This window comes from Trichomycterus rosablanca, chromosome 1, assembly GCF_030014385.1.
Source record: "Trichomycterus rosablanca isolate fTriRos1 chromosome 1, fTriRos1.hap1, whole genome shotgun sequence".
Classification (NCBI taxonomy): Eukaryota; Metazoa; Chordata; class Actinopteri; order Siluriformes; family Trichomycteridae; genus Trichomycterus; species Trichomycterus rosablanca.
In genome coordinates, this window is record NC_085988.1 from 53,571,919 (window position 1) to 53,644,007 (window position 72,089).

At 37.0% G+C, this 72,089-nt stretch overlaps 3 protein-coding genes across 4 annotated transcripts; 2 read left to right on the top strand and 1 right to left on the bottom strand.

Moving 5' to 3' along the window:
• The first annotated feature begins 3,020 nt into the window (after positions 1-3,020).
• On the top strand, positions 3,021-11,208 carry pus7l (pseudouridine synthase 7 like). The gene is made up of 8 exons (XM_062994619.1): positions 3,021-3,926; positions 6,376-6,535; positions 8,114-8,309; positions 8,434-8,532; positions 8,991-9,072; positions 9,613-9,896; positions 10,412-10,465; positions 10,623-11,208. The coding sequence occupies exons 1-8, from the start codon at positions 3,092-3,094 to the stop codon at positions 10,938-10,940; spliced, it is 2,028 nt and encodes a 675-aa protein (XP_062850689.1). The 5' UTR covers positions 3,021-3,091; the 3' UTR covers positions 10,941-11,208.
• Positions 11,209-15,517: 4,309 nt separating this feature from the next.
• Positions 15,518-48,849, top strand: ints13 (integrator complex subunit 13). The gene is made up of 17 exons (XM_063004100.1): positions 15,518-15,644; positions 21,056-21,299; positions 21,381-21,455; positions 23,470-23,672; positions 24,380-24,460; positions 25,054-25,144; positions 29,874-30,002; positions 33,451-33,532; positions 35,878-35,970; positions 37,964-38,053; positions 38,233-38,411; positions 38,709-38,873; positions 39,533-39,687; positions 46,496-46,726; positions 46,883-47,022; positions 47,905-48,040; positions 48,125-48,849. The coding sequence occupies exons 2-17, from the start codon at positions 21,078-21,080 to the stop codon at positions 48,159-48,161; spliced, it is 2,109 nt and encodes a 702-aa protein (XP_062860170.1). The 5' UTR covers positions 15,518-15,644; positions 21,056-21,077; the 3' UTR covers positions 48,162-48,849.
• Positions 48,850-60,123: 11,274 nt separating this feature from the next.
• On the bottom strand, positions 60,124-71,654 carry rassf8b (Ras association domain family member 8b). 2 transcript variants are annotated; one of them, XM_063004122.1, is made up of 4 exons: positions 71,487-71,654; positions 63,800-64,680; positions 60,709-60,838; positions 60,124-60,442 (listed from the first exon to the last, which is right to left on the bottom strand). In XM_063004122.1, the coding sequence occupies exons 1-4, from the start codon at positions 71,596-71,598 to the stop codon at positions 60,330-60,332; spliced, it is 1,236 nt and encodes a 411-aa protein (XP_062860192.1). In that variant the 5' UTR covers positions 71,599-71,654; the 3' UTR covers positions 60,124-60,329. The 2 variants fall into 2 exon arrangements, with proteins under 2 accessions (XP_062860192.1, XP_062860184.1); XM_063004114.1 differs by having other exon boundaries at positions 60,124-60,448.
• Positions 71,655-72,089: the final 435 nt, after the last annotated feature.

The following is a 72,089-nucleotide window of genomic DNA, read 5'->3' on the forward strand; positions in this document are numbered from 1 at the left end:
TCAGAAAAGTTGTGAAATTATATAAAATGGAAATACAAAAACCACAATGTCCCTTACATTTACTTTGATTTTTAGTTCACTGCAAACAGTATGAACACAATATATTTCATGTTCTGTCAGGTCAACTGATTGTAAAGTAGTATCCATGAAGTGTTTGAGGCACAAAAATGGCCAAAGATTTCCAGTTTGTCAACTTCATGAGAAAATGATTGAAATGTTTAAAAAGAATGATTCTTAAAGAAAGATTAGAAGGTATTTGCATATTCATCCCTCTATATTGCATATCATCATTAAATGATTCAAAAAATGTGGAGGAATTTCGGTGCATAAAGGGTAAGGGTGCCTAAGACCTTTGATCTCTGATCCCTCAAACAGCATCATGAACATGTGCTGCCCTCGAGACGACATCTTTTCCAGAGACGTCCATGCATTTTTCATGTATCAAGGTGGTAAGGAGGCACAACCTTTAAATAAAAAAAAGTCATATCTGTTTTATATTGCGAGTCAGTGAGACAAAGGAATCACAATGCTTTTATTTAAGCGACCAGCCTTTTTATTTAGGAAAAAATAACTCGTGTGAATTACAAGGTGCCAGAAAAGGGGCCAGATCTGATACATGGCAGATCCCTTCCACTTAATGAACAACTGAAAATGAACAGATAGGTCACTACAGTGGGGCCAAAAAGTATTTAGTCAGCCACTGATTGTGCAAGTTCTCCTACTTAGAAAGATGAGAGAGGTCTGTCATTTTCATCATAGGTACACTTCAACTATGAGAGACAAAATGAGAAAAAAAATCCAGGAAATCACATTGTAGGATTTTTAAAGAATTTATTTGTAAATTATGGTGGAAAATAAGTATTTGGTCAATAACAAAAGTTCAACTCAATACTTTGTAACATAACCTTTGTTGGCAATGACAGAGGTCAAACGTTTCCTGTAAGTCTTCACCAAATTTGCACACACTGTAGCTGGTATTTTGGCCCATTCCTCCATGCAGATCTCCTCTAGAGCAGTGATGTTTTGGGGCTGTCGCTGGGCAACCCCGACTCCACAAATTTTCTATGGGGTTGAGGTCTGGAGACTGGCTAGGCCACTCCAGGACCTTGAAATGCTTTTTACGGAGCCACTCCTTCGTTGCCCGAGTGGTGTGTTTGGGATTATTGTCATGCTGGAAGACCCAGCCACGTTCCATCTTCAATGCTCTCACTGATGGAAGGAGGTTTTGGCTTAAAATCTCACGATACATGGCCCCGTTCATTCTTCCCTTAACACGGATCAGTCGTCCTGTCCCCTTTGCAGAAAAACAGCCCCAAAGCATGATGTTTCCACCCCCATGCTTCACAGTAGGTATGGTGTTCTTGGGTTCTTCTTCCTCCAAACACAAAGAGTTCAGTTTTTACCAAAAAGTTCCATTTTGGTTTCATCTGACCACATGATATTCTCCCAATCCTCTTCTGGATCATCCATATGCTCTCTGGCAAACTTCAGACGGGCCTGGACATGTACTGGCTTAAGCAGGGGGACACGCCTGGCACTGCAGGATTTGAGTCCCTCTCGGCGTAGTGTGTTACTGATGGTAGCCTTTGTTACTTTGGTCCCAGCTCTCTGCAGGTCATTCATCAGGTCCCTCCATGTAGTTCTGGGATTTTTGCTCACCGTTCTCATGATCATTTTGACCCCACGGGATGAGATCTTGACCCTCAATGGTCTTGTATGTCTTCCAATTTCTTACAATTGCTCCCACAGTTGATTTATTCACACCAACCTGCTTGCCTATTGTAGATTCACTCTTCCCAGCCTAGTGCAGGTCTACAATTTTCTTTCTGGTGTCCTTCGATAGCTCTTTGGTCTTGTCCATGGTTGAGTTTGGAGTCTGACTGTTTGAGGCTGTGGACAGGTGTCTTTTATACAGATAACGAGGTCAAACAGTTGCCATTAATACAGGTAACGAGTGGAGGACAGAAGAGCTTCTTAAAGAAGAAGTTACAGGTCTGTGAGAGCCAGAAATCTTGCTTGTTTGTTATTGACCAAATACTTATTTTCTACCATAATTTACAAATAAATTCTTTTAAAAATCCTACAATGTGATTTCCTAGATTTTTTTCTCTCATTTTGTCTCTCATAGTTGAAGTGTACCTATGATGAAAATTACAGACCTCTCATCTTTCTAAGTAGGAGAACCTGCACAATCAGTGGCTGACTAAATACTTTTTGACCCCACTGTATATGTACAACACATTTAACGGAAATGGTAACTTTACAAACTGATTACGACTCAAACAAAAAATTTGCTATGCACTACATCGCTTTGGATACATCTAACTTTACACAAACGCTCCTAAAACAGTTCAACCATTAATCTTAACCAGCTTTGAAAAGTGGTGCTTTACTGTCCCACCTGCTTTTGGAATGTGTTGCAGGCCATAAATGCAGGAATGAATGTATATTTACAAATAAAGCAAAGCTGACCAGACAAAACATGAAATGTCTTGTGTTTGTACTGTTTGCAATAAAATAAAAGTCAAAGAAACACTTTGTCAAACACACAGTCAAAAAAAACAATTTTTTTATTTGCATTTATCATGTTGTTCCATTTTTCTTCTCCCCGCGTCTGCGTGGGTTTCCTCCGGGAGCTCGGGTTTCCTCCCACAGTCCAAAAACATGCAAGTGAGGTGAATGGGAGATAAAAAAAAATTGTCCATGACTGTGTGTGACATTAAACTTGTGAACTTATGAACCTTGTGTAACGAATAACTACCGTTTCTGTCATCAATGTAACCAAAGTGTGTATAAAAAATGACGTTAAAATCCTAATAAATAAATAAATACATTTTCTGATTTGGGGTTGTAGCCTATATGCGAAAGTTTGACACAGCGACAATGAGTTTACCCTCCAACTCTGGTAGGAACTATTTTAAAGGAACCAAAAACGGAGTACACAGTTTCACAGTGGTGTAGATCCTGCGCGTACTTGTAATCTGCGGGTTTCTTTGCTCCTACTTTGCGTAAAGCTAAACATTGTTTACATTTTTCGTGTCGCCAGGTTCGCGCTGTTTCATGTCGCCGGTAATCTCTAGCTTTTATTTAAATGAATGACAGCCGGAATGACAGGGTCAGAATGGACCCCCCAAAGACTGCATCATTGCCCTGCATGATCACTGAACATGAAGGGTTTTATGGCACCATCAAGAACTTCACCCAAGATTTTGTGGTCATTGAAATAGACATGAAGGGGCAGCGTGTGAATAAAGAATGTACTGTAGTTGCACCTACGAAGTTGGATACCTCTGAAAATGTAAAGGGTTCGCACAAAGACAGTGTGATAGGAGAACTCCCAAGTGATAAAACATGCTCAAATGAAACAGCAGGTGGTACGAGCAGTGCCAAAAATAATGAAGCAGACAATGAGTACTTTGACCTCAATGTGATACTGGGCAGTTCGGTAAACAAGGCTTTAGAACACTTTATCCTTAAAATTCCGGAATGTAGTAAAGAGCAACCGAAAATGGAAATGTCAATTGGAAGCTTCCCGGACAAAATTCAGCGTGCCAGCGTACACAGGTCAGTGAGGTACAACTACCCTTTTCTTATGACCATCACCAACCAGACAGAGATCCTAGTGAAAGAGGACAAAGACTTTAAAGATTTTTTGAATCTGGTGTCTGAGGAGGAAGCGGAGGATTTCTTCAGGTTTAAAGATGCAAAAGTTCTTGGCTCTACCTTTACCTTCTTACCTGATGCCAACAAGGAGCACCGGACTTCTGTTCACCATTTTATTAGCAGCAGATTTGGGAAGCTGGTGGAGACCAAAAGCTTTACAGCCCAGGGTGGGACCTGCATTACTGTAAGACTGAGGGAGAGAGGAAGACCAGCCAAGAAGAGGCCTCTAGAAGATTGTGAGGATCAGGTGAATTCCTACACAGGTAAGAACAAAAAGACCAGGACTGGCAGTCCAGTGACAGCCTTGCTGCTCCTACCAAGGTTGGGCAGTAATCAAACAGAAGCAAAACAATAATAAAATTATAAAGTGTATTTATTCAACCAAATATAGATTTTAAAAGGGTGTTATTTACACTGTTATTTTATGTAATTAATAATCTTTAGATCTAGGTCATGGTGGAGCTGGACATAGGTTGATAATACACCATGTACAGAGTCAATCCCAGGATATTACACAGTTGCCCTTTTTTTCCACAAACACAGAGCATTTTAGATATGTAGAAGAATCAATTAACCGGCTTGCATATTTTTAAGGGAAAAACTAACCCTAGAAGTACCCCTAGAAACCCACATGGACATGACTTCATATAGTAACTCGATGTAGAAATCCAGGCTCTCTGGACCTTTTAGGACATGTTTCTGTTATAGTTGCAGGACAATACATTTAAAATACCCTACTGCTAAAGTACATACGCACAAACAATGATTTACATCCACCTAATGCGCTGCTTATTTTACAACAGTAAAATAAACACTGTGACTGTTAAGCATTTAGAAGTGTCCTAGGAACGAGGCACAAAGAATAAAACATATATCAACATTGTACCGTGTATCCTTATCTGACAAGCCCACCTTTCAAACAGTTCTTGGAAATAAAAGACGTGATATTCTCTTGGCCAAAAGAGAAAAAGGATGCTACCAACACAAAATTCAAAGTCTGTCATGGTATGAGGATGTTTTGGTGCCAGATTTTGTCATTAAACAACAGTTAATGGTAAGCCTGTAAAAGCCATCAAAATATAATATACGTGATTGTTACATAAGAACAAGGGTATATGCTTTATTTAATAAAACAACATCTGAACATAAGATAATAAACACAACTGTCAGCTGTTGTAAATGAATTAAAATCTTTTAACTAAGAGCAAAAATCAAAGACTTCTTTATTAATTATCATATAATCAGTAACATCCCTTGTGTGGAGTACTATAAACACAGTATACGACAATGTAAGATTCTGAAATGTTGAGCAGCATGTTATAAAATAGGTAAACATTCCACTTGCACTATTACAGCATTTGCTGCCCTGAGATCACAGTTAAAGGTAAAGGTGATTTAACAAAGTAGTAAACATTTTTGAAGTGTGTTGCAGTCATTAAATTCAGAAAGAACATATGTATACATAAAACAAAACTTATGAGCTAAAACATTCAATATCTTGGCTTTGTACTGTTTTTAATTTAATTTAGGGTAAAAGTTTTCAGATTTTTTATTGCATTTCCATTTTTTCAACCATCCCAACTTAAAAATGCCAAAATGTTGCCCTTCGAAAATTGCATAATGTCTATTATTTATTACTGTATTTATTGTGTTGTAAGAAGAGAATGTCATGTAAAAGTGGTAAACATGTTTCTGTCCAAACTTTTTAAGAATTTGTTTCAAAATATGAATTAAAAACAGCAATACGCTTATTTTTTATTATTACTATTAACTATATTAAACACTTAAAACCTAGTTATTGTTTTTTTAGTATTTCACATACTGTCTAAGCGTTAGGGTTAGCTAGATAGATAGATAGATAGATAGATAGAGAGAGAGAGAGAGAGAGAGAGACTTGATCCTTTGCAGGAAATTTCTTTGTTACAGCACATCAGACAACAACTTCTTGCATACATACAACATACAACATTCACTAACTATAAAAACAAGCAATAAAAATCAAAATTTACAGTATGATTCTATATACATGTAAACACTTATGCATATGCATAGCATACAAAATGTAGGTATTATGTATGTAAACATTGGTCTTATGGTGCATGCATAGCATACAAAAAGTAGATATTTATTATAAATGATTATTAATTATTTTAAATTATTTTTGAACAGTTGTTGAACAGTCTGATTCCAGATGTAAGGAAATATTTCCTGTAGCGTTCAGTCCTGCATTTGGGAGGTTTAGGGTTTGTATGATGTAAATACATAAATCGTAATGTATTTGTATTTTGTAAAAACTTTTTTGTACAGTTACTGTGGCTAAAAATGTTAATATCAGTATTATATTGGAAATTAAAGAGATCAGAACATTGCTAAACAATGTTCTGCGTGCTTGAGCTTATTTTTGACACAATCAAACTGAAAAAGCTGTCTCTGCCGTAACAACTGTGAACGAGTTGAACCCATGTGTTTCTTAGGTGCCTTTTTTAAGAATGTATTTCATTAAATATATTTAGTAAAGAGTTCTACCCAATCTGGAAAATAGGAGGACTTTAATGGATTCTGTTGTATATTGTCATATTTTTCTTTCTTATAAAATATAATCCTAAAAAGTCATGATTAAAATGTAAACTATTTTTTCTATAAATAATTTCTATTCCAATATTTAATGTATTTCTACATTGTGTAGCATTAACTGTCTTTCTCTTGAATAAGCTTTTACACTTAGGAAAGAAAACCTTGAGACACTTGAAGCCATAAGCTACATTGCAGCAGTTCTTGGAGTTCTTCCATCTGATTTTTCTTATGCTGGCATCAAAGACAAACGTGCCATCACCTACCAGTCTATGGCTATGAAAAAGATTTCCCCGGACCGGTAATAGACAGAAACTACTAGCTAATACTAAACCACTGTTATGGGTGTATTATTATTGTATGTTATGTTATTGTATGCTTTTTTGCATGTACACTATGGCCAAAAGTATGTGAAGAAATTACAATGAGTTTATTGGGCATCATATTCTAAAACCATGAACAATGACATGTGGGTGCCCCATGTTGCTGTTATAACAGCCATGACTTTTCAAGAAAGCCTTTCTACAAGATTTTGGACTGTGTCTGTGGGAATTTGGTCAGGCACTGATGTTGAATGAGAAGGCCTGCCTCACAATCCAATTCATCCCTACAGAGTTCAACCACACCAAACAGATGTGTCTTCTTGAACCTTAGTCATAAGGGCACACTCATGCTAAAACAGAAGTACATACATACATGTCAGCAATGAGTGTCTCTAAAACACCTGAACTCATTAATTACAAGGGTTGTCCACATATACTATATGACCAACGGTATGTAGACACCTGTCCATGAGCTTGTTGAGTTAAAACACCAAAACTCAATAACAACTCAATGTCCACATACTTTTTGCCATGTGGTGTACTTTGTATGCATGTATGTATGTATGTTGAAGTGGCAGAAAAACTTTAGGGACTGTAGCAGGTGGTGGTGGCTTCATAATGGTATGAAGTTTGTTTAGCTGGTATTCTATGGGACCTCAGGTACACAATGGTATAAATTACAGATGGACACTATGTGTGCCCCCTTTCTGATGATTTACATCCTTTTATGTCCTGCATTAAGTTTGGGGTTTTGTCATTTCCACCTAAGTCACCAGATCTCACAGAAATCCTGGAATCCTATATACAGTGGGGCCAAAAAGTATTTAGTCAGCCACTGATTGTGCAGGTTCTCCTACTTAGAAAGATGAGAGAGGTCTGTAATTTTCATCATAGGTACACTTCAACTATGAGAGACAAAATGAGAAAAAAAATCCAGGAAATCACATTGTAGGATTTTTAAAGAATTTATTTGTAAATTATGGTGGAAAATAAGTATTTGGTCAATAACAAAAGTTCAACTCAATACTTTGTAACATAACCTTTGTTGGCAATGACAGAGGTCAAACGTTTCCTGTAAGTCTTCACCAGGTTTGCACACACTGTAGCTGGTATTTTGGCACATAACCGGTCTGTGGGGGTCAGAATTCTTGCTGGTTGGTAGGGGATCAAATACTTATTTCCCTTAATTAAATACAAATTAATTTATAACCTTTATTTAATGGGTTTTTTTCTGGATTTCTTGTTGATATTCTGTCTCTCTCTGTTAAAATAAACCTTCCATAAAAATTATAGACTGTTCAAGTCTTTGTAAGGGGATCAAATACTTATTTTCCTTACTGTATACATACACATACATGCGTACATCCATACATAAATACATACATGTATAGTGTGTGTATGTACAGTGTATATACACACTATAGATAGATAGATAGATAGATAGATAGATAGATAGATAGATAGATAGATAGATAGATAGATAGATAGATAGATACTGTATGTGTGTGTGTGTTTACAGTGCTTGCATTTTTCTCTGGCTATATTTTTGCTTATAGTTTGTTGGAGAAGGTCTTCAAGTTTGAAAAGAGGGGAATTCAACTGTCTAATATCCATCCAGTGTCTGAACCCCTTCGACTTGGAGGGCTGAAGGGAAACCACTTTGACCTTGTTATTCGGAACCTTAAGCCCCATAACAAGAGTAACACAACAGACCTAAAAATGCTGGTAAAAGATGCTGTGGATAATGTAAAGGTGAACTAAATTCACTGTGTATTATACTATAATTGTAATTAGAGTTGCATCACATAATTGCATATATGAAATCTCAGATATACAATCACCATTGTCTATTTGAATAAACTCTATTACTCTGCAGGCTCTGGGCTTTGTAAATTATTATGGACCTCAGAGGTTTGGAAATAGCAAAAGCATTCAAGCTGACCAAGTTGGACTTGCACTACTAAAGGAAGATATGGTAAAGACATGATTCAGTTTGAAAAGCAATGTGTTATTTTTAATCATGTAAATAAGCACCCTAAAAATAACTGCATAATTTGTTGCCCGAGGGACCAAGAATACACCTGGCCACACCACTGGAGTGACACAATACAAGTGCTATGTTATTTAAAAATATTGGCAAAAGATTTTATTAAAGCAGTGCCATAAAGGAAACTTAAATGGCTACAAAAATTAAACACCACAACAACTGCAGCAAGGCAAAGGAAATGTGTATTATATTGTCTTGTATGGTACCATGCAATGGGAAATGAATTAATGGTGTAACAGAGGAGAGGCCTGTTAAAAAAAGCATCAGGAAAGGATGAACAAAACTGCGTGTTATTATTTAAAGTAAATTCTTATTAATTGTAATGTTTAATTTTACATATTTCTTTATATTTTTACTTACTGTATTTCACATTGTATGCTCTTCAGGGTACCGCTCTTAAGTTGTTTTTAAACCCAGAGACTGGTGATGACCTCCAAAATAAAGCCAAGCAACATTTCCGTCAAACAGGTAAATACAATTTTGCATTCCAAATATATTTACAGATAAGAAAGTGTTATAGAAATGTTATAGAATGATTAAAAACCTCTGGTCAAATGTAATGTTTTTCTACCTGAAAATACTCTACAAATATATATTTATAACAAATAAATAACAAATTGGAAAATGTAAACATAAATTGTGGCAAGTCCAAATTTTTAGGTACATTTGTGATTTAGTTTTTTAGTTTTACATTCAGCAACAATCAGTAATTAAACGTAAAAGGTGCGTAAAAAGTCAAACATTGAAAGTGACCAGAAAAGTTCGCAAATATCATACTGTGGGCATATTGGCAACATAGAGTAAAAACTTAAGCAAAATATATTTTGAGTCTGAAAAAAAGAATAATTAACACATGTGCTTATTGATATAGGCTTTTGGAGAAATGTCTAAATTAATGCCCATACCCACTTTTTAGGCAGTAGATCTCTTAAGACGGATATTATTAAAATTATTATACTTCCTTTAGCTTCCTTTAGATATTTCATTAGACATGGTTTTTCTCTTCAGGAAATGCAAAAGAAAGCCTTGCCCTTATGCCTCCATATAAAGCCAGAGAGAGGCTAATGCTGCGAGCTTTGCACCGCTACGGTAGTGGCCCAGAAGGCTGCAGTTGTGCTTGGCTAAGCCTGCCCCACAGCATGCGGGTCTTCTATGTCCATGCCTACTGCAGCCGTGTGTGGAACGAGGCAGCCAGCTTTAGATTGGAGACACTGGGACTGAAGCCTGCACAGGGAGACCTGGTCTGGACTAGGGGAGCTAGTCAAAAACAAGAAGAATGTCATGGATTAGTGGTTAGTATTGTATTAAGGTTAAAAACATTTTTTAAGTGTTATAAGAAGGTTGGCTATTTTTGGTTCACAAGGATCTTTACCTCCTAAAACATTTGAGCCTGTAGTCTGGATCTCAAATAGCAAAGGACTCACTGCTTTTGAAATGCTGATAAAACTATTTGACAAAGGGGAGAATCCCACTCTAAAGCAAAAGCAATCTATTGAACAAGACTTGAAACTTGTAACTTTTAACTGTAAAAATGGTCTGATCTGAAATTGTATCCAAATTTAGTGCATAGACAGAAAAAAATATACAGCACCATTTGCATAATTATTTTCAATATTATTAAGTGTGCAGTACATGTGTGTACAACATAACATCCGCCCACGAGTACACCAGCAGTGCACACTAATTGGCATGATGAGTTATTATGCTGCAGCAGTTATTCACACCTTAAACAAATTACAAACAGAAAACATCTATGACACACAAAACGTTGTGATCATGAATGTAAGTTTATCTTGCTGTCCTTCAGGTCCATGTTGTAACCTCTGCAGAGGAGTGTGAGGGTGTGTTTTCACTAGATCAGGTACAGTCGATTCTCATGTAATACCACTTTTATTTTAGATTAACTTCTTTCTATGATGCCATGTAAGATGTGAGTTATTACACCTTGTTGTTATGTGTGTCATATACGAACGAGTAAGAAAACGTTTAAGTTTTATGCATTATTTTTTCATCTTTAGGTAGTGCTGCCATCACCAGGCAACAGTGTGAAGTACCCAGAAAATCTGCTCGGTAAGTGGTATCAAGACCGATTGGCACAGGATGGCCTGGACTCATGCAGATTCAGAATTGGCTCACTTAAACTCAACATCCCTGGGTGTTATCGTCCTTTATTGTCATTTCCCCATAATGTATCCTTTAACCTGCACCCTCAAAAGCCTCCAAGTACTGAGCTGTTAACCCCTGAATCCAATTCTGTGCTGGAACTTTCATTTGACTTGGACTCATCCTGTTATGCAACGGTCTGCCTCAGGGAAATTATGAAGTGTGACATATAGAAACGTATAGTATGATGCATAGAAACATTTTACCCTACTAGATTTGTGTTTTAATTTAAAGTTATTTTAGTAAAGCAAATGACACTGCAATACCTAACAATGAGACTCGCTTTTTTTTTCAATTCGATAAGCTTTGTGATTGTTATTAATAAGAGTTAATAAAGTTAAAGTGATAATGAAATGTGCCTGTAATTTTACAACCCCAAATCAGAAAAAGTTGAGACAGTATGGCAAATGCAAAGAAAATAAAAATGCAGTGTTCCTTACATTTACTTTGACTTTTATTTGATTGCAGACAGTTTGAACCTGAGATATTTCATGTTTTGTCTGTTCAACTTCATTTCATTTATTAATAAACCTCCTTTCCTGCATTTCAGACCTGCAACACATTCCAAAAAAAGTTGGGACGGGGCAGTTTAGAGCTAGTAATGAGGTAAAAAAAAAAAAATGATGTGAATCCAAACAGGTAATGATAACAGGTGATTGTAATCATGGTTTGGTACAAAAGCAGCATCCAGGAAAGGCTGAGCCTTTGATGAGCAAAGATGGCCAGAGGATCTCCAGTTTGTCAACAAATGTGTGAGAAAATGATTGAAATGTTTAAAAACAATGTACCTCAAAGAAAGATTGGAAGGGATTTGCATATTTCTCCCACTACTGTCCATAATATCATTAAACCATTCAAGGAATTTCAGTGTGTAAAGGCCAAGAGCGCAAGCTTAAGCTCAGACGGCACTGCATCAAGAACCACCACTCAACAATAGCTGATATAACCACATGGGTGAGGGATTAAACCTTTGTCAGGCACTACAATACTGAGTAACATGCACAAATGCCACTTAAAACTTTACTGTGCAAAAAAGAAGCCTTATGTTAACCATGACCAGAAGCGCCATCGACCTCTCTGTGCTCAGAGGCATCTAGGATGGACCATCACAAGTGGAAACGTGTATTGTGGTCAGATGAATCAGCCAGACTGTCATCAGCTACAAGTCCAAAAGCCAGGGTCTGTCATGGTATGGGGCTGTGTCAGTGTCCTTGGCAAAGGTCATTCACACTTCTATGATGGCAGCATTAATGCAGAAAAGTACATTGAGACCTTAGAGCAACATATGCTGCCTTCAAGACAACATCTTTTCCAGGGACGTTCATGCATTTTTCAACAAGACAATGCAAAACCACATCCTGCACACATTACAAAGGCATGTCTGCGGAAGAAGAGGGTCTGGGTACTGGACTGGCCTGCCTGCAGTCCTGATCTGTCCCCAATAGAGAATGTGTGGAGAATTTTGAAACGAAAAATAGCCACATTTACAGTCTGAAATCAAATCTCAAAAAGCTTTTCAAGGTTTATTTAAATGCTTTGCATCCACAGATTTAGGTTGGACACATACACACACACACACTCGACTTTAGCTCAACCACTCCAAAATCGCAATTTTGTTTCTTTTAAGATACAAATAAAACAAGTTGTAAACAATGATTTGTCAATGCGTTCTTGGTGAAATTTTGTTATGCCAGCCACTACTATCAAGGTTCATCACTCTATCATGTTTTTATTTTTTGGATAATGCAAAGCCCATGCAAAGCGTTGAGCCTCTGGTTTAGAGTGACTCTGGGTAAAGAGGAAGGACCCACTGTTACTGTTATAAAACAATATTATTAATCACAAATGCTATTAAACTATTTAAAAACCTGTTCTAGCTCCTGATTGCTAGCTCCTTTTCTATCTACTGACTAGATATCTTCTGACTGCCTTGGTACAGTTTCCTGCATGTAACCTGGAACCATGGCTGGATTACTGACCGGGCCAGTGGGGCCAGCGCCCAGGGGCCCTTGAGGTCAGGGGGCCCCGGGGGGGCTCTGGCCCGAAACATTTTGCGATGCCTATCAACATTTATGATACAATATATTTTTATTTCCGAAGGCCCTCCATTTTAAGGATCCTCTGACTATTAGGGACTTTGACCCCAGGGCCTCTTGGGGGCCCTAGCCATGCTTTTGGGCCCTAGCCATGCTTTTGGGCCCCTTTTGAAAATGGATGAGGCATTGTGGCACTGCTCTGACTTCGACTTCTGACTATTAGGGGTCCTAGGAAAGAGGGGGGCATATTTTTAGAGGGCCCTGGTTATGAGAGCCCCTACCAGGGGGCCCTAGAGAAAAGCAGGGCATACAATTAGAGGGCCCTTGATCACGAGGGCCCCTGCTATGGGGCCCTTGACTTCCATAGAAGTCGTTTACCATGGCTCCTTGACTTTCTAGGGACCTACAAATTGCCAGGCAAGCTACCATATTTCATAACAGACGTTTTGTTGCAAATATGCGATTCAGGCCCTTACTTAATGTTTCTGAATTTGTATTGTTTCAAAATTCAAAATTGTTTTAGCAATTAATTAATTTTGCAATTTTGCAATTATTTAAATTTAAGACAAGCAATTTGTCTGATGAATGCTATCTTTGACACCGATTAAATTGAGTGAATTTGGCCAAGGGTGTGATTTCACTTATGTGAAAACAACAAGCCATTTGACTAGTTTCATGTTTCCCCTTTAATAAACAACAGTAAAGAGACCAGTGGTCACTCTAGCTCTAAACTCACTCGCTGCAGCATATCCTTCAGATCTGAACATGAGCCTGGCAGATGAATTGATACAATACAAATCATTCATAACAGAAAAAGAAAAATGTCCTAGTAAAATGCTCAAAACCATGATAAATTTGAATTTACAGTCAACCTTTCCAAATGTCTACATAGCACTTAGACTTTTTTTGACTGTGCCTATCACAAATTGTGAAGGGGAGCGTTCATTCTCCAAACTGGCTCGTATTAAGAATGAACTCAGGATTAGGATGCGCCAAAACCGCCTGAACTCACTGTCACTTCTGGCCATTGAATCAGATTTGGTCAGACAGCTTAATTTTGATGAATTAGTGGATGACTTTGCAAGAAAGAAGAGTAGAAAGAAACTTATATAAAATAGATTCTTGTGTTAGGGTTAGTTATTGACAGGTTGTTTAATGTATTAATTTATTTATGTTTTTTGAGGGGGGGGGGGGGGGGGGGCGCGCTGGGTGGGGGGGCGGGGGGGTTGGGGCCCTGGGCAACTCTTTGCCCAGGGGCCCAGACTATCCTTAATCCGTCCTTGCCTGGAACAGTTTTAAACAGCTTTTGTTTTGACTTGAAGGTGACTAGCTTTTCCTGCTATTAATTAAATACATTTAAGTTCCAATTAAATTTTACAGTAGTTCTGTCTTTCTTTGTCTATAGCTAGTGTTTAAGCATTTTGCTCAGTGAGGCTACTTGAAAACCGAGTTAAAACCACTCTTTAAATTTTGAAGAACATTAAACTCAAATACAGCGTGTAAAACCACTATTTAAATAAACTTAATACGTTTATCATTTGCCTGGGTAGAGTAAGAATGTCCATCATAGGACACAGATAGTAACCTATTATCTAAACTAGCTAACTGGTAGGCCAATTTGGAACAACCTTTAGTCTTACAACTGCTGTGCAAACAATTGATTTGTAACTCAAATAGCTTATTACCAAGGTTATCAAAAAATTTGTAATTACAGTAAATCCATTTAAAATAAATTTACTTTAACGGTAAGTTGGAAGAAAGAAGGTAAGAAAGAAGGTCCTGGGTTCAATTTTCAGGTGGAGTGGTCCAGGCACTTTCTGTGTGGAGTTTGCATGTTCTTCTCGTGTTTGTGTGGGTTTTCAAACAAAAACACAAAACTAATCAAAAGTTTGAATTGGTTCATCTGGACACAAAGTTTGGTGTGGAGATACGTTTGTCACTCTTCCAAGTGACTTGTTCAGTCTGAGCTGGTGGTAACTTCTATTAAAGTAAATTTTATTCCAGATGACCTTTCTGATACAACCCTCAGGGGGGGGCGCTGAGAGTACACCTCTCACCATCTTACAATGCCGTGATTGCAGCTATACCCCAATCATATGTGAAAGACACACATGGACATTGTAATTAATGGTCATTGTGATTTGCATATGGACCTGATCACCTGTTCCACTGTTAATGCAATGGGCCGGTTTCGGTCGTTATGCAGATCGGCAGATCGTGGGAAAGTTGACGTAAATTTAAAAACTCCATTGAAGTACAGATACTCCAAAAATACTTAAGTGCTGTAACGAAGTATTATTACTTTTCCCCTAATTTTCCAGGCTCTTGCCCCTCATTAAGTTAAAGCAGTTACTAAAAATGTTATTATTATTATGCCAACAATTATGTACATGTAATAATAACATGTAATAATTATCCCTCTACAGGTATATCAATATATACAAAGGATGTATTTATCTGTCTTGATATGTTATTTAAATTATCATTTAGTTTAATAATTATTTATTTATTACATTTTATTTCATTTTTCCGGTTTCACATATCGGAACCATTCAAACCATCGGCGTGTTTGCGCGGAGTGGTTTGATGGTATGCACCGTCTGTGTGACATCCCTTAGTGTCTTCCATATTGTTTAAAAAATTCATTTCCTGCATAAACATTTATTTATTTATGAAACGCGTTACTCGTATTTATTATACACCGCTTTATATTAACAACAACAGTGAGTAATTGGGGTAAAATCTTTAAGAGAAGCAGCAGGCAGTTGATGGAGAGAAGGCGAAACTGTTGAATATGCTAAGCTGAAGAGTAGCTGGAACAGCATCAAGCCACCAGACTAGGTATTTTCACCCAGCACCTTCACATTTAACATTAACGTTTATTTATATATATTCCATTATTGTAGCTATTTAACAACTAAATCCTGGTGTTTTCTTGCGGAACGTCTAAACTAACAAACCATTGACCTTAAACAGATTATAATTAACCAGAAATTTGTTTAAAACAGGCAAGACCCGTACAACATGATGTTAAGGTTCAGACTTCATACATTTGCAACTACGAGGCTGAAGTTAGTTACTTATTCGCGGCTTCCAATTCGTTTGGTTACTTATTCGCAGCTTCTTATTTAGCGGCTGAAGTTGGTTCCTTATTCATAAAGGGAGCGTTCGCCATGGATATTTGCTGCACACTTTATATTTTACCGACATAAATCAACTAAATGAAGACGTGAACATAATTTTTTTGGCTGATTCTCATCGTGATATTGTCAATGTAAAAATGTGATTCAAATATAATTAAAATATTTACTTTGTAAAATATTTTTTCAATTCATTCTTTCAGGCTGCATTTCCACTGTAAGGAAAACCTATTTTTATTCAGAAGCATACTGGTGGCATAATTCATGTCGGGCCAGACAAATAACAAATCCATCATACAGAACTGGTCCCTCTTTGTAAGAAAAAGTTGATTTTAGACTGGCCCAAGTTCATTCTATACCTAAAATCTAACTGCCAACATGGCACACTCAGCAATGGTGCACATGAAAATTGATTCAAAGGGGCAATTTCAGAAGCATACTGGTGGCATAATTCAAGTCGGACCAGACAAATAACAAATTCATCATACAGAACTGGTCCCTCTCTGTAAGAAAAAGTTGATTTTAGACTGGCCCAAGTTCATTTTATACCTAAAATCTATAGCCAACATGGCACACTCAGCAATGGTGCACATGAAAATTGATTCAAAGGGGCAATTTCAGAAGCATACTGGTGGCATAAATCATGTCGGGCCAGACAAATAACAAATCCATTATACAGAACTGGTCCCGCTCTGTAAGAAAAAGTTGATTTTAGACTGGCCCAAGTTCATTCTATACCTAAAATCTAACTGCCAACATGGCACACTCAGCAATGGTGCACATAAAAATTGATTCAAAGGGGCAATTTCAGAAGCATACTGGTGGCATAATTCAAGTCAGGCCAGACAAATAACAAATTCATTATACAGAACTGGTCCCTCTTTGTAAGAAAAAGTTGATTTTAGCCTGGCCCAAGTTCATTTTATAACTAAAATCGAACTGGCAACATGGCACACTCAGCAATGGTGCACATGTAAATTTATTCAAAGAGAAAACAAATTAGACAACCAAGTTAACCAAAAATATCTGATTTGGAGGTATGAAATTAGTTGTCCTTCCTGAGAGAAGAGGGCTAGATCTGGCCAGATGCTGAAATAGGCTTTGAAAATACCAATGGAAATTGAGTTTGAGGAATAAATTTTTTGATGAATGGAATCACAATTGGCAGGTCAGTGTAAAACAAGATTTTTGTACAGGGAAAAACCTGATCGTGACGGACTTATTGTTTGTCTGTCTATGCATGAATAAGATACAATCTTAAACTGCACTAGATGTAGCATGTTGCCAGTTAATTTGAATAAATTTTCATGTGCACCATTGCTGAGTGTGCCATGTTGGCAGTTAGATTTTAGGTATAAAATGAACTTGGGCCAGTCTAAAATCAACTTTTTCTTACAGAGAGGGACCAGTTCTGTATAATGAATTTGTTATTTGTCTGGCCCGACTTGAATTATGCCACCAGTATGCTTCTGAAATTGCCCCTTTGAATCAATTTTCACGTGCACCATTGCTGAGTGTGCCATGTTGGCAGTTAGATTTTAGGTATAGAATGAACTTGGGCCAGTCTAAAATCAACTTTTTCTTACAAAGAGGGACCAGTTCTGTATGATGGATTTGTTATTTGTCTGGCCCGACATGAATTATGCCACCAGTTTGCTTCTGAATAAAAATAGGTTTTCCTTACAGTGGAAATGCAGCCTGAAAGAATGAATTGAAAAAATATTTTACAAAGTAAATATTTTAATAATATTTGAATCACATTTTTACATTGACAATATCACGATGAGAATCAGCCAAAAAAATTATGTTCACGTCTTCATTTAGTTGATTTATGTCGGTAAAATATAAAGTGTGCAGCAAATATCCATGGCGAACGCTCCCTTTATGAATAAGGAACCAACTTCAGCCGCTAAATAAGAAGCTGCGAATAAGTAACCAAACGAATTGGAAGCTGCGAATAAGTAACTAACTTCAGCCTCGTCTTGCAACTACACGTCGGTTAGTAACTCTACCGATGGTGTTACTCTAATCGCGCTGGTACGGTGTCTCAGTGGGTAGCACTGTCGCCTCACAGCAAGATGGTCCCGGGTTCGATCCCCTGGTTGGGTCTTTCTGTGTGGGATTCTGGGTCTTTCTGTGTGGAGTTTGCATGTTCTCCCCGTGTCTGCGTGGGTTTTCTGCGGGAGCTCCGGTTTCCTCACACATGCAGTCAGGTTAATTGGAGATACAAAATTGTCCACAACTGTGTTTGACATTAAACTTGTGAACTGATGAATCTTGTGTTACGAGTAACCACTGTTTCTTTCATGAATGTAACCAAAGTGTGTAAAACTTAAATATGATAATAAATAAATAATCGCGGTGCTAATATATTTATACAAATTACACCGATCAGTCACAACCTTAAAAACACTGACAGATGAAGTGAATACTATTGATAACGTTTTTGAAGTTGGTGTGTTAGAAGCAGTAAGAGCTTAATTGTGATGGCTCGAGGACTGGGTCAGAGTATCCCCAAAATGGCAGCAGGTCTTGAGTTAGGTTATCAGCATGCAGTGGTTCGTACCTTCTTTTTACCTCGCTCCAATCTCTTACGCTATTACTATTACTACTATGACTACTACACTAATAAAAAAAACTAATAAAGAAAAACTCCAAAGACAGGTTTCAGTTAAAAGAGAAAAAGGCTTTATACTTTTTTCAGGTTCTGCTCAAAAAGCATCAAACCTGGGCACAGACCCAGATCAAATGCAAATTAAGGGTTTTTAATTTTATGTTTATACAGTCCCTGGGGGGATGAGGTAATCACCCCCAGTTCTTCTTACACAACAATTTTCAGGTTATTAGGCTGATGTTGTATTCATGATTTGTATTGGGGCTGAAATAAAACAAGATTATGATCAGATTTTCACAGCAGGAAAAGGGTAGTGGCACGGTATGCATCCTTACCAAACGTTTAGACCAGCAGTGGCTTTTGTCACCCAAACTGCTGATCGCTTATGGCCTTGTGTTCACATCAGCAGCATCGTCATCGCCTGTGGAGGTGGGTTGTCATGGTTTAACTGACGGAAAGCAAAAAACAGCAAATACCATGGCAGTACAGCATACTTTACTGGCTAGTATCTGCATATAGAAAGAAAAAAACTATTTGATCACAAATCAGATTTCTTCCCACCCAGTTTTTACCACAAATCAGATGTGTTCCTGCTAAAAATAAAACTCGTGGAGGGAAAACGCTCATCCATAAATGTAATCTCTGCGTAGTGCATCACTGCAGTTGCTGCTGTCTTTTTGCTTAAGTTTGACACTGCAACAATGTGTTTCTCTTCTATCTCTAGAACCAAAAGCGGAGCGCACCATCACAGTGACAAGAGATGATGCGCATGTCGCTCTGCTCAGTGCTTAATTCCTATTGGTAAAGCCACATCTCTTTGCTTCCAATTTGTATAAATTTAAACTTTGCTCAACTTCGCAACTCACCAGTGTTTGCGCTGCCTCCTGTCGCCGTAAATCATCAGTTCTTAAATGAAAAAGAATAACGGCCAGTTGCTTTGTCGCGTCACTGTGCTTCCAGTCTGAATGTAGGGTTAACATTTGCATACAGGAGGTCTATTGTCCTCTTTTTCTTGGTGTGGCAATTCACAAACTAATAGAGAGAGTAGAGTCTGATTTGGTGGATGACGTCACATGCCGTCTCTATATGAGCTTGGGGAGGGATTTTTTTAATTATTAGTTAATTATTTTTTTGAATTGTACAAAAAGAAACAGCACTGCAACATAGCCAGGTGAAAGAAAAAAAAAAAAAAAAAAAAAATGAACTAACAGTAATCAAACAGAAAATAAATATATACATACAAATAAATACATACATATAAAATAACAAAAATAAATACATAAAAAAATAAGCAGTTACAGATAAAATTGTATGAATTTAAGGAAACAAACAATATATTACAAAATTATAGGCAAATTATTTACATTAAATGCCAATATCAGAACACAAGTTTTTATTGCTTTCTTATTACAGGAAGAAGTTAAGGTTTTCAGATAGTACTCGGCATCTTTGATAAAGAATCTTTGAAGAATTGTAGCAGCACTAGAGTTGCCCTTTCATTGTCGGCAGTCTATTACTTGCTGCCATGAAATAATACTGACTGAACAGCTAATGCCTGACATTCTGCTTCAAATGCCCACAAAGCTTGATTACATATGTCCTCATCCTTAGTTTCACAAAATTGTTTACTGAATGTTGAAGCTATGCTTGTCATATGTTGTGGCCTTTAAAGTCACCAGATTTATTTATTAAAATGTTTAGACGAAAATTTTAGGTAGCACATTCCACCACCAACATGAAATATGAGGAATCTTCAAAAAGTTTCCACACTTTTGTATTTTCGTTGGAAACAGTGAGGGTGGGAGGAGTAGTAATTAGCTGTGTCTGAGAGAGCTTATAGTCTGGATTTAGTTCCATCTGATTTTCACCTTTTTGAACCGCTCAAAGAAGCTTTAAGGGGAAGAAGATTTTCATGTAATGATGATGTGAAAGCAGCGGTGCTTAGCCAAAAAATTTTTGCTGATGGCATAAAAAAGTTGGTATGATGCTGGGAAAAATGCATGGGAAGGTGACTATGTAGAAAAGTGGTGTAATTTGTTTTTGAAATCCTTATTAAATAGAGTTAAAAACACTTTTTGAAGAACTCTCGTATATTTAATATTGAACATATCTATTTTTGTGTGTGGTCCAAAACTTCTCTACAGTTTCAGACATTTGTAGAAGCTATATGTTTGTTCTTTCATGAGTTTATTCAGAATCTTCAATCACAGACAGAAATAGCTCAATCACTGTATATAACTAATGTAAAATGTTTCACTTTTACTGTTTCATCTGTAAAAGAAATGTAACGTAACTAATGTTAGCAGTTATGGTTATCATAGATCCATTTTTCTTTACAAATTTCTTCAAGTAAGAATATAAACCACTACAATTTATTACTCTGACAAACACAATTTATTTATTTTGTGTTGAAAAACATTTGCTTCAGGTTGACTTAATATGTCACATCATTGACAGAGACCTGACATTAAATCTTGATATGAACTATAACTGTGCAGGTAAACAGCCTTGTGTAGCAGAATGATGTTTTCAGTCTCTCACAAGACGGTGTTTGTGGTCGACCACTGTCCCTACATGGCCGAATCCAGCAGGCAGCAGATTGAATGCGACATGTTGACCAAGAGCCGGGCTCAGGGCATGATTCCACTGGCACCTGTTTCTAAATCTCTCTGGACATGCGCTGTGGAGTGCTCTATGGAGTATTGCCGTATTCTCTATGATATTTACCCTACGAGGAAACTGGTAAAAGATATTTCGATTTTCACAGTAAGAAAAAAATTAAATTGTCTGGTAAAGGTAATTTAGCTTGTATTTTTTGTTTAGATAAACTACATTGTTAGCGACTCAGAATTTCACATCTTAAACACGTGGAGACAGGATGACCAGAGTGTTCAAGAGGTAAACAGTAAATACATTCACATGTTCAAAACAAAGCACTTAAGTGGGAAACTGAGTCGACATAAACACTTAGTCAGTAATCTGCTTTCTTTCTGTTTGGAATATGTTACTTCATTTTCCAGTAGTAAGATAGTAGTAGCAGCATTGCTGCTTTTTAAATCAGGTAACATATGTATAATTTATGTTGAATGTTCTGATAAAGTTGGGTAATTTTGACATTTTTGATAAAAGTACACTTTTATTAACTCTAGGTCTTAAGTGGATTTATTAGTAAACACTACATTTGAAACGTTTTGAGGCTGTAAATTGCACTTTTTAAACATTTTAAATTGTTTATCTCAAAATCTAAATGGGGTTGATAATAACTGTTTTAAAGACATTAATTTATGCACAGCTCTCATTAGGATTCTGTCACAACATTTCAGTGAAGTTGTTGAGGTCTGGACTTTTGACTTCGCTATTCAAACACATTTGGCTTCACATTTGTCTACACAATATTAGTTTTCCTGGCAGAGCTGTGTATGATAACCAAACATTTCCACTTTGGTCTCATCAGTCTGAAGGAAATTGAAGGGAATTGTCATCACACTACACCACAGAAAAGTCTGTTTCACTAGCGATTATACAGCAATTCAGTTAGCAATCAGCTAGTCAAAGTTGTCGATGTGTCCAAGATGTTGAAGTGTAAAGCAGCTAAAACACTAGTCAGGTAACTGAGCTTGGAAAACTCCCAACCAATTCTGTGGACACAGAGGGGGGCACGTCAAAACACGGACGAGTATGTTCTATTAACTATTAAGGTGAGCTGTGTATTTTAGCTTCCATTTACTCCAATCAGCCATAACATTAAAACCATCTCCTTGTTTCTACACTCACTGTCCATTTTATCAGCTCCACTTACCATATAGAAGCACTTCTTGGGTCTACAATTATTGACTGTAGTCCATCTGTTTTTCTGCATGCTTTGTTAGCCCCCTTTCATGCTGTTCTTCAATGGTCAGGACTCTCCCAGGACCACTACAGAGTAGGTATTATTAGGCTGGTGGATAATTTTTGATACCATCAGCACTGCAGTGACACTGACATGGTGGTGGTGTGTTAGTGTGTGTTGTGCTGGTATGAGTGGATCAGACACAGCAGTGCTGATTGAGTTTTTAAACACCTCACTGTCACTGGTGGACTGAGAATAGTCCACCAACCAAAAATTTATCCTGCCAACAGCGTCCCGTGGGCAGCGTCCTGTGACCACTGATGAAGGTCTAGAAGATGACCAACTCAAACAGCAGCAATAGATGTAAGTGATCGTCTCTGACTTTACATCTACAAGGTGGACCAACTAGGTAGAAGTGTCTAATAGAGTGGACAGTGAGTGGACACGGTATTTACAAACTCCATCAGCACTGCTGTGTCTGATCCACTCATACCAGCACAACACACACTAACACACCACCATAATGTCATTGTCACTGCAGTGCTGAGAATCATCCACCACCTAAATAATACCTGCTCTGTAGTGGTTCTGTGGGGGTCCTGACCATTGAACAACAAGGTGAAAGCAGGCTAAAAAAGTATGTAGAGAAACAGATGGACTACAGTCAGTAATTGTAGAACAATCAAACAATTCAAAGTGCTTCTATATGATAAGTGGAGCTGATCAAATGGACAGTGAGTGTAGAAACAGGGAGGTGGTTTTAATGTTATGGTGTATTCTATTATTTAATTTATGAGTGTTATTTCATGGGGTGCTTTTTTTTTTTTTTTTAATCCAATTTTTTTAAAAACTAGGTCCATGAAATTAAGCACATTTTCCTGTAAATTTATGACTTTCAAGTCATTAACTCATTAAATAGCAAGGCTTTTTGTTTTAGATTTTTTTTAGCTTGCTAATTTTCTTATGATTAGCAGTTACATGAGTATTAATTTTATAATATTAGCTTATTTCACAAATGTCATTCTATATTCTAACATTCTATAATGTATTGCAATTTTTTAAAACATTTTTATCTCTTTTTAGCTTATGGCTGCATTGGCAATTGTAGGACCTCCCAACCCACGGGAGGATCCAGAATGCTGCAGCATTTTGCATGGACTAGTGGGAGCAGTGGAGTCACTTTGCAAGATCACACCGTACCAGCATGAGGCACGAACAACTCTTGTAGACATGGCACACAGAGTAGCAAACAGGGGGCGCATCATCTGCCTTACGGATGCGAAGAGGTAAACAAACCTAAGCTTGTGTATAAATAAAAGAATGTCATCTATATGTCCTAACATTAACTGAAATTAACTGTGGTCCCTTCTGTTATAAATATGCAAAAGTAAGAAATGAAATTCTGACCTGAGTAAGTGAGGTAGATGTTAAACACTAAATTTCAGTGTGCTTTTACAATGTGTACCAGTTTTCTCATGTGTATTAAGTGTTGGTTACATTTAATATTTAATACATGCAACATAATTACTGCTTGAAAAATAAAACGGTAGTGTTTATGCAATAACTTGAAATTAATTAATTGAATATTAATTGTGTCTAATCACAAAAAAGCTAGTATATTGTACTCAACATTAAAGAAGACAAAAGTTTGATGCTTTTACAGCCGGTGAACAATGCATGGTATTAGAAGATAAATAAAAGTCATTTTAGATGTACAGGAGTTTAGACATGACCAGAGTAGAATGGAACATTAGGAAGATGATGAGGCATGTCTGACAACTGCAATGCTGAACTGAGAGTAATTTAGCATGCAATTATTTATGCCAGGAATGCAGCTAGAGGTAAAGGACTAAATGAGCTAAATGTTTTGTTCTCCTTTATACATATCAAGTTAAACTAATCAGCCTTAATATGAAACAATGAATTGTTATTTGTTTTGACATAAACATGTAATTGTGAAAGTTATTGTACATGAAAATTCATTTATTTTTAGTGATACACATGTGCGGATGCTGGAGGATTATGTGCTGGAAACTATTCAAGAGCAAAACAAACTTGCTGCGGGATCTGACAGGTCTGTCCGAAACACACAAAATCCATTATTAAAAAATGTTATAATTAACTAAAGCTATTGACAGTCAGTATGCATTGTCAACCTGCTATAGCCATCATCAATTTTCAGCTTTCTGTTGTATCTTTGATTCAGTGGTATTAATTACGTCATGGTTTTCCATACCATTGTAAATTTTAGGTACGCTTGTTTTTACACCTGCCTAAATGTAAACAGATTGTAAACAGAATAGTTTTAGAATAGGGTATTTTGAGGTAATAAGGGCTGAGGAAATGGCTGATACACCTGAAAACACTTTTGGGTAGATTAAACATTTTACCATTCAAGTTTCTTTGATTTCTTGTCTCACTGTGCTTTGTCTTTAAACCTTGAAAATTATTTGTAACCCCTTTTAGACTTTTTAACCGGTTGATTTTCTAAGCTCTTATGGAATCTGGTTTCTGTAGAAATGATCACTAAAATCAAGCTTAGCTGGATTTCAGTAATTAAGTAAACAAGTGGGCATTTACTGTTTTAAGTACCTGTAAATAGGAAATGTAAATTTAATAAGTAATTTAAATAATTAAGTTTTATTTGTATTTATTTACATTGTGCAGACTTATGCCAATCCAGCAGTGCGAGCTTGTGTTGGTCCATATATACCCACAAGGTGATGACACCCTCGTATCAGACCGACAAAAAAAAGAAGTAAGTTTAAAAGGGATTCAATATAAGTACATCTACAGTATAAGCTTTTGGTTTTCTCATAGAGTTATAAACAAGCAGTTTTTAATGTCCTTTTAGTGTATATACAGTGGGGCCAAAAAGTATTTAGTCAGCCACTGATTGTGCAAGTTCTCCTACTTAGAAAGATGAGAGAGGTCTGTAATTTTCATCATAGGTACACTTCAACTATGAGAGACAAAATGAGAAAAAAAAATCCAGGAAATCACATTGTAGGATTTTTAAAGAATTTATTCGTAAATTATGGTGGAAAATAAGTATTTGGTCAATAACAAAAGTTCAACTCAATACTTTGTAACATAACCTTTGATGGCAATGACCGAGGTCAAACGTTTCCTGTAAGTCTTCACCAGTTTTGCACACACTGTAGCTGGTATTTTGAACCATTCCTCAATGCAGATCTCCTCTAGAGCAGTGATGTTTTGGGGCTGTCGCTGGGCAACACGGACTTTCAACTCCCTCCACAAATTTTCTATGGGGTTGAGGTCTGGAGACTGGCTAGGCCACTCCAGGACCTTGAAATGCTTTTTACGGAGCCACTCCTTTGTTGCCCGAGCGGTGTGTTTGGGATCATTGTCATGCTGGAAGACCCAGCCACGTTCCATCTTCAATGCTCTCACTGATGGAAGGAGGTTTTGGCTTAAAATCTCACGATACATGGCCCCGTTCATTCTTCCCTTAACACGGATCAGTCGTCCTGTCCCCTTTGCAGAAAAACAGCCCCAAAGCATGATGTTTTCACCCCCATGCTTTACAGTAGGTATGGTGTTCTTGGGATGCAACTCAGCATTCTTCTTCCTCCAAACACGACGAGTTGAGTTTTTACCAAAAAAATTCCATTTTGGTTTCATCTGACCACATGATATTCTCCCAATCCTCTTCTGGATCATCCATATGCTCTCTGGCAAACTTCAGACGGGCCTGGACATGTACTGGCTTAAGCAGGGGGACATGCCTGGCACTGCAGGATTTGAGTCCCTCTCTGCGTAGTGTGTTACTGATGGTAGCCTTTGTTACTTTGGTCCCAGCTCTCTGCAGGTCATTCATCAGGTCCCTCCGTGTGGTTCTGGGATTTTTGCTCACCGTTCTCATTATCATTTTGACCCCACGGAATGAGATCTTGCGTGGGGCCCCAGATCGAGGGAGATTATCAATGGTCTTGTATGTCTTCCATTTTCTTACAATTGCTCCCACAGTTGATTTATTCACACCAACCTGCTTGCCTATTGTAGATTCACTCTTCCCAGCCTGGTGCAGGTCTACAATTTTCTTCCTGGTGTCTTTCGACAGCTCTTTGGTCTTGGCCATGGTTGAGTTTGGAGTCTGACTGTTTGAGGCTGTGGACAGGTGTCTTTTATACAGATAACAGTTGCCATTAATACAGGTAACGAGTGGAGGACAGAAGAGCTTCTTAAAGAAGAAGTTACAGGTCTGTGAGAGCCAGAAATCTTGCTTGTTTGTGGGTGACCAAATACTTATTTTCCACCATAATTTACAAATAAATTCTTTAAAAATCCTACAATGTGATTTCCTGGATTTTTTTTTCTCATTTTGTCTCTCATAGTTGAAGTGTACCTATGATGAAAATTACAGACCTCTCTCATCTTTCTAAGTAGGAGAACTTGCACAATCAGTGGCTGACTAAATACTTTTTGGCCCCACTGTATTTAGTCCAAATTTACACACATTGTTTTTTTTTACTTTGTACTTTGAACTTTAAAAGCATTTATAAAAATAAAGACATTTGAAAATGTTAATTATTGGAGAAAATGTTTTTTTCACTACAGGTCCTTCTCAAAAAATTAGCATATTGTGATAAAGTTCATTATTTTCCATAATGTAATGATAAAAATTAAACTTTCATATATTTTAGATTCATTGCACACCAAAAGAAATATTTCAGGACTTTTATTGTTTTAATACTGATGATTTTGGCATACAGCTCATGAAAACCCAAAATTCCTATCTCAAACAATTAGCATATCATGAAAAGGTTCTCTAAACGAGCTATTAACCTAATCATCTGAATCAACGAATTAACTCTAAACACCTGCAAAAGATTCCTGAGGCTTTTAAAAACTCCCAGCCTGGTTCATTACTCAAAACTGCAATCATGGGTAAGACTGCCGACCTGACTGCTGTCCAGAAGGCCATCATTGACACCCTCAAGCAAGAGGGTAAGACACAGAAAGAAATTTCTGAACGAATAGGCTGTTCCCAGAGTGCTGTATCAAGGCACCTCAGTGGGAAGTCTGTGGGAAGGAAAAAGTGTGGCAGAAAACGCTGCACAATGAGAAGAGGTGACCGGACCCTGAGGAAGATTGTGGAGAAGGGCCGATTCCAGACCTTGGGGGACCTGCGGAAGCAGTGGACTGAGTCTGGAGTAGAAACATCCAGAGCCACCGTGCACAGGCGTGTGCAGGAAATGGGCTACAGGTGCCGCATTCCCCAGGTCAAGCCACTTTTGAACCAGAAACAGCAGCACTGGACTGTTGCTCAGTGGTCCAAAGTACTGTTTTCGGATGAAAGCAAATTTTGCATGTCATTCGGAAATCAAGGTGCCAGAGTCTGGAGGAAGACTGGGGAGAAGGAAATGCCAAAATGCCTGAAGTCCAGTGTCAAGTACCCACAGTCAGTGATGGTCTGGGGTGCCATGTCAGCTGCTGGTGTTGGTCCACTGTGTTTTATCAAGGGCAGGGTCAATGCAGCTAGCTATCAGGAGATTTTGGAGCACTTCATGCTTCCATCTGCTGAAAAGCTTTATGGAGATGAAGATTTCATTTTTCAGCACGACCTGGCACCTGCTCACAGTGCCAAAACCACTGGTGAATGGTTTACTGACCATGGTATTACTGTGCTCAATTGGCCTGCCAACTCTCCTGACCTGAACCCCATAGAGAATCTGTGGGATATTGTGAAGAGAAAGTTGAGAGACACAAGACCCAACACTCTGGATGAGCTTAAGGCCGCTATCGAAGCATCCTGGGCCTCCATAACACCTCAGCAGTGCCACAGGCTGATTGCCTCCATGCCACGCCGCATTGAAGCAGTCATTTCTGCAAAAGGATTCCCGACCAAGTATTGAGTGCATAACTGAACATAATTATTTGAAGGTTGACTTTTTTTGTATTAAAAACACTTTTCTTTTATTGGTCGGATGAAATATGCTAATTTTTTGAGATAGGAATTTTGGGTTTTCATGAGCTGTATGCCAAAATCATCAGTATTAAAACAATAAAAGACCTGAAATATTTCAGTTGGTGTGCAATGAATCTAAAATATATGAAAGTTTAATTTTTATCATTACATTATGGAAAATAATGAACTTTATCACAATATGCTAATTTTTTGAGAAGGACCTGTATATTATGACCTCAAATCAGAAAACGTTGGGACAATAATGCAAATGCAGTAAAAAGCAGTGTTTTTTGCATTTATTTTGACTTTGTTTACCATTGCAGAGAGTATGAATCAAATTTGTTTTATGTTTTGTCTGGTCAACTTCATTTGTTAATATGCATACATTCCTGCATTTTAGCCATGCAACACATTTAAAAAGGCTGTGATGGGAACAATGCAGGGCTAGTAATAGTGTGAAAAACTGATTTGATTATGTCAAGATTCGGTAATGTCAACATGACATTATCATGATTTAGTACAAAAGCAGTATCCACACAAGCCAAGTCTTTAAGGAGCAAAGCTGGGCAGAGAATCTCTAGTTTGTCGACTAATGTAACTAATGTATCCAACTGCATTGGCTCCCAGTATCGCAACGGATCAATTTAAAAATTTTATTACTGACATTCAAGGCACTTCATAATTTATCCCCTGCATATCTCACAGACCTTCTACAGTGTTACACTCCTTCCCGCTCGTTGCGATCTTCCTCAGCAGGTTTATTGGCAGAACCAGCCATTAACCTTAGTACAATGGGTACCAGGGCTTTCTCCTATGTTTTACCTAAACTCTGGAACACACTCCCCACCCATATTCGAACATTGCAATCCATCGCAGAATTCAAAACAGCTCTTAAAACTCATCTTTTTAAACTGGCTTATTCACTTTAACATATCTTGTACTTTTTGTTTTATGTTTGTGTTGTGATCATTTGTTTGTTGTAGTTGTAATAACTTATTGTATGTTTTATTTCTTGTTTTAGTTGATGTAAGGTGACCTTGAATGAAAGGCGCCAACAAATAAAATTTATTATTATTATTATTATTATTAATGTGCCATGAAAGATTTAGATAAAATTAGCAAAGAACTGAACCACAGTCTTTTAAAATCTCTATAGAGGACTTCAAAATCCCTTCTATAAGAAAATTGTAGACAGTTGGCCTTGAGTAATGTGTCAAAATTGAACCACACACTGCGATGATAATAATAGAGTGATATGTTCATAATTTGTAATTGATACTATACAATTGTGCTCAGGTGTTTCACTGTAAGTTAGTTCTGCACTGCCTGTGGTTCTCCTCGGCCAGAAAGGACATCATGCAGCAAGCAGAGAATGCACAGGAGTACAGGGAAATAGACCATATCAAGAGATATTTTGTGTAAATTTGGTTATTTGCTCTGTAAACTATATTAAATAACAAAGCCAACAGTTGGTAGATAACCCCTACCACCACTATACATGGTATGCTTTTTGAATTCCATTGTTATAGATTTAAACCGCCTACCTGTTTGTCAGATCTCATCTGTGCTGAGCAGTGAGGTGCACAGTGTGCGTGCTGGGCGCCACTTGTCCTCCAAACTGAATTTGCTGGTGCAGCAACACTTTGACTTGGCCTCCACCACCATTACAAACATCCCTATGAAGGTAAGATTTTTACTGCTATCGGAAATTATAGGCTTGACAATTAATTGACTAGAAAGCCAGTCAGATTAAAGGCATGTAGTGTAGATTTACAATTAACAAACTCATTTATATTTATTCATATAATTTGGCCAAAGCAGCATTTTCTGTTTTCTTAAGGTTTTACAAACCTCTGTATGTTCTTGTTTTTAAATCATTACAAAATCCTTACCTGGAATGTTTTACAAAGCTCCTTGGTTTACCTGGCTATGATATTATTTTGAGGCCACCTTCATTTTTTTATATGAATGACCAAATACTGAAAAAAATCTTATTTTTTTTTAAGTCATGTTCCACATCACCACAATGTGCTATATGCATAAAATACACAATTTGCAGCAATTATGTTCAAAATAAAGCCAAATGCTGCCTGATCAATTTATAGGTGGCATACAGTAGTTTGGCACCACTGTTCTACTGTACAGTGTCATGCTCAGAGAATGCTTAGCTTATTTATATCCACATACAATGGGAGGCAAAAAAACACTATTGAAAAATCATCTTATTTTGCGTTTTTCTTGAATTTGATTCAATAATGTAATTTTTTTTTAAAATCATAATTTTTGAGTGAATAGTTCAATATTTGGTATGACCACATCTATAATAGGTGAACAATGGCTGCAGTTCTATTAAATGAACATCTGATGCTTGTTAAATTCAAATTGCAGTTTATAAGCATGCACTTCAATGCAAAGAATAATGCCTAGTTTGCAATTTTTGCCCTGGCATTATTTGTCGCTTGGCAACAGGTCACTGCCAGATGTGCCAGCTTGGAGGCAAATCGGCGGTTCTCTTGGGGCTCGAAAATCGGCTCTCGATTGCTATGTGTGAACTGTTCAATAACTCGATTTGAGCGGCTCGCTAATTGCTCGCAGACTTAGGAGAAATATCTGGACCTGTTGGCGACTTCCAATTCTGTAGTGTGAAAACTGTTGCAATCATGTTGACTCGTCTGCAATTCCTCCTGGTGATACATCGTGTAGTGTGTGACCCCCTATCGCTGATCAGTCATGTAGTGTGAAAACCACAACGACGTAAAAGACTCCCAATTACAAGAGATCAAGTTGTGTAGTGTGAACTGTACAGCGATCTGAACACCTTGAATTTCATGCAGTGTGAACTTCAAATAAGACTTAAGAAATCTGATCTGTATCTGAATCTGAAATGGTGTGTTTTTGAGTATTTAACCTTTCACTCAAATCATGTGATTTGTAATTTAAAAAAAAAGCAATAAATTCAGAAAAATGCAAAATAGAAGTATGTTCTCAGACTTTGGCCCCCATTTCATATCTGTAAACAGACTATTTTTATTCTTATTAACTTGTGAAGTACTGACAAGTTATGTAGTATGTATAAAGTACTGTTATGTCCTATATATCAAAACCATCTGCTTAAAAGGCAAAGTCTTTCCTGTTTTAAGTATTTTACTCGTGTGCTTTTTCTAGTTCATTTGAAGTATTTTACTTTTCAAACAGTTTTAATTATTGACATCTTGACATAATTATTGTCATCTGTCTGCACACTTTGCCACCCAATGTACTGCATTTATAAATCCCAAGTGACCCCATAGGAGCCCCCTGATCAGATGTTATTTGGGTGGTGTGTTCTCAGCACCACTGTAACAATTAAATGGTAATTGCATGTTAGTGTGTATTGTTTTAGTATGGGTGTAGCAGGTGCAGCAGTGTTTTTGGAATTTTTCTGCACCTTGTGATAAGATAAGTCATGATGGTCCTTCACTAAAACGTCATTTCATCTGTGGGGTCCTATTCAAATGATGGGTTGACATTCTACAGAGCAACATATGGGGTACAGTCAGTAAATGTACACCCACACAGTTCTTCTGTATGGAATGTATGAACGCTTAAAAATAATCAGTAAATGCAACTACTAAATATGTGTACCTAATGTACCTAAGTGCTAATAAAGAGAGTAGATCCACATAGTACATGTCTAATTAATCATATGAAAAGTGAACATTTCCAGCTGCCACCTGTGCAGCCATTTTAGATTAATCAAAAGCATTATATTAGAGCTATGAAGCTAACATGGCTAACAAGTAAAGGAAACTTGTATATGCGAATGCAGTGCTGTGAAAATGACAATAACAAACATGCTTTAAAACAATGAAGTAGTGTCCTAGATTTTGCCTTGTAAACTAACAAATTTAAAATGGTATCAACTATACATTTTATTTTGGTCCAGATTTACTAAAAGATTATTTACTAATTAGTGAATTAGACACAAAAATGCAAAGTGCTAAAGAGTCAGTGAAGTCACAATACCAAAGTGCAGGACTGAAAAGCTCAAGGTAAGACCACTAATGGTAGCATGAATATTTTATTACTTCAAAGTAAACATGCTACTGAACACTAGTTAGCAAAAAGCCTGTGATAATGGCTATATGCACTTTCCTAAAAATATTTGTTGTTTTGGTTCGTATTATTGCATCATTTGATGACAAATTTTTTAATCATTTTAGCTCTGTCTGCTCATACTTCTGTTTTAATGTGTATTTACAGCTTTTTTACATGACTGTTGTTTTCATGGTGTATTTTCTGTTTTGCTAGCCTACATTAAATGTCTATGAGCAGGTTAGTACTCTTGTCCTCCCAAAATTTATCTCAGACCCTCAGGATGCATGCCTTCCTTTATTATCCAGCTCATATAGACCTTTTATCTAAACACAAGTTCTAAAAAACATTTTACTTAAACAGGAAGCTTTATTTGTCCAGCTATATTATAATTACACTTTAGAATAATGACTTTTCATTTAAGATTGTCTTTCCAAGGTACATGGATGCAAAGGATATAATATTAACTGTACACCAACAGATTTAACTCAAGCTTATAAATAATGTTACTCGTCTTTTCCTGTAGTGTTTTAGCGTTCTGATTATCATGGACTTTTAGTCTGTACCCCAACTGTTCTTAATTCAGGTCAAACCTGGTTTGCCTTTAATAGTAGATGTAAGTACATGATCTGCAAATATTTAACTCATCTGGATTCAAAACTAAACTGTATTAATATATTTTACTTTTTTGTGGATAGTTTGTAACTAGTCTCTCTTAATAATGTTTATTGTGCTGTGTGATTTTTACAGTGTTTTTCTTTACCCTTCTCTACTCGTTTGATGACATAGAAAATGCTCTTAATGTCTTAGGAGCTGATTTCCCAGGAACACTGTAACCTAAAATGTGATCTTTACAATGTCAGACTGACGTGACTGCACCATTAACCAATTGCATTGGTTATTGGCTATTTTTTTCTTATTAGTGCTTTTGGGAAATTGGGCTGCAAAACTGTCGATTATACAGTTGATATGGCTGTGGGAGAATCTGTTCTGTATTTGTCAGTGTTGATTTTTTTGTTGTCTTTTTTTGTGTTTGTTTGCCCTCTGCTGAAATGAAGGAGGAACAACATGCAAACACCTCAGCTAACTACGATGTAGAGCTTCTACACCATCGTGATGCTCACATTGAGTTCAAGAGTGGTATGATCATGTAGTTATTTTATGTAGTTACATTAAGGAAAAAAGAAATAATGCACTTTCACTTTTATTTTATGTACTTTCAGTGCTTTGCAATTTACACACAATATAATTTGGGCCAAAAATTTCGTTTTTGGGACAATTTGTGGTTCAGCTTGCCACTTACCAAGTCAATGTTTTTGAAGTTTGCTATGGCTCTGTAGCTTTTTCTATTTGTGTTGTTTACTTTACTTTTGTTTACAAAGTCAAGGACAATGTGTGTGTAAATCTGAAGTGGATATTTGCTCTGAAATTGGGCGCCTTGTGCGTAGCTTGCATGAACTCCCTGTGTGCATGCGTTTCCTCAGGGAGCTCCAGTTTCCTCCCACAGTCTAAAGACAAGTAAATAAGGTGAATTGGAGATGCAAAATTGCCTCTGACAGTGTTTGGCATTGAACTTGAACTGATGAATCATGTGTACCTGTACTGCCATGAATGTAACCTAATTGTGAAACATGCTGTTAAAATCCTAACAAACAAAACGAACAATTTACAATGGAACTATAATAAGTGACAAGGTTTTCAATACATTTTCTATCTCACTGTAGTTATCTTTTTTAAGATTATTATGAGCCACATTTAGTAGATAATGAGATGTCAAAACATTGCAGTACCTATGATAAGTTGAATAACATATCATTTATGTAAAACAGTGTTTGGGACAAATTTGTTAACATCACAGTAATGTCTGGTTTATTTTCAGTTCAGTACTGTTGTTTGTACTTGCAATACAAAGAAAATGAATAAACAAATCAGAGAGTAGGCACAATTTGCAGTCCCATGCAATATTGGTTTATTTCTGTGACAAATTCAGTGACAATCATAAATATTGCATATCTTGACTTGCTGAGCTACTTTTCTATAACTAACTGAGTTTATGATTAGATTTTAATCCAGTAATCCCAATTGCTAGTATGCTGTAAATGTATATCATTAACTTTAATTGCCAGGTGTAGCAGATTTTGAAGTTATTGTTTCTGTATTAATTAAATAGTAAATTAAGTAAGTAATTGTGGCATGTTAAGACAAAAGCTAGTGTTACTAAAACCTCTTGTCAAACTGTAAAGCTTTAAAATGTTTTTGTAGCTATCTTTGATTTTTTTTCTATTCACATTTAGGAATTTTCCTTGTGGAAATGACTTATTAGCTTTAGTATAGACTTTTATAATGTCAAAGGCAAGGTTTCCCTTTAAAGACTCTAGATGATGCTATCTGCATTCATCGCTTTTTAGTAGAAAGGTGCACTACCACTGCTGTGTCAGTTAACACCTGCAGGTCCTTTGTTGTCATGAAAAATTAGCTTGTTGGCCAAGATACAATCAGTTCTATGTGAGAGTGTATTTTTTGTTTGTTTTAATTAATGCAAAATGTATGCATACAGCTATACACTGATCAGCCATAACATTAAAACCACCTCCTTGTTTCTACACTCACTGTCCATTTTATCAGCTCCACTTACCATATAGAAGCACTTTGTAGTTCTACAATTACTGACTGTAGTCCATCTGTTACTCTACATGCTTTTTTAACCTGCTTTCACCCTGTTCTTCAATGGTCAGGACCCCCACATGACCACCACAGAGTAGGTATTATTTAGGTGGTGGATGATTCTCAGCACTGCAGTGACAATAACATGGTGGTAGTGTGTTAGTGTGTGTTATTCTGGTATGAGTGGATCAGACACAGCAGTGCTGATGGAGTTTTTAAATACCGTGTCCACTCACTGTCCACACTATTAGACACTTCTACCTAGTTGGTCCACCTTGTAGATGTAAAGTCAGAGACGATCGCTTATCTATTGCTGCTGTTTGAGTTGGTCATCTTCGAGATCTTATTCAGTGGTCACAGGACGCTGCCACACGGGGCGCTGTTGGCAGGATAAATTTTTGGTTGGTGGACTATTCTCAGTCCAGCAGTGACAGTGAGGTGTTTAAAAACTCTATCAGCGCTGCTGTGTCTGATCCACTCATATCAGCACAACATACACTAACACCACCACCATGTCAGTGTCACTGCAGTGCTGAAAATGATCCACCACCCAAATAATACCTACTCTCTAGTGGTTGTGGGAGTCCTGACCATTGAAGAACAGCATGAAAGAGGGCTAACAAAGCATGCAGAGAAACAGATGGACTACAGTCAGTAATTGTAGAACTACAAAGTGCTTCTGCATGGTAAGTGTAGAAACAAGGAGGTGGTTTTAATGTTATGGCTGATCAGTGTATGTCTTTTTGTCTTGTGGCTCCTAACTTTCTTGTGTCTCTGCATCATTGACCTACAGGTATTAAGCTTCTATTATGTACCCACAGGTGATCTACATGCAGCTGGCAGCAGCAGCAAGGATGGTTGTCCAAGAGAAACTGTCACACTAAAGTGGTGTACTCCACGCACCAACAGTGTTGGTGTGTACTCAGATCTTTTGTGTTCTGTGTTCTGTTGCAGGAAAAAGTAAGTGAACCCTGTGGAATTAACATAATTTCTGCATTGATTACTAATGAAATGTGGTCTGATTGTGGTTTGACTGATAAAGTGATAATTATAGACAAACACAATCTAACTGAACTAATTACAAGCAAACAGTTGCACTGTCTGTGTTTACTAAGGACACTAAGCAAACATTTGCAGTGTTGAGAGAAAAAGTGAACACTTGCATTTAATAACCCATGGAGACCTCTTTAGCAGCAATCTTCTTCACCAAATGTTTCCTGTAGCTGCAAATAAGACTTGCACAATGTTGAGAAAGATTTTTGTTTCACTGTACAATATCAGCTTCCTTCGTAGTGTCCTTCCTTGACCATTCATCCAATATCATTCTTGTTCAGTTTTACTTATGGTGAACAGATCAACAGATAATTTAGCAATTTGGAGTATTTTTATTATTTTTCACATTGTTGAACTTGAACTTACATACAAACAAACAATGACCACTACACATTATTTACATATTACATATCCAAAGCCTCCCACACTGTATTGAATGTTCGATTTACACCCATTTATACAGCCGTAAATAAAAACTAGAAGAAAGTACATTTACATATACAAACCCCTAAGTTAAATTGTTATAACACAAACTTCTCCAGTGTCCCAGTATAATAATTAGTGATGAAGGGATAAAACCTAGCCACTCTTTATTATTTTTTCAAAAAATATTTTTGAAATTCGATCACCAGCATAGTCCAAAAAGACAGTCCAGATATTATACCATTGTTTGAGGTTATCTTTAGCCCAGTATGTTAAATATTCCATTGGCAAAAAATCTAAAATTACTTTATGCCAGTCAGAGAGTGTTGGTGGTCTGTCCGAGATCCACTTCAACAAAATAACTTTCCGTGCAGCATAAGTCAGTGAGGACAAGAGCTTCTGTTTATTTATCCCTTTAATGTCCGGGTTTGGGACACCCATAATAAAACAGAGTGGATCCATTGTCAATTTATTCCCAAAAATTTATTTTAGTTTTAATAAGACTTTTTCCCAAAAGTCCTGAATATATCTACAAGCCCAGATACAATGTACAAAGTCAGCTCCTTTCATACCACACTTTAAGCAATGATCTGGTTTATTTGGGTTCATCTTATTTCTAAGCCGTGGAGTAATTTGTAATCTATGGAGTAACTTAAATTGTGTTTCCTTAGCCCTATTACAGATGGATATATCATTGGCATGCTGCCATATTGTCATCCACATTTCCTCATCAATTTGAAGGCCAAGATCAGCATTCCATTTTTGTAAAGTTGCGTCTGTATTTACCTTACAACTCTCGAGCAGTGCCAGATAACAACGTCCAATGATAGATCTCATAGACAGGGAATCACTAAGTAACTTTTCTACAGGAGTGGGTTGAACATTAAGTGTGTGCTCACTTTGGTCTTGAATAAAGCTCCTTATTTGCAAGTACCTAAAGAAATGACTTTGTGGCAAATTCCCCTTAGCACGTAACTGCTCGAATGACAACAGCCTGCCCCCCATAAAACAGATCCTTTAAGATAAAAATGCCTGACTTTTTCGTACACCCAGGTTTTTAGCAATGTTATTGTATATTCTTTTCTAGCTTAATGAGCCTTTATGAGGTCTTCTGAAAGTTGTTTGCCTCAAAGCATAGTTCACACTTGCCAGTCTTTCTTGAGAAGAACAGATTTGTCAGGAACCAGACTTTGTGTGCCTTTAGTTAATGGGCAAAGCAACTATGAAACCCACAACATGAATGGTATAACAGTTTCTGTGCTAAGATTGGGTTTGTCTATAAATGTGATTTAGATAACATTCAGGCATATTATTAGGAATCATTGCAAAAATCCAGGTAATTCTAAAGGGTTCAATTACTTTTTTGCTGTATATACTGTATGTCACATAAAATACGCTGTGAACCTGTACTGATGTGTTGTTTTATTTCAGAGCTGCATTACTGCACAGGAGCATTTCGAATATCTCCTGTTGATGTCAACAGTAGACCATCCTCCTGCCTCACTAACTTTCTTTTGAATGGCATGTGTACTTCTGTATTCTTCATCATACAAAATATTACTTGCTTATTATTAGTTTTCAGCTAAACATTGTGTTGTAATTGTGCTCAGCTATTTGAAAGTCAAGGTTAAATGTTATGGTAAAAATCTGAGAAAAGAACATAGAAACCTAAAACATGTGTGCTCTTTTTTGTATTTTAGGTCGCTCTGTGCTTCTGGAACAGCCACGCAAGGCTGGAGCAAAAGTTATCAGTCACATGCTAAGTTGCCATGGTGGAGAGATTTTCCTGCACATGCTCAGCAGTACTCGGTCAACTCTGGAGGATCCCCCTTCCATCAGTGAAGGTTGTGGAGGTCGTGTTACTGATTATCGTATCACAGTAAGTCTGTAAAGTCTCTGTCTGCAAACCTCATTTTTAGCCATTTGAAAGTAAAGTATGGCAAAACATAAATATAGATTTTATCCCTTGCATCTGTAAATTATTTAATGTCTACAGCAAACAGATTTGAAATTTAGTCTTTCACATTCCTGAATGCTGATGTAATAGGATTATTAGCTGACTTTTATTTAAAACTGTTGTACAAATGTCATTACCTTTTTCATGGGCTATGTAAAGGGCATTATAATTGTATTTGACTTGTCTTGCTTTAACCCTCCCAATGTTTACTTTTTATAGGACTTTGGGGAATTCATGAGAGAGAATCGTCTGACTACATTTGTAGACGTGCCAGTTGATGCAGCTGGAAGAGCACCATTAGAGAGAGCCAAAGCACAGTTGGAGCATCACACCCGTTACTGGCCAATGATTATTTCACAAACTACAATTTTTAACATGCAGGCAGTAAGCCATTCACCTTTATTTCTTCTTTAGTTTTCAGTCCTGATTTAAACAACTTTCAAATAATTAAACACAACATGTTTATGGAATGCTCAAGCTCCAGTCTCTCTTGCACAAACTTGGTGTAATAGACTTTTTTCACAGCAGTCATTTAGGTTTAAGAGAACCAGGCTGCTGCTATTGTTTAAGTGTAAAAGGAGGTCACAGTAAATACCTGCTACTTCAGTTTATAGAAGCTTTTTTTTTCAGATTTTTAAAAAGTTTTATTTAATACTGCATACATATTTCTGATTATATTCTAATAAAGAGACAGAATTAATTATATATGGTCATTATACTATTGCTAAAATAACATCTAATGGTGGTTTAAGACTTTTACACAATACTGTACATCTATTTCTGCATGTGTTGCCGTATGTTTTCTTTAATACATTTTATTTTATTGATTTTAATACATTAAAATTAAAATTTTGTTTCCTCATGTTCTGCTTGTCATATAATACATTTTGTATAGGGATCAAAAGTCATTTAGTGTGGCAAAGAAATGTGAAACTTTTGGCAAATACCTTTTTTTTTTTAGCATAATGTACAAATGAAAGTGAATATATGCTCTAAAAGTATGTGCTTACATACTTACATAAAGTTGTTTGCTTCTGCCTCAGGTGGTGCCTTTAGCAAACCTGATAGTAAAGGACACTTTGACAGAAGATGATGTTCTAACATGTCAGAAGACTGTATACAACTTGGTGGATATGGAGAGAAAGAATGACCCCTTACCCATCTCTGCTGTGGGTTCTAGAGGCAAAGGGCCCAGACGGTGAGCACCAAAAAATCTTATGCATTATATATTTTTAAAGCAGATCCTGTTTAAAAATATTATTTATTCTAGTATTACTTATACTTAAGGCCCAACCTAATTCATGGCAGTGAAAACCACATCATGGACCGTGAAATGAGCCGTCTCTCGTGTAATATGCAATTTGCTGTAAAATTACAAATGTAAGGTTTGTGTTCATATGAAATATGAGGTGCAATATGAGGTGGTCCTAGCAATTACGTTAGTGCAACAGACTTTTCTGTGCTGTAGTGTGCTGACCATGTTTGATGTTTGTGTTTACGTTTTGTGTGCTTTTTGTCCCTTTGGGGATTCCATAAAGTGTCACGTCTCTACACATGTGATCATTTCTCTAGTTTGTGCTCAAAAGAACAAATCAGTAAAGTATTCTACTCCCGATAATTTGTCTATGCACAGTTTATTTCTTACTTCATAAACTCAGCAAACTCTAAAGACGCTCGGTTACATTAGCAATTGGTTAGACAAAATGTCAAAGATGTCAAGGTCTAAAGCAGTTAAAAACACTACTCGGGTAACTGTATCAGGAAAAACCCCATCTGATTCTGTGGACGCAGAGGATGGAGTGTGAAAACACGGACAAGCATTTTGGTTTTGAGAGGGAGCTACAGTATCTCACAAAAGTGAGTACACCCCTCACATTTTTGTAAATATTTTATTATATCTTTTCATGGGACAACACTGAAGATATGACACTTTGATACAATGTAAAGTAGTCAGTGTACAGCTTGTATAACACTGTAAATTTGTTGTGCCCTCAAAATAACTCAACACACAGCCATTAATGTCTAAACCGCTGGCAACAAAAGTGAGTACACACCTAAGTGAAAATGGCCAAATTGTGTCCAAAGTGTCAATATTTTGTGTGGCCACCATTATTTTCCAGCACTGCCTTAACTCTCTTGGGCATGGAGTTCACTGGAATCCTCTTCCACTCCTCCATGACGACATCACAGAGCTGGTGGATGTTAGAGACCTTGCGCTCCTCCACCTTCCGTTTGAGGATGCCCCACAGATGCCCAATAGGGTTTAGGTCTGGAGACATGCTTGGCCAGTCCAACACCTTTACCTCAGTTTCTTTAGCAAGGCACTGGTCGTCTTGGAGGTGTGTTTGGGGTCGTTATCATGTTGGAATACTGCCCTGCGGCCCAGTTTCTGAAGGGAGGGGATCATGCTCTGCTTCAGTATGTCACAGTACATGTTGGCATTCATGGCTCCCTCAATGAACTGTAGCTCCCCACAGCCGTTAGCACTCATGCAGCCCCAAACCATGACACTCCCACCACCATGCTTGACTGTAGGCAGGATACACTTGTCTTTGGCACCATCTGAACTAAATAAGTTTATCTTGGTCTCATCAGACCACAGGACATGGTTCCAGTAATCCATGTCCTTAGATAGATGGATGGATGGATGGATGGATGGATGGATGGATGGATGGATAGATAGATAGATAGATAACTTTATTAATCCCATAGGGAAAGTCAGTTATTACATCAGCTTCAGGTACATTAAAGCAAAAAGTATTACAGTACAAAGAATTAAAGTACACAAGTAATGTTGTACACACTGTGTAATTGAATAAATAGAATAAAAAAAAGTAGTATGTCATATAAAAAACTTAAGAAGTCTTATAGAATTAAAATTGTAGATGAGATATGTAATATTTGATATACTAAGCTGATGTAAGTGTTAAATAATAACAGATATGTAGTACAGTCTTTATGAACAGAGTGCTAAAACATGATCCATGGGTCTATCCTGATAGTACTTTAGTGTTCAATGATGTCCCGAACCAGTGAAGAATTATACAGCGTGATCGCTGCTGGTATAAACGATCTTCTGTACCGTTCCTTGTTACAGCGGAGCTGGATGAGTCTGTTGCTGAAAGTGCTCCGCTGTCTGACTAACAGCTCATGAAGGAGGTGTGGTGGGTTATCAAATATGGTTTTGAGTTTATTCAGTGACCTCCTTCCAACCACCAACTCGAAACTGTCCAGTGAGCAGCCCAACACTGAGCCAGCCTTCCTGATCAGTTTATTGAGTTTCTTTACATCCCCTGCTCTGAGGCAGCTTCCCCAACACACTGCTGCAAAGAACACAGCCCCCGCAACAACAGACTGGTAAAAGATGGTCAACATTTTGTTGCACACATTAAAGAAACCTGAGCTTTCTTAGAAAGTAGATTCTGCTCATCCCCTTCCTGTACACAGCCTCCGTGTTAGCCCTCCAGTCCAGTCTGTTGACAAGCCAGACACCCAAGTACTTAAAAGTGTCCACCAGTTCCACATTTTGTCCCAGGATGGTAACAGGTCTAGTTGTGGTCCTATTCCTCCTGAAGTCCACAGACATCTCCTTAGTTTTGGACACATTTAGGAGCAGATGGTTCCTCCCGCACCACTCCACGAAGCTGCTCACTAGGTCTCTGTACTCATCCTCCTGTCCATCCTTGATACACCCAACCACTGCGCAGTCATCAGAAAATTCTTTTAGACCCCAGTTTGTACAGCTGGGAACTTACTAGTCAGAGTGCCTGATCAGCAACATTGGAGCACCACAGGGAACTGTGCTTTCCCCCTTTCTTTTCACCCTGTACACCACAGACTTCCAGTACAAGTCAGACCTCTGCCACCTTCAGAAATTTTCTAATGACTGCACAGTGGTTAGTCTGCTTGTCTTCAGCAAACTGTTTGCGGGCTTTCTTGTGCATCATCTTTAGGAGAGGCTTCCTTCTGGGACAACAGCCATGCAGACCAATTTGATACAGTGTGCGGCGTATGGTCTGAGCACTGACAGGCTGACCCCCCACCCTTTTATCCTCTGCAGCAATGCTGACATCACTCCTACATCTATTTTCAAAAGACAACCTCTGGATATGACGCTGAGCACGCACTCAACTTCTTTGGTCGACCATGGCGAGGCCTGTTCTGAGTGGAACCTGTCCTGTTAAACCGCTGTATGGTCTTGGCCACCGTGCTGCAGCTCAGTTTCATGGTGTTGGCAATCTTCTAATAGCCTAGGCCATCTTTATGTAGAGCAACAATTCTTTTTTTCAGATCCTCAGAGAGTTCTTTTCCATGATGTGCCATGCTGAACTTCTAGTGACCAGTATGAGAGAGTGTGAGAGCGATAACACCAAATTTAACACACCTGCTCCCCATTCACACCTGCGACCTTGTAACACTAACGAGTCACATGACACCGGGGAGGGAAAATGGCTAATTGTGCACAATTTGGCCATTTTCACTTAGGGGTATACTCACTTTTGTTGCCAGCGGTTTAGACATTAATGGCTGTGTGTTGAGTTATGTTGAGAACACAGCAAATTTACACTGTTATACAAGCTGTACACTGACTACTTTACATTGTATCAAAGTGTCATATCTTCAGTGTTGTTCCATGAAAAGATATAATAAAATATTTACAAAGATGTGAGGGGTGTATTCACTTTTGTGAGATACTGTATTAAGGTAGATTGTGCTGTGTATTGTAGCTTTCATTGATTCTATCATTCAGTTTATGAGTGTTATTTAGTGACTTGTGAAATATGGCACTTTTCTTTAAAAAAAATCATGAAATCTGGAAGGTCAGTGAAATTAAGCACATTTTCCCATGAATTTAGTAGGGCCCTTCCTATACTACTACTACTACTAATAATAATAATAATATTCTTTAATTGACTCTAATACAAGACAGAAGTGCTTAAGAACTGATTATACCTTACATATACTTCACTGGCCAACTTAATTGTATTTTGAAAACATAAACAAATTTAGAACTCTGATGTCTGCAAGACTTTTAAAAAAGTTGGGACAAAGGCATGTGTTATTTTTTTCTACTAATCACTGCTAGCCTTGCTCATCTCAGATTATCATTTCATAAATGCATTTCTAAACTTGATAACCCTTTATTACTGTAAAAAAAAGAATACCTATCTGCAAGAACCTACATACATATCTGCCAGGACCTGTCTATGTTACTACAGTGGTGTTAAAAAAATAGCAGTCCAACATCATTAACCTGATAAATCAATGTTTTTAGTAGAAGTGATATTTCTACATAGCAAAAAATTTACTTGAAAGTGTAGTAGAGTAATGAAAACAAAACAAACCCAACAATTAGGACATGCATGCTTCTCAATCTGAGTAATCGAAGCATTGATTGAAAGGGGCTTGTTCAAAATAATAGCAGTGAGGATTTCAATTGGTGAAGTCACTCATTCTGCAGAAGAACGGGTGTCAATTTTGGCCCTTATTTAAGGTAGGAGGGTGGCAAATGTTGCACAGGTTGGTCGTAGCACACTTCCTTTTGAAATACTGGGTAAAATGGGTTGTTCCAGACATTGTTCTGATGAACAGCGTACTTTGATTAAAAAGTTAGTTGTAGAGGAAAAAACATACAGAGAAGTGCAGGAAATTATAGGCTGCTCAGCTAAAATGATCTCAAATGCCTTGAAGTGAAAACCAAAACCTGAAAGATGCAGAAGGAAGCGTGGAACTATTGTTTGAAAGGATCGAAGAATAGCCAAAATGGCAACGGTTCAGCCAGTGATCACCTCCAGAAAGATCAAGGAACATCTGAAGTTACCAGTGAGTACAGAAGATGATTAAGTGAAGCCAATTTACCAGCAAGAACTCCTTGCAAAGTCCTGTTAAGAAAAAGACACGTCCTGAATGGGTTAGACTTTGCCAAGGAACACACTGACTGGTCCAAAGAGAAATGGTTCAACATTTTGTGGACTGATGAAAGCAAACTTGTTACTTTTGGGTCTAGTGGCCGTGGACAGTATGTCAGACGTCCCCTGAGCACTGAATTTAAGCCAAAGTTCACTGTGAAGACAGTAAAGCATGGTGGTACAAAATGATGATATGGGGATGTTTTTCATACCATGGTGTTATGCCTATTTATCACATACGAGGGATCATAGATCAGTTTAAATATATCAGAATACTTGAGGAGATCATGTTGCCCTATGTTGAAGAAGAAATGTCCTTAAAATGGGTGTTTCAACATGACAATGACCCAAAACATCTTGGTTACAGACAAACAAGATTGAGGTAATAGAGTGGCCAGCCCAATCCCCTGACTTCAATCCCATAGAGAACTTGTGTTCTGACATCTGAGGTGCGTTTTGTGTTCAAAAATGCAGAAGAATTGTGGAATGTAGTCTAATCATCCTGGACTGGAATACCTGTCAGAAGTTGGTAGACTCCATGCAACACAGATCTCAGAAACAATTGTTATGCCACTAAATATTAGTTCAGTAATTTAAAGTAAAGTGAAACCTCAAACTTTTTCTTCAGTTTATAGATACATTTTTTGAGTTTTTAAAGAAAAATGCTGCACTGCTATTTTTTTGAACAGCCTAATTAATTTTTCTTAACTTTCTGTAAATGATTAACACAAACTGGCTAAATTTTGTTAATGTTTTGATTTAGAATTGAAAGTGTAGTATTTTCAGTGCATTTGCATTTATGGAAATAAAAGTTATTATAATGATATTGTGCTTTATTCGTTTTTTTAAATCACTGCTATTTTTTTGAACACCACTGTATGTCATGCATTAACACAACATTGTTTCTGAGCTAGCGTGCATGGCGAACATTGACTGTGCAACATAGACAGCGGTAAACAGTCAAAAGTGTGGCTTAGCTTTATGAAACAAAACGACAACAGCGCCAAGTCTGACAGCCAAAAAAAAAGACTAAAATGCAGATTTTTCTTAACAAGAACTGTTGAGTTGCATACATATTTAACATACCCCTTGTTTTATGTATTGACTTTATTTTGTCACAGACAGCTATGTGTTGTGCACTTAATACACTTTAGTGTTTATTATAGTTCCTAAAGTTTATTTAAAAGTTTATTTTACTTAAAAATATTTTTGGTATTTAAACATTGACCTTTTTACCATTTTAGAATCAAAACATGGAATCATAATCAGAGTTGCAAAAATAACTATATGCATAGGTTTGGGTATATAACTATACATAACTACATGTTATGTTTCACAGTAGCATGATGGTTTTTTATGCAGTGCTGTCTAAGGTCTTAAAAGTCATGCACATTCAACAGTAGTTTACTGTCTCCGTACATGGACTAAGATTTCTCTGGATTATCTAAATCCTTTCACAACATTTTGTACAATAGATGGCGAGAGACCAAAATTATTTCTAATATTGTGTTGAAAAATTTTCTTTTCGACCTTTATATTACAAAATTCTCCTGAAGTTTGGCTCAAAGTCTGAACTATTGATGGGTTATTTTATACCAAACCATGATATCCTTACCTGTTACCCATTCACCTGATAATTGTTGAATATTTCAAAACAGTGTAACTTAAATATATTTTATAAAGTTTTTTCACTCAATTTTTCCTTGGTCCAAATTTTTAAGTGTGTTGCAGGCATTGAATTTAAAATTTGTTTATACTTAAATACAGTGAAACTGGTCAGCTAAAACTTTAAAAGTTATTTCTTTGTACCTCTGTCATAAAAAGTTCATAAAAAGGGTAAAATCACAGATTTTTAAAATTTTACAAGATGTCTTTTTGAAAATAGGGTTTGTAAAACTATAAATACAAATTGATGAAAAAGATAAACACAAATGAATAAACAGATGGAACTAATTAGACTTTTATTACTAACTCTTAGGTCTTCAGAGAGGGAATTACAAAGCTTATTATTACAGCTTTACAAAATAGCAGATAAGGTGATTTAAGTAGAATTTTATTTGGAATTTGATTTTGTTTCATTCTTTTGTTTTGCTGCAGGGATGAGCAGTATCGTATAATGTGGAATGAGCTAGAGACTTTGGTAAAGGCACATGTTGGAACCAGTGAGAGACACCAGCAAGTTCTTGAATGTATTACTGCCTGCCGCAGCAAGCCCCCCGAGGAGGAAGAACGGAAAAAACGAGGACGGAAAAGAGAGGACAAAGAGGATAAAACAGACAAGAATGGAAAAGAACTTGAGGACAAAGGATGGGCTCAAGACACCGAAAGGTTTGAACTTTTTATTTATTGTACTGCTTTTACAGTTTAGATGAGTGGCTACTCAGACCATTTGAAGTATAAATATAAGCTGTATCAATTATTTAAAATATTTTAAACCTTTTTCCGCTTAGCCTGTTTTTGTCATAGTTGTTGTTACTTTTCCAGACTGAATGGCTCAACAGACCGAGATAAAGAGGATCACAGTGAATGTGAGGTTATTAAAGATTCTCCAGATTCTCCAGAACCATTTATTAAGAAACCCAAGATTGGTCCAGAGGAACTACAGCTGCTAGAGAAATTAAAAGGTACATGATTTATAGCATTACATATACATCTGTTCATTTATTCATATTCGTATACGTCTGTTCATTGTTAAATTGTCTACATTAAACAAGCACCCTGGAACAAGGTTTAAATCTAGATTACATTGCTAACAGCCCTAGCTCATACACTATATGGACAACAGTATTGGAACACTCCTTCTAATTTCTGAATTCATGTGTTTCAGCCACAAACAATTGCAAACAGGTGTAATGACTCAGTTATATACAGTTATTTATATAAATTATATGCTTCCAGCTTTGCAGCAACAGTGTAGGGAAGGTCCTTTTCTGTTTCAGTAGGACTGTGCACCAAGCAAGGTTTATGAAGACATAAAGAAATGCTTGGCTTAATGAAACCCTGCACAGAGCCCTGACCTCTGCTTTACTGAACAGCTTTGAAATGAACTGGATCAATGACATCAATGACTAACATTATTGACCAACATCAGTGTCCAGCCATACAAGTGCTCTTATGATGAAATTGGCACAAATTTTTTCTGAGTGGCTGCTGTCATAGCTGAAAAGAAAAAAGGTCCCTCTACTCTAATACAATTCTTTTTTGAATGGGATGTCCAACAAGTTCATGGTTAGTTGTCCAAATACTTTTGGCCATATTTGTACACAGTGTATGTAGGCATTGAGATATTACAGTAGGAGTTTTAGAATTATACTGCTAAATATTTTTTTAATTAGGAATAGATGTGAGTCTATCACAATTTGTTTTGTCAGCATTTCTGACCCATGTGGTCTTTCTTGCAGATCCTTTGTTATGGTCAAGACCATAATTAATTAATTAAATCCATTTGCTATTGATCTAAATAATACTAAAATGTTGCAATAATAAGCATTAATATTTTCTTTTAGGTCCTGTCTCTTTACTTAATCTTTGGACCAGCAGAATTACTCAAGCAAATTCCAGAAAGCACCAAGAGTTTGCTGGACGGCTCAGCTCTGTCAGTAACAAGGCAGATTTGTACCAGCACTTGAAAGATGAAAATGGGTTAGTTAGATTTTTTCCCTGTTTCTCTAAAGTCACTTGAGTTTAGTTTGAGTGGTTTGTTAAGCTGCTTTTTCAATTTTTCAGGAAGGACTTACATGAGAATGGAAAAGCTAACAGATGATGTCCCATGCCTTCTACAAGATCTCTGGCTCAGAAAATAACATGTCACTTTTTAAGTAAATATTTGTACAAAGATTGTTTAAAGAAACTAAGAACATTAGCTAGCGTAAACTGAGGTGGTAGCCAATGTTTGAGACTGACATATTATGTCACCTTTCTAAATGTTCTAATGGACAGAGTGAACGGACCATCCTGATTGTTACCAATGCAAAGTTTAAAAACTAGCATCTGTCATGGTACGGGGTTGTGCTAGTGGAACCCCATAGTAATGGCATGGGTGACTTGTGATCTCTGAAGGCATCATATAAATGCTGAGGGGATCAAACACATTTTGGAGCAATGTAATACCACCATCTAGATGATGTCACTGCTTTCAGCAAGATAATAGCAAGCCACCTTGTGCACATATTTGAAAAGCATATATTTTTTAGCAAAGATAATGTTGCTAGACTGACTTGCCTGCAGTGAAGACCTCTCTTCCAATAAAATTATGGAGCACAATATACAATAAACTAGCAGCTGTGTTGTTGTCCAAAGCAAGAATAAGGGAAACTTTTGTTACTACAATTTGCGTCTTTTGTCATCATATGAAAACAGAATGTTGCTTAAAGAAAAGGTGATCTAACAGTGATAAACATTCACCTGTCTCATCATATATAACAATAAAGTTGATTAGTTAAAATATTAAATATCTTGTCTTTCTACAGTTTTTGATGCAGGTTAAAAATTATTTGTGAGGCCTATTCTGTGCAGTCGAGAGGGTGTCCAGTAATTTTTATGCAGTAATTTTATTGGATAAGTTTTCCTTTGGCCTCTATAATATATGTTCCCAAAATTGTTAAAACTTTGTTTCATTATCAATTTCACATTCTAGGTCTCTGTACCAAAGTGTTTTTAAAGTGTTTTTATTACGTGTGTATTTAATTGATGACTTTTGGTATTCTAATCTTGGTAGTCTAATACATTTTGTGAAGTTATCCCTTTACATTTATAGGGATACTACTTCTACTTCTTAATTGTAAGAACCTCCAAAAATTTGCCTTACCCTCTAGTTTATATGCATCTGTTATATTATAAGACATAAAAGCCGATCTTTTAATACATATCCTAGCATCATTTAATTATGCCCTTAGCTTTTAAATTGTGCAAGAGGATAGCCTCCGGATATCGAGTAGCTATACACATTTAAGTAAGTAAATACATAATTGGACATGGTCTTAGGCAGTGGTCCTACATAGTCACTAATGAGATGTTCACATGGTTCTCCCCACTCTGGGATTGGGTGGAGTGGAGCAGGTGGAATAACCTTATTAGGTTTCCCACTGATGTGACATGCATGACAAAAATGACAATACTTAACTGTGTCAACTTTCAGACCTGGCTAAAATAGTTAACACACATTAGCTAATTTCCACATCAACACTCCATTCTAATAAAAGTTACTATACTGTATAATCTAATAATGATAAAATCAAGCTAAATTAGAGCAAAAAAATAGAGCAAATCATTATACGACACTGATAAAAAGTGCGTATATGTGGAGCCAAAACAAACTTTTCACATTTAAAAGCCATTAAATGTGAAAAGGTCTAACTTCTGATATTAAATGTACTTAAGTATAGAAAGTAGAGGTACAAGTAAACTGTTCTTTTAAGCCTGTAAACCACCTTAACAATAGAGCCTACCTTACACCTACATACATAAAATTGAGGTCTTCACAACATATACATTTATAAAACTTCCTCTCCTCTGAAAATGATTTATGCCAGATCATGATTACAATCACCTGTTGACAACACATGTTTAAAATCACAACATTAATTATTTTTCTTTATTACTGGCCCTAAATTGCCTCGTCCCAACTTTCTTGTAATGTGTTATAGGCCTGAAATGCATGTATGTGTATATAAACAGTTGAAATGAAGTTGACCATACAAAACTTAAGAAAACTACAGGGTTCATATCTGCATTGGAATAAGAGTCAAAGTAAATATAAGAAACACTTTATTTATTTGCATTTTCTGTACTGTACCAACATTTTTTATTTTATTTGGGTTGAACATATAAGTCATAGATATACAGTGGGGGAAATAAGTATTTGATCCCCTGCTGATTTTGTAAGTTTACCCCCTTACAAAGACTTAAACAGTCTATTATTTTTATGGAAGGTTTATTTTAACAGAGAGAGACAGAATATCAACAAAAAATCCAGACAAAAAAACATTAAATAAAAGTTATAAATTAATTTGTATTTAATTAAGGGAAATAAGTATTTGATCCCCTACCAACCAGCAAGAATTCTGACCCCCACAGACCGGTTATGTGCCCATGAGGCACACAAATTAGTCCTGTCCCTGTATAAAAGACTCCTGTCACAGAATCAGTTTCTTCCGTTCAAATCTCTCGACCACCATGGGCAAGACCAAAGGGCTATCAAAGGACGTCAGGGACAAGATTGTAGACCTGCACAAGGCTGGAATGGGCTACAAGACCATCAGCAAGAAGCTTGGTGAGAAAGAGACCACTGTTGGTGCGATAATTCGAAAATGGAAGAAATACAAGATCATAGTCAATCACCCTCACTCTGGAGCTCCATGCAAGATCTCACCTGGTGGGGTAAGAATGATTCTGAGAAAGGTGAGGTCAGTCCAGAATTACACGGGAGGAGCTTGTCAATGATCTCAAGGGAGCTGGGAGCACAGTCACCAAGAAAACCATTAGTAACACACTTCGCCGTAATGGATATTTAATGTTTTTTTTCTGGATTTTTTGTTGATATTCTGTCTCTCTCTGTTAAAATAAACCTTCCATAAAAATTAGGGCTGTCGAAGTTAACGCGATAATAACGCATTAACGCGACCTCAATTTAACGCGATTAAAAAAATTAGTGCCATTAACGCAAATTCTAGTTCATGTTGACACTTGACTGGTAGAACAAACGTTTTAATGTCGGACTTGCCACCGTTTTTCATTTGCGGTTTGTTAACATAATGTAACCGATCGTGGTAGTGATGCACTTGCATAATAAAGAAATAAATACACGCTGTATTCACAAGTTGTCGGGAGCAGAACACTTTATTACACTTAATTAACTTCTTCTTCTGTACCGAATACCGGAAAGCTGAGTCGAGCACGTTAGTTCATGAACTATGGAAGCCCCAAAGGGTCAAAACACACTCACTTCGTGTAGAAACGTCCATCAAACCATCGTCACGATACAACCACAGACAAGTCTGATACAATAACTACGCCTTATCCCACCTAAAGCACCGCTGATCTACAATGTTTGCTGATGGAGAAATTCTAACCTACAATCTGACATTTACTGCCTAGTATGTAAGTGAGAAAAACTCCCTTACAGTTTTCTCTTGTCCCAGCAGTTTTTAACATAAGTACATTTAGCATAAAATGTGTTCACCATTTTAATTGTAACATTTCACTTAAAAATCCTTGTTTTCTATAACATTTACACAGATTTTTTTTAATGCGATTAATCGCGATTAACTATATGAAATTCTGAGATTAATCGCGATTAAAAATTTTAATCGTTTGACAGCCCTAATAAAAATTATAGACTGTTCAAGTCTTTGTAAGGGGGTAAACTTACAAAATCAGCAGGGGATCAAATACTTATTTCCCCCACTGTATCTTAATAATCTATAACCACTGAATTTTGGCAAAGTGATTTGAAGCAAAACTCAAGAGAGTTTAACAAAACGTATGGAGTTTTTAAAGACGTGCATTTTCCAAATACCATAAATCTTTCCTCTGCCAGTGTAATACAGAAGTTATTGTCAGCAGGTGAGTTTTTGAAAATTATGAACGTCTTTAAGAGTTTTGCACTGAAACGGCTTTACTTTGTTAATCATTCTTAACTTACATCAGTGTGGTCTTGAGGTGGGGATGGGGAGTTCAGTTCTGAAATGCCGATATTTCTGTATCTTTGTGTGAACATAAGAGGCATCAGATGTGAAAAAACTTTCACTCCGACATGAAAACATTCTTGTAAATATGGCCACAGGTGTTTTTGTCTCTCGGATGGAAATCAAAATGTATCCATCGCTTTTAGAGAACTTGTTTGCACTTGCATATTAATATGTTTAACCATTGATCTAACAAGTGCAGATCACAAATTTGCCACCCCTGTTTGCTTGCAGTCTGTCACACATCTTACATCATTTAGCTACCAAATTTCCTGCCGTTTTATTTTGTGGTAATGTAGGGTGACCATAGTTGCAGCATGGGCCAGACATACCCCTGCACCAGTGGAGGGTTTAGTTTGGAGGGGTTGGTGGATGGTTTGTATTGGTAATTTTATGTAATTAGTGGCAATGTGTACAAAGTAGGGGTTAAAAAATTTGACAAATACATCAAAAACCATGCAACTATGTTATAGAACTTAAATAAATAAACAGCTACCTTTTAACAACACAACTAACGAATGCATTTATGGTCAGATAATCTAATAAGGCAAGCATGCAGTCCATTGATATAATCCATTGAGCTGTTGTGATGCTTCATGGTGTTAAATGCAAAAACTCCCTCTGCAGCAGTAACAACATCTCCTGAGTTACCCGGTATTTACTGTACCTGACGAGCTCTCTCTCTATTAGCTGCAGTTTTGTGTTTTGCTGAACTACCACCTTTATTTAACACTGACATGTACGTGTCAGCTTTGCAGATAATGCATTCTGCTTCCCAAGGATCATGACCGAGACAATGACAGATTTTTTCTCTGTGAAAATTCCTCTGTGAATTTTCATTTGCACTTGGGCATTTTTAGGAGAAGTGCGAGAAGGCAGGATCTAAAGAGAAAAGTGAAATTAGTACAAAAAGATTCAAAGAAAAAAGCCGTATCCTGGATATTTTTGGTAATTTAATAATTCTGACCGGATGCAAAAAAGAGAACATGTATGGGAAAAAGGGGACGTAAGGTCACCCTAAGTAATGAGTAACAAATTTGCATAAGGCAAACGTATAGTAAAAGCATACATTTTATTTTGGAAATGTAGTGGAGTAAAAGTGAAAATTGACATAAATTTAACTTTAAGTAAGGGACAGATACTCCAAAAAATACTTAAGTACTGTAACGAAGTATTACAACTGCTCGGTGGGTAGCACTGTCGCCTCACAGCAAGAAAGTCCTGGGTTCGATTCTCAGGTGGAGTGGTCTGGTTTGTGTAGAGTTTGCATGTTCTTCCTGTGTCTGTGTGGGTTTCCTTCCACAGTCCAAAGACATGCTGTCAGGTTAACTGGAGGTTCTAAAATTGAGTGTGTGTGTGTGTGTGGGCCTTAACAGAATAGAGCAGTGGTAAAACAAACAATTACTGAATGAATGACAACAAAGCTTAAATAGTCTGTACTCTAACAGCACAGCTCATACATAACACAGACCATTAGCATTAATTCCACACAGTGGCTGGTCAGTGAATCGGAAATGTACAGCCAACCGAGTCAGAAGCAAAACCACCACCTCTCCTATCTGATGTGTCCTTTTTACAGCTGGCTTCTGCTGATGGTAGGTCAAATCATCTCCCCTCTAACAGGTCTGAAAAAAGGGTCAGAGAAGACACTACAAACAAACAAAAAGCATTAAGACCCATACAGTCATAACAACTGAACTTATCTTTTTTTGGTATTTATTTTTCATTGTAGTTTTATTAAATATTCATTGATAAGATTCTCTCACCAGCGCTAAGTTCTAAATAGTTATAATGTTTATTGAACACTAAAAGCATAGCATATACAATGGTAATCAATCAGTGAATTAAATAACTAAGTGGTAATGAGAGTATGAGAAAGTATAGACAAGACATACTATAAAATTATATATGATTATCTTTGGATAGTTCTATGAAAATGGATCAGATGGTGTTGGAACCAGGAAGGTTTAATTCTGATTTGAAGTGTTTGTAACCAACTAATAATGAAATGTAGCAAATAAGCAGAACCAAGGCTCTTGCATATAAGGAGTGTACCTGTCTGATGGTGGAAGAGAGGCTGTAGCCAAATTCCCTTTCGTCTGTAATTTCTCTGGGTCCTGTTTCAGCAGAGAAGTTGACTTTCAGTGCCTGCAGCATGCCACTCAGGTACCTCAACCCAATGACCATTGTAAATTCTGAGGTGTCATTAATTATACTGATGCACCCACTTTTCTTCGTGCTGGTGTGCAGATGTGGAGTACACGTCAGCATGCAGTTTGAAGCTGTGTGAAAAGGTTGGATTTTCTACATGCAGTCGAAATGTAGGGTCAAAATGTTTATCTTGGCTGGTGGTAAGTTTACTTGCAATATAAGAACAAGATCAAATATCAATATATAGATCCAACAGGTCTAGTTAAAGCTTTATATTATTTTTCCTTAATAGAGAATAATAAGAATAATCCTAAATTCCTGTGTCCAAACTAACTAAAAATGTCAATGAAACTTAATCTACTGAGCCAGTGATGATTTTTTAAAATTATTTAATGACAAGTCACCTGGCAATATTAAGCATCAATTCACTCTGAGCAGCATGGGTGATAAGCGACTTAACCAACAAGGTAATCAAACTAAATTGTTTGAATCCAATCTCCCAAACTGAACCAACTGCACTGATTAAATCATCAAAGTCATCGTCATGTATACTTTACCCTGTTCCAACTCCATTGTAGAGCCCCTGCTTACTTTAATAAATGCATCCCTTAGCTTTGGGTAAGTACCCAAATTGATTAAAAACCTAATCTCTACTCAGAAGTTCTGTCTAATTACAGGCCAATTTCAAACCTTCCTTTTGTTTCCAAGATTCTAGAAAAAGCAGTTTTCTTTGATACTGGTTTAAATCATATTTAACTGACCACTCTCAATTTGTCTATGTTAATAGTAAATGCTCTGAAACTACAAAAGTAAAGTATGTTGTTCCACAGGGGTCAGTATTGGGACTGTAAACATGGTATCAATTTTCACTGCTATGCAAAGACACACAGCTTTATACACTGCCTGGCCAAAAAAAGGTCACCACCTGGATTTAACTTAGCAAATAGGTAAGAGCCTCCCATTGGATAATTACTGCATGGGTGATTATGTTTCAGCTTGCAACAAGTTATTTAACCCTAACTGATGCAGTGAGTAGCTTCTCATTTGTTAAACAACCATGTCGAAAGACACATCCTGTGGTCGTGGAAAAGATGTTAATCTGTTTCAGAAGGGTCAAATTATTGGCATGCATCAAGCAGAGAAAACATCTAAGGAGATTGCTGAAACTACTAAAATCAGGTTAAGAACTGTCCAACGCATTATTAAAAAGTGGAAGGACAGTGGCGAAACATCATCTTCGAGGAAGGAATGTGGTCGGAAATTAATATTGAATGATCGTCATCGGCGATCACTTAAATGTTTGGTGAAATCAGATGGTAGAAAAACTACAGTAGAGCTCAGGGATATGTTTAATAGTAAAAGTAAAAGCATTTCCACACGCACAATGCAAAGGGAACTCAAGGGATTGGGACTAAACAGCTATGTAGCCTTAAGAAAACCACTTGTCAGTGAGGCTAACCGGCAAAAACGGCTTCAATTTGCTAGGGAGCATAAAGATTGGACTCTGGAGCAATGGAAGAAGGTCATGTGGTCTGATGAGTCCAGATTTACCCTATTCCAGAGTGATGGGCGCATCAGGGTAAGAAGAGAGGCGGCTGAAGTGATGCACCCATCATGCCTAGTGCCTACCGTACAAGCCTGTGGGGGCAGTGCTATGATCTGGGGTTGCCGCAGTTGGTCAGGTCTAGGTTCAGCAATGTTATGTGCCCAAAGAATGAGGTCAGCTGACTACCTGAATATACTGAACGACCAGGTTATTTCATCAATGGATTTTTTCTTCCCTGATGGCACGGGCATATTCCAAGATGACAATGCCAGGATTCATTGGGCTCAAATTGTGAAAGAGTAATTCAGGGAGCATGAGACATCATTTTCACACATGGATTGGCCACCACAGAGTCCAGACCTGAACCCCATTTAGAATCTTTGGGATGTGCTGGAGAGGACTTTGCCCAGTGGTCCAAATCTCCCAACATCAATACAAGATCTTGGGGGAAAATGAATGCAACTCTGGACAGAAATAAATGTTGTGACATTGCAGAAGCTTGTGGAAACGATGCCACAGCAAACGCGTGCCGTAATCAATGCTAAAGGCGGTCCAACAAAATATTAGTGTGTGTGACCTTTTTTTTGGCCAGGCAGTGTATATCACCCAAACCCAATGACACTAACACAATCAGTAAGATTGAAAATTGTATAACGACATTAAAGACTGCATAATGTGTAACTTTTTTTTACTTAATTAAGATAAAACAGAGGTATTACTTTTTGGATCTAAAGCTGCGAATTGTCTAACCTGGTGCTAAACCTAAACACTTTCTCTGTTACTCCCAGCTCAGATGTAAAAAACTTGGGTGTCACAATAGATTCAGATCTCTTCTTTGATGCACACATTAATAATATTACTGGAGTTGCTTTCTTTCATTTGCATAATATCTCTAAAATAAGAAATATACTATCTGTTAATGACACTGAAAAACTGATCCATGTGTTTAGAACTTCTCGGTTACATTATTGTAATGCTCTTCTCACTGGATGCTCTGGTAGATCCATAAACAAACTCCAGTTGGTTCAAAATGCAGCAGCTCGAGTGCTAACTAGAACTAGAAAGTTTGATCATATTAGTCCTGTTCTATCATTTCTGCACTGGCTGCCAATTAAATTCTGCATTAATTACAAAACACTTGTACTAACCTATCTGACATAGCTCCACAACTTTGGAATAATCTCCCAACTATCTCACTACCAAGGTTCTATCCTGCATTGCAAGCAGACCATGCAGGATAAAACAGATGATAAATAAATGAATGTTGTGAATTATATGAAATGTCTGGTGAAAACATCTTTTGGCTTACACTAAAGCTCTGATGGATTATTTTTTTAAATTGTATTAAAACTGGAGTGTATTTTATTTAACATTTTGCTGCTTACTCTGGAGCTTTGTGAATTACCTCTGTTTGATTAAGATGATTCTTTGGTGATTTTTTAATCTCAGGTGGATTATTTTAAACATTATTTTGGTGAGTACATTCAACCTTTGGTGTATAAAACCTGTTAAATTTCCTGGGATAGCATTAACGCATTGTTAAAATATTTTTGGCCTGTGTTGGAATACTTTAACCAATGTTGAATTATTTTAAACCTATTATGGATTATACTGAATATTTGTTAGATTATACAAATATCCTGTAAAATTCTGGTAAATAATTACTTTGTAATTATGCTGATGGTGAATTACTTTAAACATTTTGTTTATTACACCAACATTTTTAACTGTATAGGGATGCCATTCTTGTTTGCCATTTTTGTGTAACATTTATCATCCCATTGAAACTTTTTGGAGACTTACAGAACTGCTTCCTCAGTAAACATTTACTATTTTACTTAATTAGACATCTAAAAACATAACACAAAGATATATAGGCAGAAGGGTTTTTTTTCTTTCTTTTTTTTTGAAAAATAGAAGCACTTGGTTAGGAGGTAGGTCTTCTTTTGAGAAAAGTAAGATACTCAGTTGTTCAAACAAACAAGGGAAGATGAGCCAACATGAGCCACGAAATATGGCTGGCTTTTCAGGACAATAGCAAGGGTTTTCATGCAGTGCTGTTTGAGGGCTTAAAGATCGTTATTTCAACAGTGGTTTCAGGGTTTGCCCTACACAGACTGAGATTTCTTTAGATTCCTTAGGCGGCACGGTGGCTCAGTGGGTAGCACTGTTGCCTCAAAGCAAGAAGGTCCTGGGTTCGATCCTCAGGCGGGGTGGTCCGGGATTGTTTTCCCCGTGTCTGTGTGGGTTTCCTCCGGGTGCTCCGGTTTCCTCCCACAGTCCAAAGACATGCAAGTGAGGTGAATTGGAGACACTAAATTGTCCAAGACTGTGTTCGATATAACCTTGTGAACTGATGAACCTTGTGTAATGAGTAACTACCGTTCTTGTCATGAATGTAACCAAAGTGTAAAACATGACGTTAAAATCCTAATAAACAAACAATCAGATTCCTTAAATCTTTTTCTAATAGTAAGTACAGTAGAGAGTGAAAATGATAAATTTGCAAGCTTAAATTGAGAAATGTTCTTTTTGAAGTGATCAAATCAACTGAACGATGACCCATCTTTGCTTGCAAAGCCTGAGTCCTTGGTGGATCTTCTTTTATATTCAATCATGATACTCTCATCTGTGTGCACATTTACCTGCTTTTTGTGTAAGGATAAAACGATGTTACTCTATTACACTCAAAAAGTTAGGACAGTATGGAAAATGCAAATAAAAAAAGATTACTTTGAGATTATTTTATGTTCATTTTCATTTTATTTGTTGGTATACATTCATTCCTGCATTTCAGGCCTGCAACACATACCAAAAAAAGTTGTGACAGTAAAGCATTTTGCACTTTGTAATGTTGCCATTCCTTCTCACAACACTTAACACGCTTTGGATACTCACTGATTTAGTGTTTTAGGTGTTATTCTGTCTCATTCTTTGAGCAAACATGTAAAAAGATGTGCAATAGCACAGGGTTGCTGTTGCATTTTGTAATGTGTGCAGCATGTAGTTTTGCATTGTCTTGGAAAAGATGACGTCTTGAAGGAAGCATATGTTGCTCTAAAATCTCAATGTACTTTTCAGCATTAATGTTGCCATCACAGAAGTGTAAATTACCTTTGCCAAATGCACTGACACAACCCTATGCCATGACAGACATGGCTTTTGAACATGTTGCTGACAACAGTCTGGTTGTTCCTTTTTGTCTTTGGTTCGGAGCACACAGCATCTATTTCTTCCAAAAACGTTCTGAAATACTGATTGGTTTCCACTGTGTGATGGTCCATCCCAGATGCATCAGAGCCCAGAAAACTCAACACAGCTTCTGGACATGGTTAACATGAGGCTTCTCATTTTGTGCCTAACTTTATGGGAGAGTTGTCAATTAGTTAAAAAATAACATTTCTCAATGCAAGACTGCAAATAATCTAGGCCTTTCACTATTTTCTGAACATAATATTGTGAAAAGATTCAAGGAATCAGGAGAAAAAAAAAAAAAAAAAAATTATTTGTAAGTGTTTTATTGCCTCATAAAAACCACTGTTAAGAGAAAAGAATATTTCTGTAATCAACCCTCAAATATCCACAAGTTTGCTTTCTAAGTTAGGTGAGTTACATCACTTGCTAATGTAACTCGCATCAAATGCTTTTTTTAATAAAACAAAGACAGAACACACACATACCCATACTTCCTATGTTATGATAATGTGCTATGTAAACTCTATTAAATTGACTAAAATGTAGTTGTTAAGTCACATTTGTTTTGTGGTCTGGTACTTTAAGTTCGAGTCTAATTCAATAGCGTATAAAGTGCAGACTAATGCAAGACTCCAGCTATTATTGACAAGACATTCAAGAACAGCAGCAGAGATTCAGACATTTTAATAAGAAATAACCATTTTTAAAATAATCCAGCATTACAATTTAGCAGCAGTGATGTACAAAACAATTTCCAAGATCCTTGCTAAATAACATTGTTGAGATTGAACTCATCTGTAGCTGTATCCTCAAAAGCTAGCGTTACCAAAAGCTAACAATTTAATAAAAACCAGGCATGCTACAGAAGCATCCTCAGTCCAACAACCCTAATTACAAAGTGTTAAGACACCAGAAATCCCTGTGGTGAATTTTTTTAAATTAATGTTGTACTGTTCTAAAATAATCAAGAACAATGATGACTGCATGACCATAAGATATTGCTATGTTTAAATAAATGTGTTTTATTTTTTAGCTGCCCTTTCATTCATAAACCTTTTATTTGACATTTTAACATGTCATTCAGATGGAAAGACCCACTGATCTTCTTGATTGAAAAAGTATAGTCATGATAAGCTTTGTAACCTGATATAATACCTGCGATTTGAAATACAGAAAATGGCTGCACAGACACACTTCTGACGGAACTAAAGAAATTAGTAGATTGTTTAGCTAAACAAGCTATCAGCTAAACAAGAACATTTCACAGCTTTCACTGTAAAGAAACTGAGTGGACTGAGTTTAAAATGCAGTTTATGGTCAGATCATTTACAGATGTGCACTGGCTCAGGTATGATCAAACATAAATTCCATCTGGGTTGAAGCTGGAGGTCAGAGGGCTTTGTAGGGATTGCAGATCGGTGGAAAGTGGAAGAACTGATTCCAGAGGCTGCAAAGAACTGGATTGCTCTGACTCTAATGGACAATAAAGCAAAAGTTTTTTATAACACAGTTTGTCAGACTTTAAACTACAATTAAATGTTCACAATTTTTGAAAAACTAATTTTAATGTTTTTTTTTTAATTAATGTTGTACTGTTCTAAAAATAATCAAGAACAATGACTGCATGATTCATTGTTTTTTTTATTACATGTTCCACACAGGTACCATGATTTTATACAACACAATTACAATACATAAACAATGCACAATATGAAGTCAGTGTTTTTGTGTACCTCTGCTACTCTTTGCTTTCATGAGTTCTGCAGGTAGCACAGTAACTTTGGTGCCAGTTTGTTGGATAAACTGCTGAAGGTTTACATGTCTCAGTTCCTTAGTTAACTGGTCCAGCTCCTGCTCTTTTTTCTTAAGAAAAAAAAAGGTGCTTTGTTTTGACTCATCAAAGCAGACACAATTTGCAAATAAAATAGCTGAACATTCTTTCAACAAGAGGAATCAAATATGTTTTAAAATAATCTTCCCATCACTATTGCTTTGTTTTTACCCATCTGTCTATCTTATCCCAAACCAGCTCAATGGTGTTTACAAGGCTGTGCTGAACTGTCCTTAATTTGAAGCCTACCATCTTGTTCTTTTCTAAGAAAGTTCTAACATGGCCTGAAGGTAAAAAACCCTGCGCGAAGGGCAGTAAAATTTACACAAGACCTTTTTCTAGTCAGCAGTAGTCTTTACAGTACTTTACAGTAGTCCCCTTACTGCTTACTGAGTCAAGCTGTGCTTACAGTTGTTGTTCTGTAAGTCACGTATTATGTAAGCTATTGACTCTTAGAAACTCTTGTTCTTCTGTTTCATTTGTTAGTTTGGAACAGGAGCTTGTTCTGTCTGCTCTACACAGCAACCAGGTATTGCTATACTACCAAGCTTGGTGCACCTTCTTTTTTGGGCAGTGGTAGCCCAGTGGTTAAGGTACTGTACTCGTAATCAAAAGTTTGCTGGTTCAAGTCTCACTACTGCCAAGCTGTCACTGTTGGGACCTTGAGCAAGGCCCCTAACCCTCAATTACTTACACTGTATTCAGTAACAATTGTAAGTCTCCACAGCGCTGTAAAAAAGTATTTGCTTGTTTTTTATTTTAGCTAATTTATCATTATTGAAGAATACGACTTATTAAAAACCTATATCACCCATGTGATACCAAAAGGTAATTGAACTCCAAAACATAATATCTAATTGCGCCACTCTTGGCAGTAACATCTGCAAATATTTCCGATAACTTGTGATGAGTTTTTTACATCACTGTGGATAAATTTTGGCCTGCTCCTCTTTGTTTTTAATTTAGCTGCACTGGAGAGTTTTTAAGCATGGACTGCTCAAACTTCATTACAGACAGAAAACAATTATTATTTTTTCCTTCACTGGAACATAATTTGGGTCTGAAAGGGTTAAGGTCTTGCCACATAATCTTAATGGGATTTAAGTCAGAACTTGGACTATTGAACCTTAATTTAGTTTCCTTTAAGCTATTCATAGGTGGACTTGCTTGTGTGGTTTGGTTCTTTGTCCTGCTGCATAACCCAGCTATGTGTGAGCTTTAAGGGTAATCTTTGTGTAATATAAAAAAGGAGTTTGATGATCTGAAACACACATTTGACAAAAATGCACAAAAGAATTTCAGAAGGGAGGCAAAATACTTTTTAATAGCATTATGCTGGGCAGTTTGTCACATTTCTATTTTATTCATTAATCTGTTCTGAGAAAATAAGAATTTTTACATACAACTGGGTCATATTCCTTATATTCAAAATATAGACATATATGTGCTAACCCCATACTAATGCAACTTACCCCCTTTTTAGGCCTGCCTCCAGGTATTGTTAAGCTCTGTGGGAAAACACTGTAGGGTCTTGCAAGTGAAAGCTCAGCAAGACGTTTGAAACTTTACTACTATTACAACAGGCCACAACCTCAGATTTAACTACAACATTCCAAAGAGAAATGAAAAAAAACAACATTTGAATTAAATTTAATTTTCATCACCCACTTTATCCTGGTTAGGGTTGTGGCAGGTCAGATTCCACTGGGATACACTGGGCACAAGGTCAAAGAATACCCTGGACAGTGCACTAATCCATCATACGGCTTTTTTGCAATCACAACAGAGGGAAAATCTAAAATGCAATATACATGTCACTGTTTTTCCATGGTGACATGCAGAATAGCAAAAGATTCATTGCATTGATTTAACGTCACTCAACCTCTTAACAGAAAAACAATACATGTAGGTTTGCATTTAAAAGAAGTATATACTGAAACAACACAATATACACAATGCATATTCAAAATAGAGTAATTACTACAAAGTCTTACAATAAATACAAGGCACATTTCCGGATCTGAAAAAGTGAAGGGAATGGAACCAAATGACCAGTGTCTTGTTTGCCAGTACACGGTATTGAGTAAATGTAAAGTAAGGAAAAGAATATACAACATATTCTAATATATAAGCAACAAAGTATGGTTTGTATAGCAGCTTTAATATTAAGAACAGTGCAAAACGCAACAGTGTGGAAAATATAAGTTAGGATACAGTTTCTAAGTGCGAGAGTCATAGTTGCATGTATTATTTGGAGATGTCAGAGTCCAGGGAACAAGGTATGTATGCGTGTGAGAGTTTGTGTGTGTGTAATGTGAGTGTGTGCATGTGTGTACGTTAGTGTAATTGTGTGTGTGTGTAAGTGTGCAATGAGGTGCCCATTCTTTAGCCATTGTACAGCAAGAACCTGTCCCATGCTTTCTAACAGCCGATCAACTTTGAAAAGCATGTAGTTGACTATAACTACACCATCCTCAACTTGATAAATTAAAGTGTTTATTTCCTTTTTTACTCTGTCCTGAAAATACATGGTTTCTAAATAAAGCTACAGCTACATGCAATTACTTGTGTCTGGTTTCTCAGTCATGCTTAAAATTCGGTAGAGGATTGCAATTGGACAGTTTCAGTGGGGCCTGAACACATGCACTGCATGGGACTGAAATTCGATGGTCATTCAAGCACCACACAGTGAAATGTAATGCAGCTGCTAATTAATTTCAAGCTTATTTGTATTCAATTCTAACATATTCTGCACTTCATACTTTTAAATGCAAACCTGCATTTATTTTTCTGTTAGGAGGTTGAGTGACGTTAAATCAATGTAATGGATCTTTGGCACATATTCTGCATGTCGCTATAAAAAAGCAAAGACGTGTAGTGCATTTTACATTTCTCCTATGTCATCATTGCATTTTAATGTGGCACATACAAACATATGTGGTCTCATCATTTTATTATTTTAATTGTTTTTATTTTTTTTAAGTCAGGCTTACCTGAAGCTGAAGGTTGAACTGTCCCAGAGAAATATTTACTGCTCTGCAGCTGCTTTCCAGCCTGGCAGCCTGATGCACCTGCATTTTCAGTTCAGTGTCTATGTTTTCCATCTGCACCCAGAGATCCTCCTTATTTGCCTTCCTCATCTGCAAAAGCTCTCGTTGAAGCTGCTCAGCCTGTAGACATGTCTCCATGCATTGTATCTGAGCCATGTACACAGACAGCTCTGCCTTACACTCCTGAAACCGAATTATTAGCTGCTGTAATTGTTCACGCAGTTTCCGCTCATTTTCCTGCTCAAGTTGCAGCTCATTTTCCCAAAACTCCTGCTCTTGCACCTCTGTTTCCATCTCTTGCACCTGTTGCTCTAGCCACAGCAACTCCTCCTCTTCCTTCTCAGTCAGAAGATTGCACTGGGTTTCCTGCTCACAGCTTTGCAGCTTCCGCTCCAGAGAGTTAAGCTTCTTTTTTTGGAGCGGCACCAGCCGTCCCAATTCCTGCACCACCGGGCCTGGAGTAGCACTGCAGCCTCTTCCTGGCTCCCGGCTCTTACTAAAGATGTCCCGTAAGCCCTTGACACTGCTGCTGAAAGGCAGTGACTTGCACCTGGGTTCACATCGTTTAATACTATCTGTGGTTATAGGGCAGATCTTGGCTAGCGGAGTGAGACTCTGGTGGTATGGGTAGTATGTAGGCCCCAGCATGGAGGACCTTGAGGTGGGGCGCTCACTTAGTGAGGGACTGGTGCACTGTAGCACTAATTGGACATCACTGGCATACTGACCCCACTTATTCAAAGACACCACGGGGTTCTCATGGGGGGCCAAATGTCTTTCTGTCTCATGCCATTTCTCTATAAGGGTGTACCTCCCTGTGCGCCCTGTAACAAATTTTTTAAATAAATAAATTTAGTTGTGAACCAATCCACATATATAATCTTAAGTATCACAGCTGTGGTTTTATATTTCTTCTACTTTTTTATAATAATTTGTACTGTAGATACTTATGTTCATACATCATACTTTTTACGTTCTAATGCTTTTATTTTTCATGTAGAGCATTTTGAATTACAGCATTGTCTTTATATTGTTCAAGGGTAGTCTCTACCATACTGACATACCTCTAAAATGATCTAAAAAAATTAAAACATCTGATTCACTTATTAATTAGACATGTGTTCACTATTAACAAACCTCTAAAATGATCTAAAAAAATTAAAACATCTGATTCACTTATTAATTAGACATGTGTTCACTATTAACAAACAGAAGGTAGGTAGTTAGTAGGAAAATTGTAAATAAAACCAGAGAGCAATGATTTACAAATGTATGAAACTGAAAAGTGTACAAATACAATACATTCAACGTTTCAACTACTGAGCATGTTTTTGGAATTGTTTGGAAAACTATTGTTTTTGGAATATATAATGAATTCTAAAAGTATTCTAATACATTGGGTCTGTCTGAAAACCTAGTGAGCGCTCTACATAGACAGCATTTTACGTTTTTCTATGCACACTTCCGAGAGGCTGAATTCTTTGATACCTTAAAATGCTGCCTACTAAGGTGCTTTACTTTGAAGCTATAATCTGACTGAATAATAAGGGAGTCTCCGATGCTTCCTTTATGGTAAAGGAAATCTCAGCATTCAGTGTAATTTATTTGCAAATTCGGTCTTGTCAGGGACAATTTAGATGTTAGCTGGCGTTTAGATGTAAGTTGTGCGGCCTCAGCCTATTGGTTTGAATGGCCTGAGGCTAACTGTGTTAGCTTAGTATGCGAAAACTGTGGTGAGGTAATCGCCGTAATCGCTGTCTAAGAAATGTGTCCAAATTAATATGCCTTACAAGTCGATGTCTTATTAGAATCCTCTCTACTTAGGCAGCTACCTAGGTAAGCAGTAGGCAACAATGCAGCTCACTTTTAGTCTTACATTTTATTTCTTAATTTTTTACATCCTGACATGCTCTCATGCTGTTGGTCAGCACCCTGGCTTGGTGGCTAGCACTGTCACCTAACAGCTAGAAGGGCCTGGGTTTGATTCCAAGGTAAAGCAACCGGGTGCTTTCAGTGTGGAGTTTGCATGTTCTCCCTGTGTCTGTGTGGGATTCCTCTGAGAGTTCTGGTTTCTCCCATTGTCCAAAGACATGCAAAGTGAACTGGAGATACAAAATTTCCTGTGACTGTATTTGACATTAAATTGAACTGACAAATCATGTGTCACCTGTAACTACCTGTCTTTGATAGGGCTGGGTATCGCCACTAATTTCCTGGATCGATTCGATTCCGATTCACAAGGTCCCGATTTGATTCGAGATTTTCGATTCGATCTTCGATTTTCGATTCGATTTTCGATTCGATTTTCGATTCGATTTTCGATTCGATTCGATTTTCGATTCGACACATTTAGGCATATTTGAGTTACATTAACAGGTTTTGTTTAAATATGTACAGATGTTCAGAGAACGAATGTGATAATTGTACAAAAAACACTCATTATTAAAAATATTTGTGTATTTTGTTTACATAAATAATTAATCCAAAACAGAAAACAGTAACATTCATTTTTTATTATTATTTTATATGTCTGACACGCTACAACATTGTAAATGTAATGTAAACATACACCTGGCTGTTGAACAGCTTATGCCAAGTTAAACTACATGACACTCTGATTAACACCTGGTCGCTGTAATGTTCACACTACACGACTGATCGGCGATGGGGGGTTTTACACTACACCATCTATCACCAGGGGGAATCACAGGCGAGCTTCTCTGGTCTCCAAAACTACATTTTGTCAAGAAAACACACGTGTGAAGTGATGAAAGGTTTAATGATACCACGTCCAAACATGCACATCAACAAGTAGCGAGCGATCAAAGTGTGTGCGCTGATGAAATAAATGAATCTGAGTGGATTTGGCAACACGAGCAGCATGGCTTGTTCTATAGTGAGTTGGAGGTTAATAAATATTTTGTTTTGTAGAGAACGATCAGGTCAGAAATACTGTAAAACTCGCGTGTGCTGATGTATTCTGATAGAAACTATATTTGCGCTCCACCTGTTTACAACCTCTCCCCTGTGTTTCCCCTCGCTGTTTCTCACATTGATTGAGAGCCGAGTTTTGATTGCAGAGTGAACACCGAGTTCCTCCCGAATCCAGCACCAACCCGTCGCCGAGCGAAAATCAGTGCAAAAAGTTGTGTAGTGGTCATAACTTGAGCTTCTGCCATGCTAAACTGATGTGCAGGTCAGATCTCGTTGCATGAAAAAACACTGGCTGGTCACACGAAATTAAAGGGGGTAACAGATTTCCGTGTGCACCGTAAAAAGGGGCGTATTTAAAAGATCGATCTCGCGTTTATATGAATCGATATCGGATCGTTCAAATAAAGATCGATTCGAATCGAAAAATCGATTTTATAAACCCACCCCTAGTCTTTGATACAGAAAAACACAAGATCCCTGTGATTAGTTAGAATAAACTCACCTGTTCCATCTTGTCAGTGCTCACATGACTTTAGTGTATGAATGGTGGGTGACTTTAATGCTTAAAAAGGCCAGCTTACAAGCTTATTCCCTGCTTACAATAAAGACAAGAGAGCTGTCTGAGCAGACCAAAAATGCAGAAATGCAAGTACAAGCAGTTTAAAGGATACAATAACTACTACAAAAAATTAGCATCCCAGCTTTAACAGTTCAAAATGTTATCAAGAAGTATGCTACTCATGGATCAGTCAGAAACCATAAAGCAGGTGGTGGAAAGAGGAAAACTGATGACAGAACCTTTGAAAGGTGGTTTGAAATGTGGCAGAGAACCCACATATAACATTCAAAGAACCTCAGGCTGAGTTGGAGACATTTGGGAGTAATGGTTTAAACTAGGGCTGTCGAAGTTAACGCGATAATAACGCATTAACGCGACCTCAATTTAACGCGATTAAAAAAATTTGTGCCATTAACGCAAATTCTAGTTCATGTTGACACTTGACTGGTAGAACAAACGTTTTAATGTCGGACTTGCCACCGTTTTTCATTTGCGGTTTGTTAACATAATGTAACCGATCGTGGTAGTGATGCACTTGCATAATAAAGAAATAAATACACGCTATATTCACAAGTTGTCGGGAGCAGAACACTTTATTACACTTAATTAACTTCTTCTTCTGTACCGAATACCGGAAAGCTGAGTCGAGCACGTTAGTTCATGAACTATGGAAGCCCCAAAGGGTCAAAACACACTCACTTCGTGTAGAAACGTCCATCAAACCATCGTCACGATACAACCACAGACAAGTCTGATACAATAACTACGCCTTATCCCACCTAAAGCACCGCTGATCTACAATGTTTGCTGATGGAGAAATTCTAACCTACAATCTGACATTTACTGCCTAGTATGTGAGTGAATAAAACTCCCTTACAGTTTTCTCTTGTCCCAGCAGTTTTTAACATAAGTACATTTAGCATAAAATGTGTTCACCATTTTAATTGTAACATTTCACTTAAAAATCCTTGTTTTCTATAACATTTACACAGATTTTTTTTAATGCGATTAATCGCGATTAACTATATGAAATTCTGAGATTAATCGCGATTAAAAATTTTAATCGTTTGACAGCCCTAGTTTAAACCCATACCATATACCGCACACTGAACAAAATGGGGCACAAAAAGCCAGCTACTTCACTGTAAGCCCGGACTTTATATCTAATCAAAAATTTTTAGTACAACATACATAAATTATTTAAGTTTTTTTGCATTGTACTCATTTGAGTACACATTTAAATGTGCTAAAAGATTTAAGTTTAATAAACAAAAAAAATTACTTTTCAATCAGATTAACTTAAAAAAGTTAATTTACGTGTAAGTCCGCCTTTTTTCAGCTTGCTGTTGGTGAATCAGGCAAAAATGATTTTCTTGTGTTTGGGTAGCCATTTGTTTTAACTTTTGTAACCTGTTGTTGCAAATTACTTTTTACTTTTCATTAAAGGCTTTTTGCAAAAGTAAACTTGTCTTTCTCGAATGTCTTTTGCGAAGTGGAACCTTTGTTAAACTAAGTGGACGAACATTTTCTTCCTAATTGTGCTATTTTTGAGTAGCATGTACTTCAGTCTAATTTTGGTAAGTGTTGTACTTTATTTAACAATTTTGTTTAAAATAAATTATCTTAAGCTTGACACTAAATAAATAATCAAACAGCGCTGTTTTATTTGCCGTATTTAGGCTACATGCTACCATGTTAGCATGCTAGCCTTCATACGAAGCAAAGAGTGTGCTGGCTTGCTTTATTTTAATCCTTAAATGAATGGTATTAATGTTGATATTACTTTTATTTTTTGTTTCTTTGTTTTGTTTTAGAGAGCTGCCAGCCAAACGTTAAGAAATCAGCTTGCTGTGTGAAACTGAGTACAGGTTCATGGTTACTGTAAAGAGCTGTTTGTGCTTTCATCAGAACTTTATATACAGTTTGTACAGTTTTAAAGATGTTTTCTTAATATGTTGTATTTTAAGTAAATACTTCTGAAGTGAAATAAAAGAAAAATAATTTTATTATTCTGTCTGTTTTTCTATAAACATTTCTAATTATTATTTAAAATGTAATTAACATGAAAACTAAGAAGAAACCTTAAACTAGGAAGATTTTTTTTTTTTCAATTGAGCTCAAGATAATAAGTAGAATTATTGGGAAAAGCAGTTTTCATTATACAGGGTGGGCCATTTATATGGATACACCTAAATAAAATGGGAATGGTTGGTGATATTAACTTCCTGTTTGTGGCACATTAGTATATGGGAGGGGGAAAACTTTTCAAGATGGGTGGTGACCATGGCGGCCATTTTGAAGTCGGCCATTTTGGATCCAACTTTAGTTTTTTTCAATGGGAAGAGGGTCATGTGACACATCAAACTTATTGAGAATTTCACAAGAAAAACAATGGTGTGCTTGGTTTTAACGTAACTTTATTCTTTCATGAGTTATTTACAAGTTTCTGACCACTTATAAAATGTGTTCAAAGTGCTGCCCATTGTGTTGGATTGTCAATGCAACCCTCTTCTCCCACTCTTCACACACTGATAGCAACACCGCAAAAGAAATTGCCCCCAAGGTCTCCCGATCTGACCCGCTTAGACTTTTATCTTTGGGGTCATCTGAAGGCAATTGTCTATGCTGTGAAGATACGAGATGTGTAGCACCTGAAACTACGGATACTGGAAGCCTGTGCTAGCATTTCTTCTGCGGTGTTGCTATCAGTGTGTGAAGAGTGGGAGAAGAGGGTTGCATTGACAATCCAACACAATGGGCAGCACTTTGAACACATTTTAGAAGTGGTCAGAAACTTGTAAATAACTCATGAAAGAATAAGGTTACGTTAAAACCAAGCACTTGTTTTTCTTGTGAAATTCTCAATAAGTTTGATGTGTCACATGACCCTCTTCCCATTGAAAAAACTAAAGTTGGATCCAAAATGGCCGACTTCAAAATGGCCGCCATGGTCACCACCCATCTTGAAAAGTTTTCCCCCTCCCATATACTAATGTGCCACAAACAGGAAGTTAATATCACCAACCATTCCCATTTTATTTAGGTGTATCCATATAAATGGCCCACCAACTTTTTTAGCGCAACCGGTTTCCTTAAATTTTTTAAGTAAATTGAACTTATTCGGGCTTACAGTGTTGAAGAAAGTTAACTTATATAGACAAACCCCAATCCTTCTGGGAAAATAGACAAGCAAAACCAAACTAGAGCTAAAAAACTGCAATGAAACATGGTGGAGGATCCATAATGTTGTGGGGCTGCCTTGCTGCCTCTGGGACTGGTGGCCTTGAATGTGTTGCAGAAACAATTAGGTCAATCAGTGGATTATCAAAGTAAAATGTTCTCCCAAGTGTAAGAAAAAGGTTTGACCAGCAGACAGGGACAGCACAGCTACAAAAAACATTTGGAGGCTGTCTTTGTTGTCAAAGGTTGTACATACAAGTATCAGGGAGGGGTGCCTTTAATCCTGTCCATGTTATATATTACATTTCTTTTTTATATTTTGAAATGACTGAATTTATGTTGAAACGTCAGCTTTTTTGTTGAATGTAATTGGACATGTTAAAATATTCTAATGATAAAAAGTTGGTATATAGCTACTTATTTCTGAAGATATTGGCTTTTTATTCTAAACAATCAAGGATGCCAATACTGATGACCACAACTGTACTAGATGACTGATCGCTTATATTTTTATTTTATTAGGATTTTATTAGGACATCATGTTTTACACAAGATTAATCAGTTCAAGTTTAATATCAAACACAGTCACAGACAGTTTTGTATCTCCAATTCACCTCACTTGCATGTCTTTGGAGGAAACCCATGCAGACTCTACACAAAAAGCTCCACCAGGGAATCAAACCAGGACCTTCTTACTGTGAGGCAACAGTGCTACCCACCGAGCTACCGTGCCACCCCAATCACTAATAACTTAACTTTTCTGAGAAACACTGAAGCTGATTACAAATCATGTTACAAATCAAGTAATACTATACAGGCGCTTTAATTAAACAAAATAGTACACATTAAATACATTTTGTTTAACACATGCCTTACATTATTAATGTTAAAAATATTAAAAAAGTAAAAAAAACAAAAAAGAATAAAAATCATAATCATGTGTATTCAGTGCCTTACCTATAGCCTGAGCCAGGGCGATCACAACCTCTTGACATGTGGTGACCTCAGTGACCCCACAGACTATGCGTTGCACTCCATCTACCCACACTTTTAACTCCATGTCTCTCATCTGGATGATCTATGTTTTCCACTCCACACACACTCTTCTTAACATGTTTCAGATCTTGTGCTCTGGAGATTTCATGTATGAAAAATAAAAGTAAAAATTATATTAGAAATGTTTTACCTGGAGCAAGTTACTTTTAACATTTTAGATTTACTCCCTGCCATTGTAGAGCCCCTGTTTACCTTAATAAATATAACCCTATATGTAGTCAAATAAATTAAATGTGCAGTTAATCTTAAATCTTGTGGATCTAATTATAGGCAGATTTCCTTTGTCTCCAAGATTCTGGAAAAAGCTTTTTAACAATTATGTTGTTATCTGCAGAGAAACAGCATTCATGAAACATTTCAATCAGGATTTAGACCAAACTAGAGAACTAAAACAGCATTAAATAGAGTAGTTAATGCTCTAATAATGTCCTATGATAATGGATGTATCTTGATTCTGTTAGAGCTCAATCCAGCAATTGATACTATAGGTCATAATATTTTACG

Coding starts and splice junctions, on each gene's coding strand:
- pus7l (XM_062994619.1), top strand. CDS start 3,092: ATGAATGACAGCCGGAATGACAGGGTCAGAATGGACCCCCCAAAGACT. Junction 8,533..8,990: donor CACTACTAAAGGAAGATATG/GTAAAGACATGA, acceptor TATGCTCTTCAG/GGTACCGCTCTTAAGTTGTT. Junction 9,073..9,612: donor GCAACATTTCCGTCAAACAG/GTAAATACAATT, acceptor TTTTCTCTTCAG/GAAATGCAAAAGAAAGCCTT.
- ints13 (XM_063004100.1), top strand. CDS start 21,078: ATGATGTTTTCAGTCTCTCACAAGACGGTGTTTGTGGTCGACCACTGT. Junction 24,461..25,053: donor CTTGCTGCGGGATCTGACAG/GTCTGTCCGAAA, acceptor TACATTGTGCAG/ACTTATGCCAATCCAGCAGT. Junction 39,688..46,495: donor AGAGGCAAAGGGCCCAGACG/GTGAGCACCAAA, acceptor GTTTTGCTGCAG/GGATGAGCAGTATCGTATAA.
- rassf8b (XM_063004114.1), bottom strand. CDS start 71,598: ATGAGAGACATGGAGTTAAAAGTGTGGGTAGATGGAGTGCAACGCATA. Junction 64,681..71,486: donor CGCCCTGGCTCAGGCTATAG/GTAAGGCACTGA, acceptor AATTTGTTACAG/GGCGCACAGGGAGGTACACC. Junction 60,449..60,708: donor GAAAGCAAAGAGTAGCAGAG/GTACACAAAAAC, acceptor ATTGTCCATTAG/AGTCAGAGCAATCCAGTTCT.